At 44.2% G+C, this 67,837-nt stretch overlaps 2 protein-coding genes and 1 long non-coding RNA gene across 5 annotated transcripts; 2 read left to right on the forward strand and 1 right to left on the reverse strand.

The window, feature by feature from the left end:
* Window positions 1-10,549: 10,549 nt before the first annotated feature.
* LOC129848134 (uncharacterized) lies at window positions 10,550-22,505 on the forward strand. Its single transcript, XM_055915609.1, has 9 exons — window positions 10,550-10,668; window positions 13,884-13,998; window positions 20,537-20,581; window positions 20,708-20,777; window positions 20,868-20,944; window positions 21,038-21,136; window positions 21,259-21,339; window positions 21,450-21,554; window positions 21,998-22,505. Exons 3-9 carry the CDS (start codon window positions 20,552-20,554, stop codon window positions 22,166-22,168), a joined length of 633 nt encoding a protein of 210 aa, XP_055771584.1. The 5' UTR covers window positions 10,550-10,668; window positions 13,884-13,998; window positions 20,537-20,551; the 3' UTR covers window positions 22,169-22,505.
* Window positions 22,506-22,927: 422 nt separating this feature from the next.
* LOC129848133 (transport and Golgi organization protein 1 homolog) lies at window positions 22,928-43,128 on the forward strand. Of its 3 annotated transcripts, XM_055915607.1 has the most exons (24): window positions 22,928-24,571; window positions 25,584-25,717; window positions 27,867-27,923; window positions 28,057-30,220; window positions 30,499-30,564; window positions 30,656-30,789; window positions 32,185-32,310; window positions 32,439-32,460; window positions 32,597-32,673; window positions 32,779-32,856; window positions 32,986-33,096; window positions 33,552-33,623; window positions 33,740-33,844; window positions 33,962-34,078; window positions 34,263-34,344; window positions 35,584-35,674; window positions 35,752-35,889; window positions 36,074-36,266; window positions 36,456-36,523; window positions 36,837-36,925; window positions 40,569-40,643; window positions 40,749-40,795; window positions 41,825-42,173; window positions 42,330-43,128. In XM_055915607.1, exons 3-24 carry the CDS (start codon window positions 27,906-27,908, stop codon window positions 42,587-42,589), a joined length of 4,482 nt encoding a protein of 1,493 aa, XP_055771582.1. In that variant the 5' UTR covers window positions 22,928-24,571; window positions 25,584-25,717; window positions 27,867-27,905; the 3' UTR covers window positions 42,590-43,128. The 3 variants fall into 3 exon arrangements, 2 of the variants coding, with proteins under 2 accessions (XP_055771582.1, XP_055771583.1); XR_008758496.1 differs by lacking the exons at window positions 41,825-42,173; window positions 42,330-43,128 and adding an exon at window positions 37,327-37,401 and having other exon boundaries at window positions 40,749-40,763; XM_055915608.1 differs by lacking the exon at window positions 27,867-27,923 and having other exon boundaries at window positions 28,148-30,220.
* A 1,077-nt stretch (window positions 43,129-44,205) lies between these two features.
* On the reverse strand, window positions 44,206-47,347 carry LOC129848135 (uncharacterized). The gene is made up of 2 exons (XR_008758498.1): window positions 47,149-47,347; window positions 44,206-46,942 (listed from the first exon to the last, which is right to left on the reverse strand). It is a non-coding gene; the product is annotated as an uncharacterized LOC129848135 (long non-coding RNA).
* Between the last annotated feature and the right edge of the window lie 20,490 nt (window positions 47,348-67,837).

Raw genomic sequence — 67,837 nt, forward strand, 5'->3', positions numbered from 1 at the left:
ATGCAAGTAATGTTGTGAATTTGTGATTCATAATTGCCATTATAATTTTGAATATTCCATCAAAGTTATTTGTTTTGACAGTCAAAACAACTCAATTTTACGATTAATCACTTGAATTGAGTAACTTGAGTTGACGGAAGTAGCAACTATATATTCTGACCTAAACACTGACTTGTGCATTGCCTAATGCATAATCTATGTATGTTATTGGCCATTGGACTGCTCAGTCAAAACAACAAACTTTTACGATGAATCACTTGACTGGAGTAACTTAAATTCGGAACTAAAACATTAAAAGTAGGCTATAGCTTGACGCATATCCTTACCTTGGACAAGCGTATCCAAAAGGCCTATCCAGTTGTGCGTGAAGATACCTTTAGGTAGATAAAAGCACGGTACGGGTTGAGACACGCTCGGTATTGTGAATCTGTAACACTGCTATAAAAGCACGTTTTCATTTATAATTTACACTGTAGAATGACCTGCAAGCCAATCAGAATCGAGTTTTAAACAATACCGTGGGTTTCATGGAACGTCACAAACATATTAGGCCATTTGCGTCACAGATTAGTCACTGAACATGGGTTTAATAGCTATATTGGCTATATGTACAGTATATGCACATCGTATTGAATTGAGATTACATTTACTGCACCACTGTAATTATGTAGCCTAATCCTATGAGGATCATATGTAAAATGTCAGAATCATGGCACATGAAAACATAATTAAATTGACTGCAGATTATAAAATTCACTGTGACACAATATCAATGTAATTCCAATTAAATTACGTTGAACCAACGTGGAATAAACATTGAATTGATGTATGTACCCAGTGGGAAGTGATCAATTCGAAATGATTGAATACATACAGTACTACAAAGAAAGATATACAAAAATTGCTTCGAAAAGATCGAAAAACTCTAATTTCCCTGGGCCAACCAAACGTAAAATGTATGTACGGATTACTGTACATCGTTTTGGATGAAAGCGTCTGCTTTCAAATCTCTGACTCACACATATGTACAATCTCGCAATGTTTATTTCTGACACTTTCACGTTTGCGGGATTTTGTGAAGTAATTGATGAGCAGGAGAGCTCCATGAAATCAGTGATATGGTAAAGATTGCGACATGAGAGGGAGTAACATTTCTAGCTGAGGAACAATTTTGGGGTTTTCTCACAAAGTTTATAGTTTTAGACTGCAGTTGCAATATGTTTTTTACACAAAAAATGATATCTAACCATACAATGAATACTTTTGTAATTAATCAAACCTTTGACATATATTTTTGACTATTTCCAACGAACAAGCTAGCTATCGAAAAGTGTCAGCGTGTGTGTAAGAAATACCATTGTAATAACACAAGCATATTGCTATTACATTGTTATAACTAACTTCTTTCTTAAACAAGGTTCTCTCACATACTCACAAGCAGAAACTGAGGCACACACACACCAGAGACAGATGGCTGACACAGAACATTCATAAACACTGATAAGGCAGGGAAGGCCTTGAGCAAGAGTGCTTGGTACGGCTTCCCACGAAATAATGAGACACACACACATAACCAAGGACAGAGGGCTGACTACGCACACACAAAAAACTCCTCTTCAGTCTGAACATTTTTGAAGACAAAGAACTCTACTCAGAGCCAATGGGACAGTGATACTAGCCTGAAGGAGACCTCGCCCAACTCATCAGAACCAACCAGAGGACCAGAACTTCCAGACTCAACCTACTTTCTGTGCTGTATAAAATGACTATGTATTTCTGTTATCTGGGCTCTGTCTGCAGGTTCCATACGAGCCGAATGAACGAGTCCAAGCATGCTTGTATCAGATATCTTTACCTCTGAATAAAACTGCTTTTTATTATACGAATATCCACCCTGTCCAGAGTCTCTACTTCGTCTCAGTTCTCCAGTAAACTTGTGTCATCAACAAAATGGTACCAGAGGATGGTTTTCTTCTCTGAATTCGATCCATCAAAGTTGACAGAGAAAAGAGACAAGTGAGAGACGGATCAGAAAGGAAGGGTGACCGGTCCGACGGAGCAGCCGGGAATCCAGCTCGCCTCAGGAAACTGATCTAGACGGCCGTCAAAACAGAGGTAAGCAGTACCTGTTAAATCAAAATCTGCATATTGTATAATAGGAAAATCCAAATTTAAAGATCAGAAGTACTGAGGTGGAGTATGGATTACTGTTAAATTTATGATAAATGTCTATTGTAAATGTAAAAGCAAACATGTAAAGATATCTGAGATATAGAGAGTCACATAGTCGGGTAGAAGCCGTGAGACTCAGAGTTACATAGTCGGGTAGAAGCCGTGAGACTCTAAAGCAATTAAAAAGAGATTCACATATTCGGGTAGAAGCCGTGAGAATCCAAATAATTTATAGAGGGTCACATAGTCGGGTAGAAGCCGTGAGACTCAGAGTTACATAGTCGGGTAGAAGCCGTGAGACTCTAAAGCAATTAAAAAGAGGGTCACATAGTCTGGTAGAAGCCGTGAGACTCAGATCCACATAGTCGGGTAGAAGCCGTGAGGATCTAAGAAATTGTGTTATAATTGTAACTGTGTTGTAAAACGATTCACATAGTCGGGTCGAAGCCGTGAGAATCCAAGAAATTGTGTTATAATTGTAACTGACTTGATAAAAAGATTCAGATAGTCGGGTTGAGTGAGAATTCCGTGAGAATCCAAGTCTAAAAAAGGTTCCCCAGACTTAACAACATTTGATTGGTTAAAACACTTGGAAGTTACCTAGGGGGAATCAACAAAATAAAAATAAAAATACGAGTTCAGATAGCGGGCAATAGTTGACTTGGCACTTAACTAGATGCACTGTGAAGAACTTAACTTGCGATCAATGTATTAATGTTGTTATGTAATAAAATACAAATGTGGAAATGTTAATTTGAATGCTATGTAAGTTTGGCCGTTTCACGAGACTCACAAGTTGATAACTTTCGGGAGGACAGCTGAGTCTTCTTTTGGCCCGTTGTACAGCCGCCGAGCTGAAAACTAACTTGTATTTTTCCTCTATTGTGATGTTGGTGTTTCCATAATTCCTAAAATTAAATGGACAATTGGTACAGCAGCGCTTCGATTTGTTAATATACTGTTCCGGAAGGGCGATTCCGACACCTTCTGGGAAAGTATTTAACGAATCGAAAAACTAAAAAGCAATTAAAACTATTGCAAAATAATTCTTAAAATTGAATTGACAATTGATACAGCAGCGCTTGGATTTGTTAATATACTGTTCCGGAAGGGCGATTCCGACACCTTCTGGGAAAGTATTTAACGAATCGAAAAACTAAAAAGCAATTATAACTATTGCAAAATAATTCTTAAAATTGAATTGACAATTGGTTCAGAAGCGCCTGGATTTGTTAATATATTCTTCCGGGAGGGCGATTCCGACACCTTCTGGGAAAATATACAACAACTCGAAAAAACTGATTAACAGTAATAACTGCTATAAATAATTATTTGTGTGCGAGGGTGAAGTGCAAGAGATAAGTCTGCACTTGCACCGAGAATTCGTCTCGGGTTTTATACTCAGAGACGGGCTAAGTATACAAAGATAGTGGATAGATTACACACACATAGTACTTAATTTATAAGACAGAGAGGGTCTCGTGTAACGCGCCAATCAAACCCTTAAGGCTAAGATAGCTAAAGTATGTGCAGGTTCGAAGTTGATATGGGTTGAAGCCCTGCCTCTGGCGTTGATGGCCATGAGAGCCTCTCCAGGGGCAGGCACCCATCTCTCTCCTCATGAGATAATGACTGGTCCACCAAGAGAGGGAGGTCATATGCCCGCTCTTGATGTAATTATGTGAAACAACTGACGGAACTCTCTGTAGCACTCTCTACCCAGGTTCGCAAGGTCCGAGAGGGGAAGCTGCCAGGAGGCACGCCACCACGGAATGTAAAATGGTGACTGGGTGGGGTGAGAGTCCACAAGAGAAAGTGGCTAGAACCCAGGTGGACTGAACTGAACGAAGTGAAGGAGGTTACTTCACACTCAGTTCAGGTCAAAGGTAAATCAGGCGCACCTTGGCACCACCTCACACATTGTACTCTAGCTCCAATTCCTTACAGAAGTCAGAGCCGATTTGAGCGGCCTAAATTTGATTCCAAATTAAGACACTCCTGATTCAGGTGATGCGGCATTAAACTTCGCCTCCCCTGAAGAAGGAACCTCTCCCAGTTAGAGGGACATTTCTCTCTCCCTGGGCAAGGTTGATGGGATATCTGGCCCCTTATTTGTGATATTCCTTCACACACTCATAACTCTTAGAGCTGTACAGAGAATGGACAGAAGATGGCAGTATTGCAGCACTCAACGGTCTCCCAGAAAATGGAGAGCCGGTTTGAAGGCTGGTGACAGAAAAAATTAGAACCAATTCGGAGTAGAGAGAATACATTTAATAACTTATTTAGGTTAAATTTACAGACTAATGATATTATTGTTATGGATTGGCTGACATGCGATATAAATTTAGCGAAGTATATGGTAAGTTTACACTTTGGAATGGAAAGAGTTGAGAAGTTGATTTTACTTATACGATAGTTTTGCTGCTAAACTTAGTTGGAGTAACTAGAAGTTTTGCCTAGAGGCATGAATAAGACAGTCATTTTTGGTATTATATTGGCTAGTTGCTGCGTTCTGAACACAGGTTGAGCGCTAGTAAAAGCATATCTTTATTTGAACTATACTAATCTATTTGATAAAAGTACTAAACCTGTATATTTAACATTTGATAATGATTTACCGGGTGTGGCTGTATTAAATTATGCTAGAGAAAATTGGTTGTGTCATTTAGAGGGAAAATGTGTACATTATAGCTTTGAGATACTTTTCAAAAGTTGCTGAAAGTTATTGGTTTTTGGTTTAGGTAACACCAGAGAATTCGAACAATAAGTAAACGTATTCTAAACGTGATCTGTTTTCATTATGGGGGACAAAGAACGACTCGCAACCTGGTATGGCAGGCATGAGAGTTTTTAAAGGGACAGTGTACGTTTATCACAGTTGTATGGTTAGTACATGAAACATCGGGGAAATTTAAAACGAATGATTTAAATCACCTCCTTACATTCGTGTTTCATACTATGTCTAGATTTACTGGGGGAGCCCTTTGTCTTAACAAAGTCCCTTGTCTGAATAAAACTCAAAGTAAAAAACCTAGTATTATCTTGTCTCTCGGAACACGGAAAACCCCTTGGCCCAAAACGTTTACCACAAAAACAAAACCTAATAATCATGATAATACCCTTAATACCCTCTTGACCTGTCTTCATTGCATTTTCGTGTGGATTGATCACCCACAGGGGAAATGTAGTGAGGATAATGAAATTGTGGTCATTTGGGAATACTAGTTTTGAGGTAAATTGATATAATAGAGTTTATAACTCTTGACCATAATTGTAGTTTTAACCACAGAGGAGTCAGGATTCTGTTTTTAAACATTGGCGATGACGGTTTTGAATGGGCTGTTATTGAATTGGTTTGAACAGGAGATATTTTAAGCCTATAGGGCATGGAAATAAAAGTGATAGAGAGCTTATTAGTAAAGAAAGGAATTTATATGGTTAGCATTTGTTTTGGCCATAAGAAGATAGAGATAGGTTTATTAAGGTTATGTAAGGACTTTAGAGATTGACACTATAAGACATGTTGTTAATTTTAAATCCATGATTTTAGATAAAGTCAAAACAGTGAGACACTTAGTTAATGTTTGGGACCAAGCTACAGACAGATAAGGGAAAGGGCAGACAGAGTGGCCCTCCCCGCACTGCTGAGACCTTGAAGGTTTGAGAGCAGAGAAGGGAGTTTTGGAAGGGGCGCCAGGACAGAGATAACAGAATGGGTAGATAACAGTTACTGAATGGAGACAAAAGGGAGAATTGGACATGTGGAAAATAAAAGGGGCGCTCCAACATAATAATGTAGAACATAAGAATATTTTACTAAGTCATTATTTAGAATAGGTAAGGTTGATCCCTGGCCAGAGCCAGGTATCAAACGGGGGAGGGGTACATTGTGGTCTAGGATAGGATGGGGCCTATTGGATAATAAACTAATTAAAAAATCTAGCTAAAAAATAGGCATAGAATTTAAAAATATAATCAGATAGAACAAATGATAAACTGTTTGTTGACCAAACCTGTATGTCCAAGATTTTATGCATTACAGGTGAATTAAAGGAGAAGGTGATTCACTCGACCTGGGGGCATATCGCACTTGGAGGGTGAGACACACTGGCACTGCCGAATGATCACAGAGTTAAGGAGAAGAACTGTTGCTAATAAAGCTCAGGGGTCAACTCCTTAATGAAGAATTCCCTGACCCCGACCTGTCATCACTGTGTTTGTTCATAGAAGTGAAAGTGTTGCTTGGTCTCTGGCTGATGATGTGTTCTCTGGGAGAGGATGGGGCTTTACAGGACTGTATGTGGTCCTGAGTTGTCTGTTTAGGATACGATGGGGATGTTACCATCACAGTACTGCCAGAACCACCACCAGTTCCAACAGACCAGGTTCAGCCGGCCTCCTCCACCACTTCAAGACCAAGTCCCACACCATCACCTAAACTCTACAATCTGGTATAGGTAATAAATGAAAAAGACATCTCAGATAGTGACCAATTGGGGACTGATTCTGGTTATGAGGGAAGGGAGAATATGTGGTTGGCCTATAAAACACTTAATAGAAAGGACTGTGTCGTATGTGGACATGCCAGACCTATTCTGTCTGCCCACCCATTTGCCCTAAGTAATGGGGAAGTTTGGATGTGCATATTGGAAAGTTTAAGCCAAATTCAACCCTGTGTAAAACTCTGAGTCTTGTGTTCCCAGAAGTCCGTCCCCAGAAGACACCATGGGGGGTTAAGGCATATGGGGGATATTACAGCTGTAACACTGGTACAGGTAGAGGTATGGACTATGGGAGGTTCCCTACTGCTGTCTGCATCAGTAATGTCACTATTAACTAGAGGTGTTGCTGATGTATGGTGGATGTGTGGACCTGCCAGGCGGTTGACCCCATTTGGAAAGGAGATTGTCAGGGAACATGTGTTTTGGCCAGTCTGATAAACACCATTGCCTATGATTGAGGTTACAGCTAACCAACTTTTGGGAGCTGCACATGACAGAGGCTTGGGACCAACCCAGGAGACGGCAGAAACGTGACGCTCCTTGGTCCGAGGGAACAGATAACATTCACACCAACCTGTTGGGGGTCCCAATAGGGGTCCCCCACGAATTCCAGACATTAAACAGGAATGATGGCCTGTGGCATCTGATGCCCATCATTGGCCCAGCTATTGTTGATGCTAAGCATAATGCCTGGATCAATTATATCTACTATAATTAATAATGATTTGTTAAATACACCCACACAGCACTTACGGGAATGGCTGAACAATTGGATGCTACCTCTCAAACCAGTAGACAAAATAGACTAGCACTGGACATGATTCTGGCCATCCAGGGAGGCGTATGTAAAATGTTTGGAGAACAGTGTTGCACGTTTGTCCCTAACAATACTAGTTCGGATGGGAGCATTTCAAAAGCTCTGAGTGGGTTGGCAAGGTTATCAGTGGAGATGAAGGGTCTTGCAGGTGTGGAGGAGACTGGACTGGTCCCTTGGCTGGGTGGTTGGTTTGGTAAGTACACTGCAATGATGATTACTGAATTTCTGACATTAGTTGTTGTTTTTCATTTCTGTGCTGCCTGTATCATACCTTGTTTGAAGAAGTCTGTTACAGATGTGGCAAGGGCCTCTGGTATGATGCCGCTGCTTGCGGCTCCAGTTGGAGAGGCTGATACGGAATCAAGCTTTCGCAGGAGAGTGGGCCTGACAGAGGAGGACCCTTGGTTCGCTGTAGTTGATGTTGTCAAATGAATAAAAAGTGATGTTTGTCCTCCCTGTTGTGAAGGTTTGAAGTTCCCGGGTGGCGACGAGCCCACCTGGTACAGGTTGTATAGAGGGATGGACCTGAGGGTTTAACATACTCTTGTTTTTTGGTTACTAATATGTCCAGGGGTAGTTCTTGGAGTGGTCTCCTTTTGGTCCTTGCTCATCCTCATCGTGGGCAAACTTGCACCGCCCACTCTCGACGGTGCTATCCTTACAGCTACAGGGGTCTCGGGACTTACGAATAATTGGCTATTATTGGCTGAGGAGGCGGGCAAGGCCACCCACCAGAGCTGTGTGGTGTGTATGGGAGCCCGTCCACTCCTACGCATTGTACCGGCTACCCTACCTGACGTATGTCTTCTTCCTGTTATGAAACATGACAACCCAACTGCCAACTGCTCCATATGGGACAAGTTTTACCCTATTGTTAAAAGTACTAGAAAGGGCCCCGATGTTTTCTTCTCAGGTTGCCAGGGCTAATTTCACTGGTATAAATATGTCCCTTGGCCCTCCAATGCTGGGAGCATTACCTTATGAATGGTGCAATAACACCCATAATCCTAATGCCCCTTTCCAACCTGTGTCTAGAGCTGATGTCTGGTGGTGGTGTGGAGGAAATCATCTATATGACCGCCTGCCAGGGAATGCCACTGGTCTTTGTGCTCTTGTCTCTCTGCTTCTTCCTGTTTCAGTGTATCCTATGGAAGTAAAGGACCTGATGGCCCGTGTAGAGAGGGACGGGGATTTATCCCGGTCCAAAAGATCAACAGGAGTGGATCCTGGAGACCCCACCTATATTGACGCCATAGGAGTCCCTAGGGGGGTGCCAGATAAGTATAAACTAGTAGACCAGGTTGCAGCGGGTTTTGAATCATCATTTTGCTGGTGGTGTACAGTTAATAAAAATGTGGACCGAATCAATTACATTCATTTTAATGTCCAGAAACTGGGCAATTGGACTCAACAAGGCTTCGAGGCGGTCCATGGCCAATTGGAAGCTACTTCCCTGATGGCATTCCAAAATAGAATTGCGGTGGATATGTTGTTGGCTGAACGCGGAGGTGTTTGTGCCATGTTCGGAGAGCAATGTTGTACTTTCATTCCCAATAACACAGCAACTGATGGTAGTCTTACTGTTGCTTTAGAAGGTCTTCGTACTCTTAATGGGAAAATGAAGAGCCACTCAGGAGTGAATACCTCAATGTGGGACTCTTGGATGGATGCGTTTGGTAAATATAAGACGCTTGTTTCTTCCATACTGGTATCTATATCTGTCTTCGCTGCGATACTGGTGCTTTGTGGATGCTGTTGCATTCCATGTATTCGAACACTGGCCACTAGGATCATAACTACTGCTATTGATCCCAACCAGGCAGAGAAGGGACAGATGTTTCCTCTGCTTGCCCTGGAGGATGCTGAGCCAGGCTATTTGACTGATGACTGATTCAACGCCATTTATAGCTTTTGTCACGTCTCTTGTGAGACGTGAAGAGAGGGAATCAAAACTTTATCTCTGATAAAGTTTACTCTAATTTTGCCATTTATAGCTTTTGTCACGTCTCTTGTGAGACGTGAAGAGAGGGAATCAAAACTTTATCTCTGATAAAGTTTACTCTAATTTTGCCATTTATAGCTTTTGTCACGTCTCTTGTGAGACGTGAAGAGAGGGAATCAAAACTTTATCTCTGATAAAGTTTACTCTAATTTTGCCATTTATAGCTTTTGTCCTAGCTTTTGTCACGTCTCTTATGAGACGTGAAGAGGGGGATTTGTAAGAAATACCATTGTAATAACACAAGCATATTGCTATTACATTGTTATAACTAACTTCTTTCTTAAACAAGGTTCTCTCACATACTCACAAGCAGAAACTGAGGCACACACACACCAGAGACAGATGGCTGACACAGAACATTCATAAACACTGATAAGGCAGGGAAGGCCTTGAGCAAGAGTGCTTGGTACGGCTTCCCACGAAATAATGAGACACACACACATAACCAAGGACAGAGGGCTGACTACGCACACACAAAAAACTCCTCTTCAGTCTGAACATTTTTGAAGACAAAGAACTCTACTCAGAGCCAATGGGACAGTGATACTAGCCTGAAGGAGACCTCGCCCAACTCATCAGAACCAACCAGAGGACCAGAACTTCCAGACTCAACCTACTTTCTGTGCTGTATAAAATGACTATGTATTTCTGTTATCTGGGCTCTGTCTGCAGGTTCCATACGAGCCGAATGAACGAGTCCAAGCATGCTTGTATCAGATATCTTTACCTCTGAATAAAACTGCTTTTTATTATACGAATATCCACCCTGTCCAGAGTCTCTACTTCGTCTCAGTTCTCCAGTAAACTTGTGTCATCAACATGTGTAGTTAAATTAGCCTGCTAACGTCTCCATAGCTAGTAGCATGTAATCAGGACATGACCAAACTGTTGCTGAGATAATAGATGTTGAAACTTCCAAGGAGAAAAGAGGCATTGTTGAAACTCACTCATATGCTTGCAGTGTAAAAAAGGGGGGTGAATGCGATTCATAACCGAATACCCCAACCAAGGAGCAGCTTCCATTTGACAAAGAAGCTCTGAATCGTCTGTGGCCGATAACTGAGAGAGCAAGGAAGGAAGGGAAAAGGGGATACTTTGCGGGAGCTAAGGCTTTTGTTAATGGAAGGGAAATTCGCGCTGACGCCTAGTTTGTTGACTGCTGGACTTGTCAAGTGAGTTGTGCAGGACTGAGTTTTATTTGCTAATTTGATAAAACTAGATATTTATTGAGGAAAGAGCATTGTTTGTGTGAGCCAAACTTTTTTTATATATATATATTTTTTATGGCAGGGAAATTCGCACTGACACTTAATGTTAGCTTAATGGCTATTCGTTTTTACCAATCTATAGTACAATGTTATTTGGAATTGTATAAATATATATAATTTAGATCAACCACTTACGTGGTGCAAAGGTATGTTTTTATTTGCAACTAGTAAGACCTTTTCTTTTTATGAGAACCCGATTCATGTGAACGTATACAAGTTTAATATTCTTCATATAGTCACTTTGATCGTAAATGTCCATTTCTGTTTTTTCTATTAATGCCAGGGGAATCTGTCATTTTTTGAAAAGGAGATCTTTATTTTTGTATTGTAAGGGTAAGAGTGCCGATTTATTTCATTCAAGAAACTCATGCCTGTTGCACAGATACTGCGTTTTGGAAGTGTCAATGGTGATGATATGAATGACATTTGGTTTTCATTTGGTACTAATCGGTCAGCAGGTGTCCCTATTTTAAAAGGCAACTTTAAGGCTCATATATTGAGTCATGAAGCAGATAATACAGGGAGATGGATTATACTATTGGCAGATGTTAACCATGTTCAATTCATTGTTGTAAATACTTAAGCTTCCAATAACAAGTCAAGTAACTGTATTTTATTTAGAGACATTGAGAGGAAAATAAGTAAAATGATGTCTAAATTTCAATTGGCCAAAGTAATATGGGGTGGAGATTTTAATACAGTATTACATGATAATCTAGATAGATGGCCTCCTATGGATAGCAATTCTGTTTGTGAGATAAGGAATATATGTCTAAGGTTAGGTGTTCTAGATATTTGGAGACATAAGAACCCAGATAAGATTATGTTTACATGGAGTACCAAAGATTTATCTATACAATCCCGTATTGATTTCTGGCTGATATCTGAAGATATTGCTGACAAGGTTGATACAGTCTCGATTGAACCATGGATTTTAACAGACCACAACGGGATCTCAATAAAGATAAATATGCATGGTTTGTCAACCCAAAAAAGTTAAAGGTTACTGGAAAATGAACAAGACTTTACTAGAGAATGAAGTATTTAAGAAGGAAGTAGCAGGAATTAATGATAAATACAGGAGTTGTGCCTGTGTTATGAATATGTTTGGGAGCTAATATATATTATACTGGGAGCTAAGGAAATTTGATTAAGGCTTTTGGCTATTTCAATGGGAAAAGAAATTGCTCGTGCCAAGAGAGAGAAAGAATATGACATCATAAAGGGAATAATGGATTAAACTAAAAAAAGGGAACTAACTAATCAGGAATTACTGGACCTATCATCATTGCAAATGCAGTTAGATTGTTTCTACGAGGAAAAGGCCCGGGGAGGGTTTGTAAGAGCAAGATGATTAAAGATATTTCTTTAATTTAGAAAAAAGGCCAGGCGAAAAGACTTCCTTCCATATGTCAATTAATGATTAATAATACTCCCAATAAAAATCCAAAAGAAATCTCTCAGCATGTTTCCCAGTTTTATCAGAATCTGTATACATCAGCCCAGCCAACTTCCAATATGTATCTTTTCTTAGACAATGTAGCAAAGAAGTAGCTAAGAAGATAATGATTTCAGGGATTTTTGTGATGAGTTATCTGAAATTGAGATAAGACTGTATTAAAAGCCTGAAGGACAATAGGTCCCCTGGAAATGATGGTTTAATAAGCGAGATTTATTAATCATTCAATGATAAATTGATTCCTTTCATTCTTGCTATGCTTCCTGTAATTAAGGTGTAATTACTATGATTCAATGGACATGGGTGGGGAAATATTTGTGTGACGACCTAAAATGGGGGCAGAAGCTCACCAGCACCCCATCTTATATGTCCAACCACCCTGAACGTCAGACTCTATTGAAACACATAGTGGTGTAAAGTACTAAAGTAAAAATACTTTAAAGTACTACTTAAGTAGTTTTGGGGGGTATCTGTACTTTACTATTTATAGTTTTGACAACTTTTACTTTACTACATTTCTAAGGAAAATAATGTACTTTTTACTCCATACATTTTCCCTGACACCCAAAAGGAATCGTTACATTTTGAATGGCTAGCAGGCAGGAACATTGTCAGTTTGATGTACTGCCAAATACTCTAAAATGAAGTTGGAAGCGACTTATGGTAGAGAAATGAACATTCAATTCTCTGGCAGCAGCTCTGGTTGACATTCCTGCAGTCCGCATACCAATTGCACAATCCCTCAGAACTTCAGACGTCTGTGGCATTGTGTTGTGACAAATATATATTTTAGTGGCCTTTTGTCCCCAGCAAAAGGTGCACCTGTGTAATGATCATGCTAGTTAATCAGTTTCTTGATATGGTGCACCTTTCAATGTGGATAGATTATCTTGGCGATGGAGAAATGCTCACATGTTTTATTTTTTTTGGCGTACAGAACATTTCCCGGGACCTTTAACTTCAGCTCATGAAACATGGGACCAACCTTTTACATGTTGCGTTTTTTTGTTCAGTATAGTTTATTACAAATATAGCCGTATACAGTCCTCCAGATATCTGTTGACAAGGACATACATCACTGTGTATTTGTTACACTGTACATACAAAAATGGCCAAACATTTTTTTGTTTGTTGCCATTTTCCATTGTTACTAACTTGTACTGGTTAAAAGTATGATTAAAGAAGAAGAAAAACGTTTATTTTTTGCAAACCATGTTTAGTACTTCTAAAAGAGACAATGACAAATTCATGGTTCAACAAGATATTATAGTCATCAAAAGGGCAGAAATTTAGCATTGATATACTTATGATACAGTACTTTACAGCTTTGATTGGTCACAGAATATATGACATGAAGGGGTGATGTAATTATCTGAATTACTGTAGATTTGAATAGTTTAGTTAATCAAAAGTGAAGTATGGTTATAGGTCCAATGGGTGTTGTTCATATACCACTCTGACTCAAAATCAATATATTAGATACATACTATTTATCAGCATATTGACAGATTATTGCTGGTTGCAAGTTATTTTACCCTCTTTGTTTCTTTTGGAACAATGGCAATTAAGTTGATTAAAATTAAGAATAGATAGATGGGCTACCACTGGTGTCACAGGCATTGTCACAGGTCTTGACCACCATGTTGCGATGCTTCTTTAGGATCACGTTGTTGTTGTCAGCATAGAAGAGTACAGAGATGGGACTGAGCTTGGTGGTTGTGCAGCACGCTTTGGGAACCTCACCTGGCTTCAGAAGGTGAACCTGCCATTAAACGGTAAATCAGACTCATTCATACATGCACTTTCATATAGTCAATGATAATATCCTGTTATAAAAGAGATGGGTTATTTAAGCAGTAAGGCCCAAGGAGGGGTGTTATATTGGCTATATACCACAAACCTCAGTGGTGCCTTATTGCTATTATAACACCTACTCATTCAAGGGGTTTTCTTTATTTTTACTATTTATTTAACCTTTATTTAACCAGGAAGGCCTCATTGAGATTTAAAATCTCCTTTTCAAGAGCGTCCTGGCCAAGATAGGCAGCACCAAGTCATTACAAAAATACAAACAAACAACAAGTAATCTAGTAGAAACCATTGAATTCACAAGAGTATAACAAAAATCAAAAACAGCAAATTAAAAACATTGACAGGTCAGGGAATCAGTCTCAAGATCATTCATCAGTGATTTAAAAATACCAATCGGGACAAGTTCTTCCAGTTTAAAAGTATTTTGTAAAGCGTTCCAAGACGATGGCGCAGAGTACATAAAAGCCCTTTTACCAAATTCAGTTCGGACATTTGGAACAGTTAGCAGGATAAAGTCCAGCGAACAAAGAGAGTACCCACCACATTTCTGAACAATAAAAATGCCCAAATAAAAAGGTAGTAAACCCAAAATGGCTTAATAAATCAAAGTATACCAGTGACTGAGCCTACGGGTGACTAGAGAAGGCCAGCCAACCCTGGTATACAAAGTGCAGTGGTGCGTAAGGGTTTTGCAGTTTAAAAAAAATCTCAAAGTGCCATGGTAAAGGGTATCAATTGATCTCAAACACTGAGCGGAAGCATTCATATATAAAATATCTCCATAGTCTAGTAAAGGCATAAATGTAGCTGATACTAGCCTCCTGGCTTCAAAAGAAAAACAGGCCTTATTCCTAAAATAAAATCCCAATTTCAGCTTCAATTTTTTTGTAAGTTGTTGAATATGCAATTAAAATTCCAAGATATTTATATGAGGTTACAACCTCAATCTCCTTGCCCTGACAGGTAGTAATAGGTGAAAGCTTCAGAGGTCTATTTCTTGCTTTAGAAAACACCATTAGTTTAGTTTTGTCAGTATTGAGGATAAGCTTCAATTGACACAAGGTATGTTGAACAGTATAAAAAGCAGTTTGCAAGTTCTGGAAAGATTTTGTAAGAGACGAGGCACAACTGTAAATAACAGTATCATCAGCATAACAATGAAGTTGCGCATTTTGGACATTTTTGTCTAAATCATTTATATAAATAGTGAATAAGAGAGGACCAAGTACAGAGCCTTGGGGCACACCATTAAAGACAGACAATTTAACAGACATAAGCCCATCAAATTGAGTGCACTGAGTTCTATCAGACAGATAGTTAGCAAACCATGCAACTGCATGCTCTGAAAGACCTACACTCGAAAATCTCTGCCTTAGTATAGCATGATCAACTGTATCAAAAGCCTTAGAGAGATCAATAAAAAGTGAGACACAGTGTTGTTTTTTGTCAAGGGCTTCAGTGATATCATTTAAAAGCTTCATGGCTGCTGTAATTGTGCTATGCTTCTTCCTGAAGCCCAATTGGTACATTGATAAAATAGAGTTAGTAAATAAAAACTATTTTAGCTGTTCACTCACAAGGGTTTCAAGTAGAGATTGACCTATTATTTAAAAGAGTTGGATCTCCCACTTTTAAAAGTGGTAGGACTGTCACGATCGTCAAAGGGACTGAGAGAGGACCAAGGCTCAGCGCGTGGAAAGTACATCTTCTTTATTAGAAGAAGGACAAAACGAAACAAAAACATCAAACGTGAAGCTATAAATGACTAAGTGCAAAAACATGCAACATAGACACAGACATAGACAATTCCCCACAAACAGCTAAAGCCTATGGTTGCCTTAAATATGGCTCCCAATCAGAGACAACAATAACCAGCTGTCTCTAATTGAGACCCAATTCAGACAACCATAGACTTTCCTAGAACCTACACTCAACCATAGACACAGCTAGACACCTTCACTCAACACAAACCCATACACTACACCCAACACCCCCTTTACCATATAACCACCCAAAACACAAACATTCCCCATGTCACACCCTGACCTAACTAAAATAATAAAGAAAACAAAGAATACTAAGGCCAGGGCGTGACAAGGACAAATGCTGATTTCCAGATTTTCGGAATATCATTACATTCCAGGGTTAGATTGAACAGATATGTAAGTGGTTCAGCTATGAAATCAGCTGCCAGATTTAAAAAGCAGGGATCCAAATGATCAAGACCTGCAGGCTTTCTCTGATCTAAGGATTTCAGGACTTTATGTACCACCTGCACTGAGAATGGCAAAAAGTTTGACCAGCTCTAACTGGTTCATCCACACAGGGTTGTACAGAGACAGAGGTCACTGGTTCATCCACACAGGGTTGTACAGAGACAGAGGACACTGAATCAAACAGCCTACCAGATGATACAAAGTGCTCATTGAAACAATTCAGCATTTCAGTTGTCATATACAGCAAGAGAGTCCTTCAAAACACATGACGGTAATTCAGTAACATTACTGTTACCAGACATAGACTTAATAGCCTTCCAAAACTTTCTAGGGTCATTCAGGTTATCAGTGGTAACAGACATAAAATATTCAGACTTGGCCTTCCTGAGAAGAAAAGAACACTTGTTTCGTAACTGCCTAAAAATAAGCCAATCAGCATCAGAACATGATTTCCTTGCTTTAGCCCAGGCTAGATTACGGTCGTGAATAATACAAGACAGCTCAGAAGAAAACCATGGATTATCCCGCCCTTTAACCCTGAACCTGCGGAATGGGGCATGTGTGTTTACTATTTGGAAGAAAACATAATTAAAGAATATCCAGGCAGTTTCCACATCAGGGATAAGCTCAATCTTGCTCCAGTCAAAATAAAACAAATCATGAAAGAAAGCCTGCTCATTAAAACACTTCAAATTTCTCTTACGAATAAAACATGGGTTTGTCTTAGGAACCTTAGTATTTCTAACAGCATAATGGTCACTTAAATCATTACAAAAATCACCAACCGCAGAATATTTATGTGGAACATTTGTTAATATCAAATCAATCAGGGTAGATTTATCTGGGCATTTAAGATTTGGGCGAGTGGGTGAGTTAATCAACCGGGTAAGATTCATAGAATTACAAAACATTTTTAAATCATCAGACACCGGTTTTAACCAACACCAGTTGAGATCACCAAGATCATTTCACTGTAAAGAAGTTTAGACATAAGGTGCGTCAAAGAAGAAAATGCTATTTTCTACATTGTTGAATAATAGTGTATACATCAAAACTATGAAATAACACACATGGAATCATGTAGTAACCAAAAAAGTGTGAAACATATCAAAACATATCATACTGTATATTTGAGATTTTTCAAATAGCCACCCTTTGCCTTGATGACAGCTTTGCACACTCTTGGCATTCGCTCACCCAACTTCACGTGGAATGCTTTTCCAACAGTCTTGAAGGAGTTCACACATATGCTGAGCACTTGTTGGCTGTTTTTCCTTTACTCTGCGGTCCTACTCATCTCAAAACATCTCAATTTGGTTGAGATCGGGGGATTGTGGAGGCCAGGTCATCTGATACAGCACTCCGTCACTCTCCTTCTTGGTAAAATAGCCCTTACACAGCCTGGAGGTGTGTTGGGTCATTGTCCTGTTGAAAAACAAATGAATTCTCCTGAGTAGCGCTGTGGTCTAAGGTAAGCTGTGCAGTTAGAGATCCTGGTTGGAGTCCAGGCTCTGTCGCAGCCGGGCCGCGACCGGGAGACCCATGGGGCGGCACACAATTGGCCCAGCGTTGTCCGGGTTAGGGGAGGGTTTGGCCGGCAGGGATGTTCTTGTCCTATCGAGCTCTAGCGACTCCTGTGGCGAGCCGGGCGCAATGCACACTGACAGGGTTGCCAGGTGTATGGTGTTTCCTCCGACCCATTGGTGCGCCTGGCTTCCGGGTTAAGCAGGCATTGTGTCAAGAAGCAGTGCGGCTTGGCTGGGTTGTGTTTTGGAGGACGCACGGCTCTCGACCTTCGCCTCTCCCGAGTCCATACGGGAGTTGCAGCGATGAGACAAGACTGTAACTACCAATTGGATTCCACGAAAAAGGTGTAAAAGTAACAAACAATTGTTTTTATTTTTTTATAATAATTTATTAAAACAAATGATAGTCCCACTAAGCCCAAACCAGATGGGATAACGTATAGCTGCAGAATGCTGTTGTAGCCATATTGGTTAAGTGTGAATTCTAAATAAATCACAGACAGTGTCAACAGAAAAGCACCCCCACACCATATACCCTCCTACTCCATGCTTTATGGTAGGAAATACACATGCAGAGATCATCTGTTCACCCACACTGCATCTCACAAAGATATGGCAGTTGGAACCAAAAATCTCAAATTTGGGCTCCAGACCAAAGGACAAATTGATTGTGTTTCATGGGCCAAGTAAGTCTCTTCTTATTGGTGTCCTTTAATAGTGGTTTCTTTGCAGCAATTCAACTATAAAGGCCTGACTCACACAGTCTCCTCTGAACAGTTGATGTTGAGATGTGTCAGTTACTTGAACTCTGTGAAGCATTTATTTGGGCAGCAATATCTGAGGCTGGTAACTCTAATGAACTTATCCTCGGCAGCAGAGGTAACTCTGGGTCTTCCATTGCTGTGGTGGTCCTCATGAGAGCCAGTTTCATCATAGTGCTTGATTGTTTTTGCAACTACACTTGAAATATTCCGTATTGACTGACCTTCATGTCATAAAGTAATGATTTCTCTTTGCTTATTTGAGCTGTTCTTGCCATAATATGGACTTAGTATTTTGCCAAATAGGGCTATCTTCTGTATACCCCCCCCCCCCCCCCCCACCTTGTCACAACACAATTGATTGTGTCAAATGCATTAAAAAGGAAAGAAATTCCACTTTTAAGAAGGCACACCTGTTAATTGAAATGCATTCCAGGTGACTTTCTCATGAAGCTGGTTGAGAGAATGCCAAGAGTGTGCAAAGCTGTCATCAAGGCAAAGGGTGGCTACTTTGAAGAATCTAAAATATATTTGGTTTTGTTTAACACTTTTTTGGTTACTACATGATTCCATATGTGTTATTTCATTGTTTTGATGTCTTCACTATTTTTCTTCAATGTAGAAAATAGTAAAAATAAAGAAAAACCCTTGAATGAGTAGGTGTTCTAAAACTTTTGACCGGTAGTGTAGAGCCTTCAGTGCTTTTTTCCGTGGGCTGTGGCCCCACCTTGTCTGAATTTGGTCAATATGTCCTCCAAAAGACTTTATAGCCCACTGTGGCAAAGATTATACTTTCAGGAGTTAAACAACACAATAAAAAATCACCTTGTTTGTCTCATTCTTCCAATCTAGCTAGTGACTTTATAAAACACAATATTTGGTATTTGTATTTTATATTATACCAACGATATAGGAAAGCAACTGGTAGCAAAATAGCCAAAAACATAAAATTAGTAATTCATTCAAGGTTATCAATAGAACATTGTCAGAAAATAATAGTCTAAACCCAATGTCTCTATCAAATATGGTTGAAAAGTTACCGACGATTTACTCTGAGATTTAACCTCACAACACCAAATATGGAACACATACAACCAAGTGCGGTGCAGTCTAAACTAGTAATGGTCACAGCAAATGATCATTATTATTTCATCAACACTGTCAAGTACAAGTATATGAATGTTATAATATTGTAGAGAACAAGCTAATGATTAATTCTATGTAATTTCTAATGACATCAGGCAAAGAAAACGATGTATGGACATGAATTTCGTAGCTCCCTCTTGAATTGACCCTTTTTCTCTCTACATTGTATAGCAAGTAAGTGACTATATAAAAATAATATATGTCATTCATCAGACACTTTTATCCAAAGCGACTTACAATAAAACCTGCTGTCGTTTATGTATGGGTGGTGACGGGAATCGAACCCACGACCCTGGCTTTGCAAGCGTCATGCTCTATCATGGTCATGGGTGCACCTCAGCCACGTTTAAGGTCCTAAACGATATCTTAACCGCCATCGATAAGAAACAATACTGTGCAGCCGTATTCATTGACCTGGCCAAGGCTTTTGACTCTGTCAATCACCACATCCTTACCGACAGACTCAACAGCCTTGGTTTCTCAAATGATTGCCTCGCCTGGTTCACCAACTACTTCTCTGATCGAGTTCAGTGTGTAAAATCGGCTTCCTGTAGCCTGGGCCTCTGGCAGTCTCTATGGGGGTGCCATAGGGTTCAATTCTTGGGCCGACTCTTCTCTGTATACATCAATGATGTCGCTATTGCTGCTGGTGAGTCTCTGATCCACCTCTACGCAGACGACACCATTCTGTATACTTCTGGCCCTTCTTTGGACACTGTGTTAACTACCCTCCAGACGAGCTTCAATGCCATACAACTCTCCTTCCGTGGCCTTCGATTGCTCTTAAATAAAAGTAAAACTAAATGTATGCTCATTGGTCACTGATTTTGAATGCTTGTTTTGTTGTCGTAGGGTTGGGAGGAGGACATGCTGCCTGAGGAGAGGGAGGTTCCTCTGGTAAAGTGAGTTCCTCTAAATGTCTGTGTAGTCTGGGCTTGTCAGATGCTGAAGGATAGTGGTCATAATGCTGCTATCCCCCATTGACTCTAATGGTTGACATGCTCCAATCCCTCCCTTTCACAGCCTCTACCTAACCACCAAGAGAGTGGAGGACATCGCCCTGAGGCTCGTCTCCCTGCGCCAGACCATCACTGTGAGTGGACACACTTTTCTTTTTCTCTCTGTGACTTCTTGTTCTCTCCTAGAGGAAGATGTCTCACCCTAACTCTTCCCTCTCCCCTAGACCCTGCTTGGTTCCACCCTGAGCAGGAACCATCTGTTTGTGTCCTCCTGGGCGCACTGGTTCAGGCCAACCACATGGTAACTCACTAACGCATTCTCTGTCAAGGGAAAGAGAGCGCCCCTGAGGTGAAATGTGTTCTGTTCACTAAGATGCTCTTTTCTTTGTCATAGGACGAGGCCAAGTTCATCCGTACTTATAACGACTTTGTGGACTACCTGAGTGACCCCTCCAAGCGGAATGACATTGAGAGGGAGCTGGCTGAGGCAAAGGTGAGTTCATTAACTCTTTCAAGTCTCACTGAGTTCTTCCACATGCATGTCTTCTATACATCACAGTAGCTGATCTATATGAAATCATTCCTATTTTCTCCAAACGTGTTTTCTTGTCCTAGATCCATCATGTGAACATGATAGATGTCCTCTTTGAACTGGTGCTGTTTGGGATGATGACAGCTCAGAAGTCCCTGATGGTCGTAAGTAGCATCTCACTGGTACATGTTTTGATATCTCTCTATTAGCAGTTTCACTTAAATTCCTCTTCTCTTCTATTCTCTCCTCTTTTCTCCTCCTTTGTTTCCTTTAGCACGCCGGTGGGTTTGTGGAGCATCTGTACGCTCTCCTGTACTCCTTTCTGCCCACTGCTGCCAACATGGAGCCAGAGGCTGACAGATACCTGCTGCTGCTCAATGTAAGAGTCAAGAGGTTACTTCCTGTTTACTTCCATATTCTTAGTGTACTTCCTTTTTACTTCCTTATTCATGGTTAACCAGGTTCCAATGTTATTTTAGGGGGAGTATTTCTAATTGTCTCTCTCCTCTTGATAAGCTAGTAACTCAGAGCCATTTTCTATGTGTTGTGTGGTGTTCTCTTCAGGGCGGGCTGATGGCTCTCCTAGATGACATGTTTCTGGCCTGGTACTTTAACCCAGAGTCTCTGGTCACGGAGCTCTCCAGCCTCCTGGAGTACCACTTGGAGAACCTCATGGCCAGCATGTAGTCCTACTGCAGGGACCATACTCCTTTCTCATTCTCTCTCTCTTTTGAAGGATTTGAGGACTTGAAGTGCTTTATTGAACCCTGATTAGTTAACACCCATTAATTGAATGTATTCTCTTGTTTTCTCTCCCCACAGGATTCTTGTGACACTTTGCCACCCAAGAGGGATCTAGACACCAATGCACTACATTACTTTGCACTGAATTTGAAATGTTTAAATAGTCTGTCATGGAAAGAGCAGGTGTCCTCAATGTTTCGTATTATCAGTGTGTGTAGTAACCTGGTACAGTATAACGTTTACCACTAGAGGGGGTAATTGCTTCAGTCTTGAATGTTACTTCTCACTATCCCTACTCTACATTAACAGTCGGCAATTGTAGACTCCGGTGACTTGGGTATCTTAGTTTTTTATATTTGCCATTAATGTCTGAACCATTTACCATCTTTCCCACTGAAACCAGTAATGTTAGCGTTCATGTGAGAGAGGGTGTAGTAGTTCATACTGACCACTAGTTGGATCCACTAATTGTGGACAACATCCTTGTCTATAGTCGAAGCAAAGAGGAGCACGACCGAAACCTCCGCGCGATGCTGCAAAGGTCCCGCGAGAGAGGAGTCCGGCTCAACCCGAGAAGAGCACAGTCGGCGCTACAGAGGTCAGCTACTTTGGACATCTTCTCACAGCGACTGGAATCAAGCCAGATCCACAGAAGATCTCAACCATAAAAGAAATGGAGCCACCAAAGAACCGTGCAGAGCTGGAAACAGTGCTTGGCATGGTCAACTACTTAGCCAAGTTCGCACCCAGCCTCTCCAATGCTAATGCACCCCTGCATCAACTGCTAAAGCAGTCCAGTGAGTTTCTCTGGGACAAGCAACACGACATTGCTTTCCAGAAATGTGAAAGACTTGATCACGAGAGAACCAGGAACAATCCTTGCCTACTACGACCCCGACAAAGAGCTCAGACTCCAAGTAGACGCATCGAAGTATGGACTAGGTGCAGTGCTACTGCAAGAAGGAAAGCCCATCGGCTACGCTTCCAAATCTCTCACAGATTGTGAAATCAACTACGCTCAAATTGAAAAGGAGGTCTATGCCATTCTGTTCGGATGTAAACGTTTCCATCAGTACGTATATGGACGACAAGTCATTGTGGAATCCGATATGTCTTGAACGACGCCCCTCAAACACCAAAGAGCCAATGTTACCTCACTGTATCCCAGACCGACCCTGGAAGGTCGTGGCAACCGATCTGTTCACCTGGAACAACAAGAACTACATCATAACAGTTGACTACTACAGCAGATACTTCGAACTCGACAAGCTTCACAGCACCACATCTGCAGCTGTGATACACAAGCTGAAAGCAGCCTTTGCCAGGCATGGCATTGTAGAGACTTTAATATCTGACAATGGGCCCTGTTACAAATCAAATGAGTTTGAATCCTTCACAAAAGCATGGGAGTTTACGCGTCACCACAAGCCCACATTACCCTCAAAGTAATGGCCTTGCTGAAAAATCAGTGCAGATTGCTAAATCACTCATGGATAAAGCAGACAAGAGAGACCCCTACCTCAGCCTCCTTGAATACCGCAACACTCCAGATGACAACTTAAAATCACCAGCCCAGCTGTTGATGAGCCGCAGACTTCGCTCAATCCTTCCCAGCACCAACCAGCAGCTACAACCTGAGGTCGTCAGCTACAAGGAAATGCATGAAAAACGTGCACAGAGACAACAACAACAAAAGCGATACTACGACAGGTCAGCTAGACCACTGCCACCACTGATCGACGGAGAGTCAGTTTTAATCCAGGAGCATGGCCTCTGGAAGCCAGCAGTCGTCATCCAGCCAGCTGACACTGAACGTTCATAGCACGTCCTCACCGCAGAAGGAGCAGTGTACCGCCGCAATCGTCGTCACCTACTGAACACAAAAGAACAACACACTGATGAGATGAACAGTTCCCCTGAAAGAGAACGTGATGGACTAAACACATACATCACAACATACACCATACTTACCTGCAACACCACAAGAGCTGTTGACTGACACAGAAGCATGCTCAGCATCATATCGCACAAGGTCAGGAAGAGAGGTCAAGCCCAGAGCTGTCCTAGAACTGTGAAATGTCAAAGGGTGTAGGCGGATCGCTGCCCTAAAAGAGTTCCACACTGTAAACTTGTTATTGAAAGTTCACTTGAAATGCTTTGGTATTGTATTTGTTTGAAATGTTAAGATGTATTTCTACTGTGAAAGCTGAGTTGCTGAGAATCCCTTGTTCGAAAAGTAACAGTATGTTGGACCATTGTTTCAGAGTCTATGTTGATTCAGTTGGTGTAGTATAAAATATAAATGGTTACTTACCTTGAGTTCAAACTGCAGAGCATGTTTTCAAAAGAAACGCTTAGAATATGTAAACATTTTTCTTTTGTTTTAAAAGAAGGGGGATGTAATATTCATATGTGTAAACATACTGAGTAATAATTGGATGCATTTTGCCGCCATATTATACTGTGCTATGATTGGTTAAGACCACCCAAATGGTTAGGTCATGGTCAGTTTGATGCTGGTTGGCGATACGTGAACATGCCAGTTATAGCTAGCTAAAAAAAGAGCTACGTTAAGAAATATCCTGTAGTACTGCATTTTATTATTTTGTACAAAGCGTGCAAAACAAGACAGTGCAGACGAGGAATGCAGTGGTAAGTACTTGGCGCTAAACTCAAGCGAACTTTCAGGATGCTTCCATCTTTCCATAACTAGCTAGCTTGACCGGCGTTGTCATTTCAAGGGGGTAAACTCGGCTAACCTAGCGCAACTGTCGTTAACGTTAGTTGTAAATACTGTAAAGAAACAGGCAGGGAGCAGGTCTCGAACCCTCGACCTTCTAGCCCGAAGTCCAGCGCGCTATCGACTGTGCCGCAAAAGCATGCTCGTGCAGATTTCCGCGCTTATAAACCCAGGGTCGTTACTCTGCCAATGCATATTAACCTAAGCTTGCTTAGTTGTAGTCGAAGCGAAGTCTCAGCCTGTGTTGGCTACTGCCTGACTAGTTGCCAAATTCTGGAACTATAATAACTGTGTTTTTGTAGTAACTACATTAGTAGCTTGCACCATGTAAACAAGCTTTTGGCCTATATATTTTCTTGAACCCAAAGGCAAAGCTACACAAGGGCCCATAGCTAATCCAAACTTGTGAACATTGACTAACTAACTACATGACAACTTGCCAATTGATCTGGCAGTCTTCTTAGTTAATTAACTAGCTAGCTACACACAATAATAGAGATGTGAGCTTAATTGTAATCAACTACTATAGTTACTTACTAAACTGACCATTAATATAGCACACTTCTGTGTTGGTTTAGGAAGCAAATTGCAAGATGGATTATAGGCCTGGTTAGCTATAAAGCTAGCTATTGTTGACATAAAATACTGGCATGTCATTAACCCCTCTGCTTGCAAGTTCTTCTCTTTTTACATCTACCCTATCAAGACAAAAACAATATTCTATTTAGCCTTAATGCTTGGCTTTCCTTTTGGATACTCTGGCTCTGTAAAAAGAGAAGCAGATAAAACAAGGCTTACTTTAGTGATGTGTATTGTATTCACGCCCTGATTGTGCATGGGGCACATAGGGAGGACGCTGAGGTAATGGGCTGGAATCTTTGGTAGGCGTGAAACAACTGATATTTGAATCATTCCTCTCCACAGTGCTCCTGTGCCGGGGCAAAGCTTTCAGCGATTTCACCGGACCAGACTGTCGGTTTCTGTCATTTAAAAAAGGAGAGACTATATATGTCTACTATAAACTCTCAGGCCAAAGGACAAATATATGTGCAGGGAGTGTAAGTATGAGTTACTATTAAATTACAGTACCTGTCAAAAGTTTGGACACACCTACTCATTCAAGGGTTTTACTTCACTATTATTCTACAATGTAGAAAATAGTAAAGACATCAACACTTTGGAAAACACATGGAATCATGTAGCAACCAAAAAAGTGTTAAACAAATCAAATATATTTTAGATTCTTCAAAGTCGCCACCCATTGTCTTGATGACTGCTTTGCACAGACTTGGCATTCTGTCAACCAGCTTCATGAGGTAGTCACCTGGAATGCATTTCAATTAACAGGTGTGCCTTATTAAAATGTTATTTGTGGAATTTATTTCCTTCTTAATGCGTTTGAGCCAGTTGTGTTGTGACAACAGTTCAGTCGCAAAAACCATCAAGCGCTATGATGAAACTGGCTCTTATGAGGACTGCCACACGAAAGGAAGACCCAGCGCTACCTCTGCTGTGAGTTAACTGCACCTCATATTGAAGCCCAAATAAATGCTTCACAGAGTTCAAGTAACAGACATAGCCCAACATCAACTGATCAGAGGAGACTGCGTGAATCAGGCCTTCATTGTTGAATTGCTGCAAAGAAACCGCTACTGAAGGACCCTAATAAGAAGAAGAGACTTGCTTGGGCCTAGACACACGAGCAATGGACATTAGACTGGTGGAAATCTGTCCTTTGATCTGATGAGTACAAATTTGAGAGTTTTGGTTCCAACCTTCGTGTCTTTCTGAGATGCAGAGTAGGTGAACGAATTATCTCCGCATGGGTGGTTCCCACCGTGAAGCATGGAAGAGGTGTGGGGGTGCTTTGCTGGTGACACTGTCTGTGATTTATTTAGAATTCAAGGCTCACTTAACTGGGATTCTGCAGTGATATGCCATCCCATGTGGTTTGTGCTTAGTGGGACAATTATTTGTTTTTCAGCAGGACAATGACCCAACACACCTCCAGGCTGTGTAAGGGCTTTTTGACCACATTCACCCGACCTCAACCCAATTGAGATGGTTTGGGATGAATTGGACCACAGAGTGAAGGAAAAGCAGCCATCAACAGCTCAACATATGTGGGAACTCCTTCAAGACTGTTGTAAAAGCATTCCTGTTTCAACAACACAACATGCATTTTGCTACACCCGCAATTACATCTGGTAAACACATGTATGTGACCAATAAAATTGGATTTGATTTGGGCTTCTTTGAAGAATATCAAATATATTTAGATATTTTTTTGTACACTTTTTAGGGTTTACTACATGATTCCATATGTGTTCTTTCATAGTTTTGATGTCTTCACTATTATTCTACAATGTAGAAAATAAAGAAAAACCCTTGAATGAGTAGGTGTGTCCAAACTCTTTACTGGTACTGTCACGATCGTGTTGACATGAATGAGAGGACCAAGGCGCAACATGACTTGAATACATCTTCTTTAATTATAACGACGAAGATGAACACGTAACACTTATACACACTAACAAAAAACAACAAACGATCGTGAAACTTAAAACGCAAGTGCACACACACACACACACACACACACACACACACACACACACACACACACACACACACACACACACACACACACACACACACACACACACACACACACACACACACACACACACACACACACACACACACACACACACACACACACACACACACACACACACACACACACACACACACACACACTACTTACGTTCGACATATACATATACAATGACCCACAAACAGCTGAAGCCTATGGCAGCCTTAAATATGGTTCCCAATTAGAGACAACAGAAACCAGCTGTCTCTAATTGAGAACCCATTCAGGCAACCATAGACTTTCCTAGAAAACTACACACACCCATAGACACAGCTAGATACATACACTCAACACAAACCCATACACTACAACCAACACCACCTCTACCATATAATACCCCAAACACACACATACCCCATGTCACACCCTGACCTAACTAAAATAATAAATAAAACAAATAATACTAAGGCCAGGGCGTGACAGGTACTGTATATGATAACATTGCGGTCTAGAAGGAATGTTGAAGCTTTTTCTGTTTTGTTAACATGTTTCATTCTCTGTTTTGTTTCCATTTCTTACAATGGGTTGGTAACCGCTTTGGTTACTTCAATAAGGACCAACTCGTAATCAATCACATATACACTGAAAAAGAAATGGAGATTCCTGCTGAGGTAAGTCAATAAATAGATGTAGGCCTAGTTCACTACTGCCAATGCATCATCGCTTAAAACATTGTCTGGAATGACTGAACTTCTTTCTGAAATAGGTAGTGTGACTCAAACAATGTTTTCTTTTTCTTTTCAGGAAACCGACATTGTTTGCTTTGAGACTGGACACGATAAGTTTGACAGTTATGACATTGATTCACTGTTAGGTTCCTCTTTATTGTTAACAGACAAGGAGGATTCTGTGCAAGTAACCACAGAGACTTTGTACCTAAACAAAAGTGCTGAGAGCACCACGGTGGAAGTGGATGAGCCTCCACCTGAAGTGACACTGTTCGAAAATTATAAGATTGATAGGGATGTACCTGAGGACATTGATAAGGTTGTAGAGGTTCCAGATAATGATGATCTGAGACATTTTGAGCCTTTAGAGTCCTCTTTGCCTCAGCCTGAAACTCTTGACACAAAGGGAGTGGAATCTAACACTGTACTTGAGACCACAGCTGAGAGGATCAAAGATTACCTTCAGAAAGATCAGCAGAGGACAGTGCCGTACAGTGTTGTTGAACCAGAGGAAGGTGAGATCAAAGAAACCCCCTCAGAACCTGAATCCAAAGATGATCCTGAGTTAGAAAATGCACCTGATGGTTTTTCAGAAGGCAGATCTATTCCTGAGTTAAACACCACACTAGGAATAACTTTTGATGCTGTCACTTCCAATGATAAGGACACTTGGAAGGTGACTCCATATGACGAGGAAAGTGACAAGACTGAATATCAGCAGGATGAGGAAAGTGATTATCATCTCAGGCAAACTCCATTGCTGGCTTTTCCTGAAGAAAGTTCTAATTTGGAACACGAGAACATTCCAGAATCTGATCAGACAGATGAGGAATACAGTCTATCAGAGGTACCTCATACACAGAAACAGGACTCCAAGGACAATAACCTGTGGTCTGCATTTGGTGATACCGTTTTTAACATTGTCAGTGGTGGGGAAAGAATAGCTTATGTTGCCGGTTCAGAGGAAGATGACGAGGAGGATGATGACGAAGGTGAGATTACACCAGAGGAGCCTCCCAAAATTGAAGAACCCAAGGAGTCATTTGGCTGTTCTACTTCCTCTGAGCTAATCTTTGAGGAACCTGCGGACTCTAATTTCAGTGAGGATGCTGTCAAAGTACCTGATGAGGATTCTCAGACGTTGCAGTTTGAGAATGAATCTGAAGAAGGTGACATCGAACCTTCAACACCTCCTGCTGATGAGGCGAGTCCCTTTGAACACACTGAGGCTTTAGCAGAGAATCTCACAGAAGATGACAGCCCAGTCCCTAAACAGCTCTCACAGACAGACATGCTCTCAGACTTTGATAGTAAAATGAACAAATCAGAGCAGAAACAAGCTGTTGAAGAACTCCCCATACAAAAAGAGGAGTCAATAGATTTCTCACAAGTAGAGAATACATTTAAACAGGGTGGTACAGAGCTTTTCAGACTATTTCGAGAACCATACCAGAAGGTCCCAGATCCAAGTAGAAACACAATGGTGAAAGAGAGCCATCAAGAACTCCCCATAGAGGAGGAGGATTCAATACACCTAGAGGGGGAAGAGATTGAGGAAGAGTTGCTAGAGGATGAAAATGCAGTATTATCTTCATCCAAAACTGAGCACACTGATGAAAATGACACAGAAAGTCTATCTGAATTTGGGTCAGAGCAACCCAATAATTATACACAAACCGATGTTGTATCCAGTGATGTGTTGGATGTGGTCCAACACGACGAGGCTATTGACATAGAACCTGAGGTGCATGAGACTGAAAATGGTGCTGAAAGCCACACACCCTCACTTAAAGATAAAGTTTTGGATCCCCTTCCAAACAAAGAGGCGGAATACAGTGACAATGTGTTGAGGCCGACACTATTGCGACACCGCTGCAAGGAGGAAGATATGGAGCGCCTCCTAAAGATTCTCGGTCCTCAGAACCTCTTTAGGTTGGAGTTCCTTTTTTTTGACCTGGAGCTGAAGGCTGCCCTGCTGTCCCAGACAAACGCCCGTGAGGACATTGAAAAGGTGCTGGAAGCCATTTTGGAAGCCTCTGAAACCCCAATCCTGGATGAGTTTGAGATGATGCTGGATGCCCATGAGAACGCTGAACAGCAGCAGGATGCTGGTGAGTTTGTTGAGGAAACTTCCATCTTGGAAGACTTCCAGGAATTGGTGTTCACCCTGCGTCAGAAGTACTCAACGGCCAGAAGCAGTGCTCCCATGGCAGTGGGCAGTCAACTACACCCTGACACAGGTAATAATGCTTTTTTTTCAGTTTATGTACAAGTCAGAGTATAGGAGGATTAAAACCTTTTGTTAAATAAATATTTGGAAAGTCTCATACATTGCTAATGACATGATAATAATGCCTGGAGATTTGGTTTGCAGAATAAGCTTTAAGAAATGCCCAAGAAGTACAACAAAGTAAATAGTAATCTGTTGACAGAACAAATACACTTCCTGAGAATGCCAGTTAGATTGCAATGCATGAACATTTACTCACTGTTTGAACCTCTCTGAATGTTTCAAAAGATGGGAATATGTCTGAAAATACCTTGGACATGGGACTTAGCGTAGACATGGATCACCCTCCCTCAGGTAGGTGTTCATTATACTTCCCTACTTTTGAAATTGTGGTTGAGATGTAAACTGTATGCATTAACCTAATTTGCTTGTGCTGTATTTCCAGGATCTCTGGAGTCACCTGCTGTCACTGATTTCCATGAAGATGAGCAGAGTGGTTCATCATTCGTATCAGTGCTAATTTTATCTGGTTGTCTCGTCACTCTGTTTTATGAGTATCTTGGAATACATGGTGTTATGGTAAGTTACTTCATGTATTTCTCTCTTGTGAATAGGCTTTCCTTCCTATTGTAATTGACTAATTGCCTGCATGTAGTGCTTAGGACTCAAGTATTCATACTTATTTTATTATTGCTGGGACAATGCATGTATCATTTTTATTTGGGTGGCGGCATTTGCCATGCTGACAGCGTTACCCAACCCTTCCCCTTTTTTCAACTGGTAGTTGAGTACAGCACCGTTTCCGTTAAATGAAACGTTCCAGAACGTAAAAACGTACTGAATGCAGCTCAGGTTCAGTGATCCTTTCCCATTTTTTAGTTGACTTGTTCGAGTGAGGTGTAGACTGAAGTTAAGTGTCCACAGCCGGTGTTTTGCTTATTTAGTGGGATATAAATGATACCCCCGCTCATTTTACCAGGCTTTGTGCGTTTTGCTTAGAAAGGAATCACGTTCAGAACTCTAAAAGGAGGCTAGTAGACATGTTGTTGGTTTACGCAAACGAGTTGCATTGCAAGTCACAAGCCAAACTAACTAGATAGCCAGCTCAACTGTCAAAGTAACGTACAGTAGCGATGGATTCGGAAGAAACAACCCTTTTACCCACTTTGCCCCTGATGACAGAATCTGATCAACTGTCTGTCTTGTACTGTCTTGTACTTCGATATGTAAGTAGTTGGCTACAATGTAGCTAGCTGGCTAGTCAAGTCTTAGGTCGCCACATGGCTGGCTAGCTAGGCTACATTGAAACTGAATCTTGTTGGCAACTTCATTTGCCTGTCCTCTTCCTCATTTAAAAAATGGCTCACTTTCCAGACTAGCAGTATCCGTTCTTCCTATATCTGGGACTCAGATCGAGAGGTGCCTTCAAGTTGTTGAATTTTGCTTTGACAGCTTCCCCTTACATAACTATCACTTGAGGTTACATTCCATAATCTTTTGCACTCTAAATCCACATAGGCCTAAAGCTTGTTAGTTAGATCCACTCTGTGGTGATTAATTTAGCCAATCCCTGAATTTCACTGAGCGACTGCGATGGAAGTTCTTAATTGTGCAAAGGTCCCCATGGTTGGACATTGGTAGGGCCCCAGTCCAATCCAATCCCCATTAATTACATAAGGTCAAGGCAAATCCTCTCTCTATTGATTTTGATCAACAACTAGGTTATAGGCTACGTCTATTTCTAAACCCACCTTGATTTGATCTGAAGATATGCCTCTGCATTGACTGAGAGGGTGCTCAGTGGGATAACCATTAGCCATGCTTGTAAACAGAACACTAGAATGCCTGATGGTTTAGTTCAATGTTTTTAACATCACTTATTTTCTTCTGTCATCTCAGCCCAGCTATTACCCAACTTATCTGCTAAGCCTGACATGTGCTGTAGTAACACTGATTGGACCTGTCTCTCCCCAGATGGTCACCAGCCTGCCAGAGCACTGGAAGCCAGGTCCAGACTTCTACGGCGTGTCCTGTGAACCCGTGCTGGTCACTGCAGGTGCCGGGGTCATCGGCTTCCTCTTCTGGAGGAGCATTCTATCTGTAAGTCGTTGTTGCACAGTTACTGCTTTCATAATTTCATAATCTGATTGCTTTATGTTATTCTATGATGTATTGTATGCTACCGTTGAGGAGGCTGTTTGCTGCCACTTTTCTTTTCCTTCTCACAGGTCAAAAGCAAGTCATATCTAAGTAAGTTCTTCTCTCTGGCTATTTAGGGTGCATAGTGAATCCTCATTCATATTGCTTACAGAATGCTGTTCTTGTCATGTGTAAACCATGCCTGATTTCATACTCTTGTCATGGTTTTTATTCGCTACTGAAAAAGAAATGGTGGACAGGATGAAAAAGCTTGAACAAGAGAAGAAGGAGATACTCCAAAAGGTCGCTGAACTGCAGCAACAGGTAAGTTGCAGAGACTTTTCACTGACTAAGATCCAGACTTTTGAGTTCAATGTGAATTAAGGTACATAATGTTTTGACAGTATATTTCTACTGGGTTCCCCTCAGGGCGAAGAACTTAAAGAAAAGCAAAAGCTGTCTGAAAAATCTGCCACTTTATCTCTGGAGAAGATCCAGGAATTGGAGGTGAGTCTCTAAGAAATATTATCTTGATCACATGTCATTGTCATGCTGACAATTATTAGATTTTTTTATTATTTTTTTCTTCTCCATAGTGTTTAAATTGACTAAGCATTTTCTTTTTCTATCCAATAGAATATTGTGCCAGAGATGGAGAGACAAAATGAGCGCCTGGACGAGGAAAATAACTTACACGCCATATCCTTTGACAAAGAGCGGGCCAATACTGCGAAACATGAAGATATGGTGAGTAGTATTGGGCGATTTAGCTGTAATTAAAATGTTTCAGAACAACCAATTCTCTGACGTCGGTTTAATTATTTGAATTCCATTAAGTTAGTTTATTATGTGAGCTCAATGTGCCGTTTCTCTAGAGAGAAATCAAATCAAGCACATACTTCGGGACGTTGTAGTTTTCAACAGGAGAATAAATATTCAACATAGTTTAGTGGAGAAAATGTGGTAATTGACTAAAATGACCACAATCCATTGCACCTACAGCTGCATGGACTTGCGCGGGCAGACAGAGAGGAAGGGACAGCCTGCAAATGAGAGAGAGACACCCTAGAGAGCAGTTGCTTTCGTGATGTAGACAGCATAGGCAGCTACTATTAGCCAGCTACTATCCTAAATAGGATGGCTCGTTGATGAGGACAAAGAAAGATGGTTGTCATTATGCTTATCATTATCTTTGCCCATAGATGTCCGAAATGGACAAAACCATTGAGAAGTTGAAGCGCAGCAAGAAGAAGACCCAGGATGCACTCTCGAAGGTATAGGTCATATAAGTGAACATGCCCAATGAAAATATGTCAAATATATTAACATTGCAACAATCAAATGTAAAGTGTTTATTTCCTTTTCATTATCCTTATCATTGAATCTGTAGTCTACCATTTTGATGGATGAAGCCAAACTCCGCGAAGATGCCCGGAATGTCCAGGTCCAGGTTCTGGAGAAGGATTTTGCCACCCTGAAGGAGGAGAACCTCTCGGTGAGTACCAATATGGAACAACGATTCACACTTTAAGCCTCATGACATTGTTTAGGACTCATTGGCCATGCAGGGCCTGCATTGCACCGTCCTGATGACCTAAGTCCCTTGTTACAGCTGCACCATGCTGCCAAGTTGTGGGAGGAGAAGAACAGGGAGACAAGCGAGCAGATCAAAGTCTACCAGAAGTCCCAGAAAGACCTGGAGGATTCCCTCCTTCAGAAGGCCCACAACGTAGAGTTTTTTTTTTACACGTTACGATATTGTTACACACATCAATTCCTGTTCACACCTTCTCAAATGCACCCTGATGACAAAGAAACATGTCACCTGTATTATGTTCCAAAAAAATACTTCTTGACTGATTCCAGGGGAAAAGTGTAATGTATCAATTGGTGGTTCTCAATCTCTCTGGCAGGTTCTATCTGACCTGCTAGGAGACCTGGAGGCCTGCGATGACCTGAAAGGTGGAGTTGTTGCTAACGGGGTAGCCTCTAACGGTAAGTCACCTGACACGGTGTCCTAATCAGAGGAGGCTGGTGGGAGGAGCTATAGGAGGACGGGCTCCTTGTAATGGCTGGAATGGAACCAAATACATGGAAACAGTGTGCTTGACTCCGTTCCATTTATGCCATTATAGTGAGCCAGTCCTTCTATAGCTCCTCCCACCAGCCTTCTCTGATTAGGATACTGTCATGTGATTTGGTCTTATGTAGCAACATTTGAAATTGTGTTTTTTTTACATTGGATTAAAGTAGAGACTCGGAGCATCAAAATGGTATATCATACACTACAGTTGAGGAACAATGGGGAAGTAATTCTGCTTTGAAAGTTGATAAACTTGCTGGAGAGCTCTTCTTTGTCTATACCATTCAGCATTGTTCACACATATTGTTAGCTAGCTAACAATATGCTTTATTTTGCAATGAGAAAACGACTTTCTGACAAAATTAGAAACTTATATCTGAAAATGGTTTCCCTTAGTTTGAAGATGTATTCAGGAGACAGGTGTTTTATACAACAGCCTTCTATGTGTTCTATTTTCGACTGCCTCTGCATATTTGCAATCAAACCACAGAATTTTCTCCATCTCCTTAGCTATCATACTCTGCTTCCAGCGGACAGTCCACTGATTTCAAAACTTGGGTCTCCTGAAAGTGGAGAGCATCTTTCAAAAAAGCTGCGTTAGAAAGGGTTACTTACACGTACTGAGAAGCTCATGTTATAGACAGAAGCGTGCTACATGGCAGACCAATCCGAACTCGTTTCATGGCGCGTCCAGCTCATCCATTATCTCAGCCAATCATGGCTAGAGGGAAGGTTCCTTCCTTTTTCCGTGGCTAAACTAACTCTGCTCATAGTTTACCATTTTTATTCGTATTTACGGATGGCATACAAGTTTGTTATTAAGGCACATGGAAGTTCACGTACCAGAAGGCATTTTGCCCCCCAAAACACATTTTGATAGTTCTACATTCAAATGCCTCTCCTGTGAAGTATTGACGCGCGACATACGCCTACTTTCCTGAAACGTGTCACTGTGTTTACAATGATTTGTTTCAGACAAGCAGACCATCATCCAAAACCGCCATAAGCAAATGATGGATGTCTCTCGGGTAAGAATGAGTTCTTTCTTAAACGGACCCAGATTTCTGTGTACCTGAAGGCAGGTTAAGCTTGTCCTCAGAACCAAGAAGGGTGTCAACTCTTCCACTAACTGTTGGAAGAATTCTCCACAGGTCCAGACCACTCTGTCTGCTGTGGAGGAAGAGCGCGATCGCTTCATGACAAAGCTGCTGAACGAAGAGAAGTCCAGGAAAGAGCTGGAAGGTATGTCCCAGCAACTAGAATTTGATATGCATCACTGCCTTTTCTCTCTCAACACTATCAACTTGTTTTCACCACAGAGCAATTTCAGAACTAGAGCATGACATCTTGTTGGTGAAAAGTGACAAGAACCACCTGGAGAACCAGTACAAGACCCTGCAGCAGAAGAATGACATCATGACAGAGATGTACCAGCAGAAGGAGAACGCTTTGCAGCAGTAAGTGGAATCAGAAGCAGTGCAGTTCATGTGTTAATACCATAGTAGGGTTTGTTCTCCATGGTTCCACAGCATGTAAGAAAAAACATTTTTCCTTGTCTTTTACTGTATTCTTTTACTGTGAGGTTTGAGGTTTTCAAATGGTCTTTAAATAGTTTGATCTAATTTGTGTGTCGCCTTACAGGAAGTTGACCAAGGAGGAGTTTGAGCGCCCCAACAAGGAAGACCGGCTGACGGAGATGGACGGCAAGGCCCTAGAGGAGGAGGTCAAGGTGTGTAGGCAGCGCGTTAAGGAGATCCAGGACGAGCTGAAATGGACCGAGAAGTTCTACAAAGCTCAGATCATTGAGCAGGAGCAGAAATCTCACGAGAACTGGGTTTGTACAATACAACTTTATTAGTCCATTTGTTAAAGAAACAACAAATGTCTCATATCTCAACCCCCATCGATGGCACATACATTAGGATCAGGACATTTTTTTTTTGAGTCTTCTGTTTGGCCAGTCATTTGTAAGGTGAATTTTGTCCAAAACGGGAGATTTTAAATGTCTCTTCTTTCTCTCTAGGTGATTGCACGCGCCGCAGAGCGAGCTCTGTTCGACGAGAAGAAGGAAACAACTAACATTCGTAACTTGTGAGTGCAACACTAATACAACAGACTCAATTGGGCTATACCAAAGCAGGGCTCACCTATTGCTCACTCAAAATGGAGACAGGCAGATCCTTTCATTTGGTTTATTTTTGGTCAATCTCACATTTACTTTTTGAATTAGTCATTATAGTAAAGTAAAAAGAGGGACATTGTGAACCAAAGGTTGCACTGCCAAGTCGAAGGGCCACAAATGCAAGTGTTTTGGTCACAGTTTTGCAATGCAGTAAGCTGTATTAGTCTAGATTTGGAGGTACAGTATTGAGAATCTAAATGCCTGTTCTCTTTTTCACCCTAGACTGACTGACATGTCCAGCAAGCTGAAGGAGCTCTGTAGGCCTCTGTTCAAGCCCACCCCTGGGATGGCTCCCATGCCTCTCCGACGAGGTAAGAACCAATCCTCAGTTCACGTTATTTAGTACTGGCACGTCTGGGGTGCATTCAGTAAGGCAAAATCGTCAGAACATAACTTGCAGGTAGAAATGAAATGAATAGGGCTGATATGACTCTATTCTTGAGGACAGAGAATCATATTTCTATCTGAACGTTCTGTAACGTTCCTGACCATTTCTATTGTCTTGTCGGTTGGATATCATCTGTGACTGCGTTTCAAATTAGATCTTGGACTTTTTGACTGTCTGATACCTCATCTGCTGTTTGATGTCCACCCTCTGAAATGCATGTTTTCCTGGGGTTTTGATTTGAATTCCTTGTAGCTGGTCCAATGTGGAGAGACTGAGAGTGGTATTTGGCTGAGTGTTTTGTTGTTAAATGGTTTTGCTAAACAGGTGATTCGTACAGGCCCTGTAAGAAGTTCACAGGTGCCCCCCCTCCCCCTGTGGGGTGAAGGAACAAGCCCTACCGTGAGTCTCCTGAACCCACGCCCCGGACAGCCTTGGCCCTGATTGGCCGAGCAGTACCATCCCTCAGCCAATGAACCATCCCCCCCTTGTACACCCTTGTTTGCCCTGACTCCCCGCTTCTTTTTCACCTCTCCCTTTTCCCTGTCTTTACCTCCGCTGTGGTGTTTCAATAATTGACCTTATTTTTCTTCCTACTGTTCTCATCCTGCTCCTAGTTGGTACCCATTTGACCTTTTCCTCTTCCTAATGTTTGTCTTCTAATTACGTCCTCTCTGATTTTCGAAGACATTCTTTCCTGTCTCTTTCACTGCCATCTTTTCTCCCTCTACTGCCATATCCATCTTTCTCACCTGTGTTTGCATTTCCAGACGATCCAGAATGTTCCCATGTCTTCGTTTGCTTTCACAATTTGGAATAACCGCTTTTGCATCCCTCTTGCTCTTTCAGTACTATGGTGGTGTTTTTGTTGTGTTCAGCTGTTGTGAGATCATATGTGTGTGGCAACTCGTTAGGTTACTAAAGCTTCAGCCTTTGCTTTCCCTTGTGTTATTACTGCATTCCATACATTTGTATATATATATATATTTAAAATATACACTACCGTTCAAAAGTTTGGAGTCACTTAGAAATGTCCTTGTTTTTGAAAGAAAAGCATTTATTTTTCAAATTGATCAGAAATACAGTGTAAACATTAATGTGTAAATGACTATTGTAGCTGGAAACGGCTTTTATATTTTACATGTTATTTTTTAAATGGAATATCTACATGGGCGTACAGAGGCCTATTATCAGCAACCATCACTCCTGTGTTCCAATGGCACGCTGTGTTAGCTAATGCAAGTGTATAATTTTAAAAGGCTAATTGATCTTTAGAAAACCCTTTTGCAAGTATGTTACCACAGTTGAAAACTGTCCTGATATATAATTGGCCTCCTTTTAGGCTAGTTGAGTATCTGGAGTATCAGCATTTGTGGGTTTGATTACAGGCTCAAAATGGACAGAAACAAAGCACTTTCTTCTGAACCTCGTCAGTCTATTCTTGTTCTGAGAAATGAAGGCTATTCCTTGTGAGAAATTGTCAAGACACTGAATATCTCGCACAACGCTGTGTACTACTCTCTTCAGAAAACAGCGCAAACTGGCTCTAACCAGAATAGAAAGAGGAGTGGGAGGCCCCGGTTCACAACTGAGCAAGAGGATAAGTACATTAGTGTCTAGTTTGAGAAACAGACGCCTCACACGTTGAGGAACTGGCAACTTCATTAAATAGTACCCGCAAAACACCAGTCTCAACGTCAACAGTGAAGAGGCGACTCCGGGATGCTGGCCTTTCAGAAGAAAAGTCTTTGTTTCTGGCCATTTTGAGCCTGTAATCGAACCACGCAGCCGTTATACTGCTCAGAAAGGAGACACGTTCTGTCTCCTAGAGATGAACGTAATCCTAACCGACTTGCCAAAACTATAGTTTGTAAACAAGAAATTTGTGGAGTGGTTGAAAAACGAGTTTTAATGACTCCAACCTAACTGTATGTAAACCTCCGACTTCAACTGTATATACACATACACACAGTACCAGTCAGAAGTTTGGACACACCTACTCATTCTAGGGTTTTTCTTTATTTTTACTATTTTCTACATTGTAGAATCATAGTGAAGACATCAAAACTATGAAACAACACATATTGAATCATGTAATAACCAAAAGTGTTAAACAAATCAAAATATATTTGAGATTCTTTAAAGTAGCCACCCTTTGACTTGATGACAGCTTTGCACACTCTTGGCATTCTCTCAACCAGCTTCACCTGAAATGCTTTTCCAACAGTCTTGAAGGAGTTCCCACATGCTGTGCTCTTGTTTGCTGCTTTTCCTACACTCTGGGGTCCAACTCATCCCAAACCATCTCAATTGGGTTGAGGTCGGGTGATTGTGGAGGCCAGGCCATCTGATGCAGCACTCATCACTCTCCTTGGTCAAATAACCCTCACACAGCCTGGATGTGTGTTGGGTCATTGTCCTGTTGAAAAACAAATGATAGTCCCACTAAGCGCAAACCAGATGGGATGGCGTATCACTGCAGAATGCTATGGTAGCCATGCTGGTTAAGTGTCCCTTGAATTCTAAATAAATCACAGTGTCACCAGCAAAGCACCATCACACCACACCACCTCCATGCTCCACGGTGGGACCACACATATGGAGATCATTCATTCACCTACTCTGCGTCTCAGAAAGACACAAAGCTTGGAACCAAAACTCTCAAATTTGTACTCTTCAGACCAAAGGACAGATTTCCGTCAGTCTCATCTCCATTGCTCTTGTTTATTGGCCCAAGCAAGTCTCTTCTTATGGGGGTCCTTTTAGTAGTGCTTTCTTTGCAGCAATTCAACCATGAAGGCCTGATTCACGTGGTCTCCTCTGAACAGTTGATGTTGAGATGTGTCTGTTACTTGAACTCTGAAGCATTTATTGGGACTGGTAACTCTAATGAACTTATCCTCTGCAGCAGAGGTCTTTCCTGTGGCGTTTCTCATGAGAGCCAGTTTCATCATAGAGCTTGATGGTTTTTGCGACTGCACTTAAAGAAACTTTAAAAGTTCTTGAAATTTTCCAGATTGACTGATCTTCATGTCTTAAAGTAATGGACTGTCGTTTCTTTTTGCTTCTTTGAGCTGTTCTTGCCATAATATGGACTTAGCCCTATTTGGTAAAAGACCATCTTCTTTATACCACCCCTACCTTGTCACAACACAACTGATTGGCTCAAACGCATTAAGAAGCAAAGAAATTCCACAAATTTAACTTTTAACAAGCTTAGTTGAAATGCATTCCAGGTGACTACCTCATGAAGCTGGTTGAGAGAATGCCAAAAGTGTGCAAAGCTGTCATCAAGGCAAAGGGTGGCTTCTTTGAAGAATCTCAAATATTCTGATACTGGTACTTCTAGTTCTGGAAGAATAATATCCTACCATGACATGACCAAACATTTTCCTCGGACTGCAAATAGACCAGACTTTGCTATAAATAGATGGTAGCATGAACCAGTAACGTGGTCTAGAGTCAGGTGCCTAATGACAACCAGGAGAGCCAAGGTTAGCATTCTAGAAGATTTGGGAATATTGCAGTGTTTTACGTTGATGTATCACCGTGTATTTATTGTCCGACAGGACCACGACCTCACTCTGACCCTCACGGCCGCCGTTACTCTCCGTACCACAAACACCCAGTGGCTGCTAGACCTGGTAGGGATTGTATTTTTTGTCAATGATGATTGATGTGGTATTATTCCCTAATCGAGCCCTTATCCTATATCTCCTCTAATCATTCTTCCCTTTGTTCCTCCACAGACACCATGGCCCCACGCACATCTTCACCAAGCAATCTGGGCAGCTCGGTAAGTTTCAGTCAATTTGAGACGATGTGCATCTCTCCCCCCTGTTCCTCCATCATGTGGGTGTGTTTGCACTAAACAGACCGCTCCACTAGAGTCACAGGCTGAGGCCCAGGCCTCCACAGAGAACCCAGAGGCAGTGAGTATTATGTTCGAGGCAGCGGTGGCAGGGATGCGGATGTGTGTGTGAGCATGCTTACCCCAGCCGTGGATCAGTGGCTGGAGTGGCAGTCAGCTGGGTAGTGGCGTCACAGGGTTGTCAGACTTAACATTGCTGGCTGGATTCTGACATGCGTGGTTGCTTGTTTTAAGGCGCTTACAGACGGGCTGTGGTAAACTGAACATTTCTGCCTACCGTGTGTAGATGCCAGCGGTCCCGGTTGTTGTCAGCTCGGCGGTTGTGATTAAAACATTGGTTGGTTGGTTGGTTGGTTGGAGAGAAGAACTCTGCTCATTGGTCAACCATGCATATTTTGAAGCCTTGAGCGTAGAGCCAGCGCCGCCGCTCACTGGAGTGGGTACCACGAATGGCGCCACTTGCGAAACTGCTTGCGTTTTGCCGCCCTACTCCCATTGAAGTCTGAAGACCTTTGCCGCTTCCCGTGGTCCGTCTGTAAGCTCCTTTTATATTTCCCCTATATTACAACACCCTCCCTCTGACCCCCATTGAATGAATTGGTGACACTGTTCTACAAAACCATAACTTCAGCACAACTACATGATGGATATCTCAAATGTGTTATCATTTAAAGCTGTGTGTGTTTGAGGTTAATGCTTTGTGGAAACGGTCCTGATTCTGAATCAGTGTCTGGAACTTGGTCGTGTGATTCTTGTGGGACTGTGTAACTTGACTTATTATTGTGGGATATTGTTGTCTTTCTCACCAGTGCATAATTGTTTGTTTTGTTCTAACCTAACCAAACTGTTTGAATCAGATGAAAGGGTCTCTCATTGTTGGTGCCAGCAGCAGGGCTACAAGCACAATGGACCTATTGCTATTCTTTGTTTTAATATTTTTTTGTGTTCCTCCAGAACTCTCGACCTCAGGGTCCTGGCTCCCTGCTGGTCTCTCCCATCAGCTCCCCCCTCAACTCAAGCCTCAGACCAGTCATCAGCCATCCCTCCGGACTCTGCCACCGTCCTCTTCCCGGACCCCACCACATCCCTCCTCCCCCACCCTTCATGCCTCCCGTGTACCGACCAGTCAACGGACACTCAGGCATGATGCCTCCTGGACCCCCACCACCTAACGGACACCCGCCTGGTCCAATGATACCACCCGGACATCGGCCTCCACCTCCTGGTGCTTACGGTCCCTCTTCCCCACACAACCGGTACCTTCCTCCACCTTCTCACTATGGACCGGTGCCTCCTCCATTCGGTAGGTGGTGAATTCTGGCCGCCAGCTTTTATCTCAAGTTGAGTCTTTGCTATTAGTATTTCAGTTGTGGTTAGCAATGCTATTGTTATGTTGGTACTACAGTGTTATATTTGTATGTTCATTTTTCCTTCTACCCTCCTATGGCCCGACCCATAGGACCCCCACATACCTACGTGCACTATGGACCACTTGATCACTTCATCCCACTCCGACACCTGCCCCCTGGGGTGGCCCCATTCCCTCCTCATGTCGGCCCCAAAGACTTCCCTGTGCAGCCACAGGTCCCACATGGCCATGACTCTTCAGTGGGCCCCCAGCCCGGCGCTGGCCCCCAGGGCCAGGGGCAAGACTACAGCTCCCAGCAGGCAACAGCTGCCCCCCAGGACTCAGTCAGCTCTGCCATGGCAGAGCCTTAGACACCTACCAACCGTTAACGACCTGGCTACATTTAATCAACCACGATTCATCTCTTTATTTTTTCCTTTTTGTTTTTAATTGGCTGAAAATAAATATCATATGATATACTTGGAAACAACAGAAGTATCTAAAAAGTTAGTGTTCCTATTAAAGCATCAGAAAATCAATGTCGTATGTTTCGTGTCTGAAATGTAATAATGACTTGAAGAGGAGTAGAACTGAGGCTTGTTACTCTGCAAGTCCTATTGTGCAATAACATTTCTATTGAATGACTGAGGATTTTACGTTTTTGAAAGGGTATTATGTTGATTTTGTATTAATTTCACAATGTTATCATGGTTTCCTGTGGAAATTATTCAAAATAAATGGACCCCAAGCTTTTGGGTTGCTTGATCGATCATTTCAGAAGTACCATATTATCTTAACTCTTCCCCAAACTCTCTTCAGAATGAACTGAAAAGGAAAGTTGTGTAAGTTGAAAGTCAAAGATGTATTTGCTGTTCTTAGGATATTTTATTAATAAAACTGGTAAAAGGTACTGCAGTTATCTATTGTTCATATGAAGCATATGACAACTTTTGTGATCCATTTTAGTTTGAAAGGAAATGTCTGACAGTGCATTTTGTTTTGTATGGGTAGCTGTATTACATGTGAAAAGCCAGTAATCACCCACTAACTGAACACCTGTCATATGACCTTCACATTTGTTTCTTTTTTTGTTCTTATGTTACATCAGGGATGCATCACATTTATCTATTTTCAATAAAAAGAAAATAACAAAAAATGTTGCCCGTGACTAAAGACTATTTGCATTAAATGTTTATCATTGCATGCTTTGGTTAGAAATGTTTTACTCTCTGTAGGTCCCAGAACGTTTCTTTGTACCCACCGACAATATTTACCACTACCAAAACACCTGAGTGATTATTGGCATATCTGTAATGTTATGATGTACACTGTTATCGAGGCTGTCAAATGACTGTGTAGTGGGGCTCTGCTCTGCCTGTCACCAACATACTGTACACTGAAAGTGGTGCTGAGTGAATGACACAGGGAAAAGTAAGGGCATACAAGGGATTGATGAGTCTTATGCTATAGTCCAGGATTTCCCAAACTCAGTCCTTTTGCCCTAGCACTACAGTTGATTCTATTAATCAACTCATCAAGTTTAGATTATTTGAATCAGCTGTGCTGTGCTAGGGCAAAAACCAAAATGTGCACCCGGAGGGGGGGGGGGGGGCGGCACGACCGAGTTTGCGAAACCCTGCTCTAGTCTACAGTAACCCAACACTTGAATTTGCTCTCTTTGTACATGCTAACAATAACTGCTACAGTAATACCCATCTGTTTATTCCTGATTTAAGTGGGTAATTCTGGTAATTACTATGGGCACTCCTGCAAAGCCTTCACTAGTCTTACGCGGCAGTGGCTATGTTAGTGAGAATCAAATATGTGATTCATTATGACTAACTGATCTACAAATAATGAGTCGTTTATTTTATGATGCAAGGTCATTTATATATCAGTCAGCAGTCACCTGCAATGTCAAACAAGCCCAGTGAAAATTTGACATGTTAGGTTTCGCTCCTTTAGTAAGTGTAAAGAAGGACCACTATTCAAACAGCATTTTGTTTATTAAAAATGAAAGCAGTGTAAATTGTCAGTCCAATGATAAATGTTCATTTTATCACAACCTGTTACCAAAAGCACAACACTGTATTGACAATCGTCAACCCTGTCGTACAGCACACACAATAATATGCACTGATTAGTGTCTCTTAATGCCGTGTTCAAAACAACTGGGAACTCAGAAATATCCGACTTCGGTGTGTTCAAGACAACCGGGAACTCTGAAAAAAACAAGCTCCGACTGGGAGAAATCTTTTAAGTCATCCAACTCGGAATTCCACGTCGGGAACTCTGGCACCTTTCTAGAGCTCTGACTTTTCGACCCGATGATCACTGACGTCATGATTTGACCAAATTCTTTTCAGAGTTCCCAGTTGTCTTGAAAGCACCATAAGTGTATTCAGTTAGTGCCATTACAAAAAAAAAAAATAATAATAAAAAGGAGACAATGTTTTAATAGTGGTTAGCCAGTGTGGCCTTGATGGGAACAGCATTCAAAACAAAGGTAAAAGTCAACTTCAGTTACATGCAGCATCCTTTTCAACTCCCTTTATAACGGGACCTGCACGAGCACCTACACCAAAAAACTACAGTAAGCCAATGTAACGCTACCATGCTAACTAGCATTAGCAACATTTTAAAGACTAAAGGCTACGTTGCTCTGAAGAAACAAAGTTGTTCCTAGTTAAGAACGCATATGGTTTGTTTCATAACGTACTGTAGGGGACAGTGACTGGCGGTCTCCCTGTGGATGGATGGAGATTATTACAGTGATTTTAGCCGAACTGCAGGGGCACATCTTACAGAACCAGGATACCAGCTTGTCCTGGGTTGGTGTTGGCTTGGAGCAACAGCAGGGTCTTATTCACTAGACACCAAACCGAAGAAAACGGACCGAAACAGGGAGGGTACTGACCTGAATTTGTCCAATAAGAAACGTCTGTTTTTCCGTTGCATAACGTTTTGCTACAGTGTGCAGTAATGAACGTTTTTAGACGCTGCCCCAACATGTTGAAGATACTAAACACACTTGACTTGGGTGCGGTGTTTATTTAATAATAGTATGTATCGGTCTATATCAGAGATGGTCTTCACGTCAACATAACATATACGATCTAAAACATTTAAGCATGTTCCTAAGTCCTGTCGTTCATTACAGCTGAAATAAGCTGTTTTTCTTCTGAACTAGTTTTAGTTTGAAGTTTTACCTACTGTTAGGTATTGTAACTTGACCTCATGCTATAGATGCAGTACCGGTCAAGGGTTGGGACACACCTACTCATTCTAGGGTTTTTCTTTGTTTTGATGATTGTCTACGTTGTAGAATAATAGTGAAGACATAAACTATGAAATCATGTAGTAACCAAACAAGTGTTAATCAAATCTAAATATAATTTATATTTGAGATTCTTCAAAGTAGGTCCCGTGTGGCTCAGTTGGTAGAGCATGGCGCTTGCAACGCCAGGGTTGTGGGTTCAATTCCCACGGGGGACCAGGGTTCAATTCCCATGGGGGGACCAGGATGAATATGTATGAACTTTCCAATTTGTAAGTCGCTCTGGATAAGAGCGTCTGCTAAATGACTTAAATGTAAATGTAGGATGACATCATAGCATCTCAGAATCATTTTTGAATGCTAAAAAATATGCATCCTTCCTCCCATCCTTGAAATAATCACACATCTAATGTGATAGATTAAAGCAAATATCCCAATATATTACTTTTACCTATTAAATAACGCCAGATCAGTGATAAGGATGTAAGTAAATGAACAGGGCAGTTATATATTTTCACTGTGGCAGTGTCAGCACCAGGATATGACATCATCAATAGACCGCTTGAGCACCTATGATCATGTTGATTCTCTTTCATCCCCAAAGGGAAAGGCAGAGGAAGACTAAAGACGAGGCTGGTTGTTTGACATACAGTACCAATTGCTAACTCAACTCTTCTTTTCCATTGAGCATCATGCAGAGAGGAGAAAAAAAGTGATCGCTAATTGGCACCAGAGGGGTCAAATACTGCGTTTTGTAACCAAGTGGGAATTTACCATTTGAAAGGCCCTCCAACTGGTAATTACTAGTGGGAAACTCATACATCATCCTGAGCTCCCACTTCTCCCACATGCTGACCTCTGACGTCACCTAATTAGGAAATTACCTGGATAACAGCATTTTTTTGCAATTAAATGCAACAAAACATTATTTATAAAAAGCAATCTATTAATATGTTTTTTAACACTCATTTGTTTACCAGCATGATAGCTTTTAGTTTATGGTTTAGGCAGCTTGTTGGCCATTAGCCAAATGATCTTTTCTCAACAAGTTGAATGCATCCAACTGGTATTTACGACTTCACAACTGGTAAATTCCCACCTCCCACTGGGTTACGAAGCAGCATTATACAGTAGTGTGCTGTCACCGCTGTAGTTAATATGTGTCATCCAGGGCCGTCCTATCACAGAGTTGAGGTTGTGGCATTTGGGCCTGCTGGGTTTAGTATTGTTGATGTGAGTGGAGGCGGATAGGGAGTCGCTACACCAAACTTTACTGGATGTCTGATGACTACAGTGGAATTCTGTGGCGCTGCTGCTTTCTTGATGTGCTCTACTCTGTGACCTCGGTTATTAATCTTTGTGCAACGTCTGGTGGAGGTGGAGATAGAGTGGCTTCTTGGTCAGGAGCTGGAGCTTCTTCCTCTTGAAGTCAGTAGGCTTCTTGTACCTGCCGTCCGATAGCATAAATAAGTGATTCATTCAAACGGTATACTCAAAGGGCAGACTGAACCAGAACCCCCCCACCCCCACCAAAAATAGCTAAAATCTGAGATTCTCAAAATAAATAGTTATTTAATTTATTTTCATCTTAAAATAAAATAGTGAGTACATTTAAAGAAAGTTAATCTGGAAAACACAAAATGTGTCACTCACAACTCGATCACAATGGGACCAGGTTTGATCTCATCCATTTCCATGAAGGCAAAACATTTTGTGCTTGTAAACCCCTTCTTGGGTTTATAGTGCTTGAACTCAGAGAAAATAGCTGCCCCCGGAACATGAACAAAATTCAGGATTAACAATTGTCTGCCCAATCCCTCTGCAAGGATTTGAACATAAACTGACACTGTATTAGCTTAACCCTCCCGTTGTCTCGGCGGGTCAGAGCGACCCCGGGCAGTTCCGAGTTGATTGCCCGTGTCTGTGTGTGGGTCGGAGTGACCCCGGCAGCCTTAGCAAGGTGTATGTTGTAACCCTCCTGCCCCTGTGTGGGCGGGGTCATAGTGACGTCAGAGGGGTCAGAGTGACCCCGGCGGCGTTAGCAAGGTGTATGTTGTAACCCTCCTGCCCCTGCCCCTGTGTGGGCGGGGTCATAGTGACGTCAGAGGGGTCAGAGTGACCCTCGGCAGCGTCACCTGTCGCTTCCCCCGTGTCTGTGTGGGTCAGAGAGACCCCGGCAGGCCGGGGTCACAGTGACCCAACACCACCACCTGCTGGATACTAGTAAAAGGTCCTGCCCCAAAATTGACATTCTCAACATTCCGGGCAAGGGCCTGTGTCGAATACGGCGTGTCTGCCCCAAACGGGCCCTTGGGCACCGTGTGAGTTTGGATATCGAATCTAAAAACGCCCCCCTACAAACTACTTTCCCTTGGTTGTGGAAATTGTGCCTTTCGGGTATGGCTGTTGTTAGACAACCTTCCCCTTGCCTCGGCGGGACAGAGTGACCACCGGCCAGCGTTCCGAGTCGATTCCCAGTGTCTGTGTGGGTTAGAGAGACCCCGGCAGCGTTTAGCAAGGTGTATGTTGTAACCCTCCTACCCCTGTCTGGGCCAGGTCACATTGACCCGAGCCCTGTTGTAAGCCCTGCGTTATGAGTTGTTCCCCTCTGTTCCGGGGGCCTGGGGTCAGAGAGACCCCGGCGGCGTTAGCAAGGTGTATGTTGTAAACCCTCCCCTCCTACCCCTGTCTGAGCCGGGTCGGAGTGACCCGGGGCCTGTGTTAGGAGTTGTTCCCCTCTGTCTGGGCCGGGTCGGAGTGACCCCGGCAGGGACCAGTTGTCCCCACCAACTCTGTGCACGACCTCGGTGCTATCACGCGGGTAGGCCAGCCGAGCGTCCCGGATGGGACCGAAGGGGCCAAGGGGCCGAAGGGCCGAAGGGGCGAAGGGCCGAAGGGCCGAAGGAGCAGGCAGGGCCGACCACGCGCCTCGTCCATTCGCGTGCCTCGTCCCATTCACGTGGCCACCGTAAGCAGGGCGTAGAGAGGCTACTAATATTGTCAGGAAGAAGAAGAAGAAGAGGACGACGAAGAGGACGACGACGAGGACGACGACGAGGACGACGACGAGGAGGAATACGACCCCGCCGAACGTGAGCCCTCCGCCTACGACAGTAAGCAGGGCGTAGAGAGCCTACTAATATTGTCAGGAAGAAGAAGAACAAGAAGAAGAACAACAACAAGAACAACAACAACAACAACAACAACAAGAAGAACAAGATGAGGACGATGATGAGGACGACGACGACGAGGACGACGACGACGAGGAATACGACCCCGCCGAGCGTGTTGCCTCCGCCTACGACGCCTCGCAGTCCCGGTTTCAGCGCGGCTCAGGTCCTGGAACAGATATCCTCCAGCGTCGACCAAGAAGACGAAGAAGACTACTGCGATTCCGAAGAGGAGGACGTTTCGGAAGATGAAGACGGTGAGGAATACAACCCCGAGCGCGACGCGGACGACTACGGAGACGACTCGGCCTCGCGGTCGAGCTCCTCTTCGGAGGAAGAGCCGGAGGAAGAGCCGGAGGAAGAGCCGGAGGGAGACGCGGCCGCTGCCCGAGAGGAGCGAGACAGAGAGCCAGACAGAGCCAGAGAGCCAGAGCGAGAAAGGGAGACGTTGCTGTCGAAAAACGGCAAAATCAAATGGTCCTCCGCGGCCTATCGCGGCCCGGACCGACCCCGCGCCATCCGCCCGCCCTGCCCCGCCGTGACGCCGGGCCCCACGGCCTACGCCGCGTCGCGAGCGCTCGACATCGAGTCCGCCTTCCGGCTGTTTGTCACACCGGCGATAGAAAGGATCATCGTGGACATGACCAATCTGCAGGGGGTGAGAAAATACGGCGACGGCTGGCGACCCATGGACTCCACCGACCTGCGCGCCTACGTAGGGCTGCTGATCCTAGCCGGCGTCTACAGGTCCCGAGGCGAGGCCGCGGCCAGCCTGTGGGACGCCGAGAGCGGCAGGACCGTGTTCCGCGCCACCATGCCGCTCAAGGCGTTTCACAAGTACTCGAGGCTGCTGCGATTCGACGACCGCCAGTCGAGACCCGCGAGACTCGCCACCGACAGACTGGCGGCCGTGAGAGAGGTGTGGGACCTGTGGGAGGAGCGGCTGCAGGCCCTCTACAACCCGGGGCCCGAAGTGACGGTGGACGAACAACTGGTCCCGTTCAGAGGTACCGTCTATGCATCTGTGTACGTACGCGTAGCGTAGAGAGCACGGGCAGTCTATGTATCTATGCATAGAGAGCGGTAGCAGTCTATGTATCTGTGTTTGTACGCGTGGCGTAGAGAGCACGGGCAGTCTATGTATCTGTGCATACAGAGCGGTAGCAGTCAATGTATCTGCGTATGTACGCGTGGCGTAGAGAGCACGGGCAGTCTATGTATCTGTGCATAGAGAGCGGTAGCAGTCAATGTATCTGTGTATGTACGTGTAGCGTAGAGAGCACGGGCAGTAGTAGCACGGGCAGCGGTAGCAATCGGCAGTAGTAGCAATGGGCAGCAGTAGCAATGGGCAGTGGCACGGGCGGCGGCGGCGGCGGCTGCGTGTAACGTAAACGCAGTGCGCCCCGATGGTGAGCCTGTAACGATGACGCTGCTAATCTCCTGCTAATCTCCTCTCCCTCTCCTCTCCCTCTCCTCTCCCTCCCCTCTCCCTCGCCTCAAGGACGCTGTCCTTTCCGACAGTACATTCCCAGCAAGCCGGCCAAATACGGCATCAAGTCGTGGGTGGCCTGCGACGCCAAGTCCAGCTACGCTTGGAAGATGCAAGTGTACACCGGCAAGGCGGCCGGCGGATACCCCGAGAAGAACCAGGGCGCGCGCGTCGTCCTCGATCTGACCGAGGGACTGCCGGCCGGTCACAACGTCACGTGTGACAATTTCTTCACCTCCTACGAACTCGGGCAGCGGCTCCTCGAGAGGAACCTCACCATGGTGGGCACGGTGCGAAAGAACAAGCCCGAGCTCCCTCCCGCGCTGCTCCAGTCCAAGGGCAGACAGGTCTCGTCCTCCAGGTTCGCCTTCACGCCCACCGCCACTCTAGTGTCCTACCTGGCAAAGAGAAATAAGAACGTGCTGCTTCTGAGCACGCGGCACGCGGAGCCCGACGTCAGCGATCGCCGAGACCGGAAGCCGGCCCTCATCCTAGACTACAACTGCAACAAGGGCGGCGTGGACAACCTAGACAAGGTGGTCGGGACCTACAGCTGCAGACGGATGACCGCCCGCTGGCCCCTGGTCATCTTCCACAACATCCTCGACGTGTCCTCCTACAACGCCTTTGTCATATGGCGAGAGATCAACCCCGACTGGATGCCCGGGAAGCGGAACAAGAGGAGGGTGTTCCTGGAGCAGCTCGGAAAGGCGCTCGTGAAGCCCTTGATCCAAAGAAGGCAGCGTCTCCCCCGCACCGAAGCCGCGTCCGCACTTGTCAAAGTCATCCGGGGCGAGCGTGTATCCGCCGAGGCTCGTCCGCAGGCCCGCGAGCGAGCCGCCGGCCCGGCCGCCGCCGCCGCCCCGGCCGCACCGCTGGGGGCGAGTAAGAGGAAGAGGTGTCAGGTCTGCCCACCCAAGAAGGACGCCAAGACACACACAGCGTGCTGCAGGTGTAAGAAATACATCTGCAAAGGCTGTTCACACCCATACTGTCACACTTGTGCCCACTGGGCCTTTAGCCAAGACGGGACAGAGTGACCCGGGGGGGGACACTGTGTGCTAGGCATAATAGAAGGACAACGGGAGGGTTATGTAACAACAACCATACCCAAAAGGCACAATATCCACAACCAAGGGAAGGTAGTGCAGGAGGGGGGGCGTTTTTAGAATCAATACCCAAACTCACACGGGGCCCAAGGGCAGTACGGGGGACAGCCTGTCACTTCGCACACAGGGCCCTTGGCCGTAATGTTGAATCTGTGAGTGTCCACCACAACCTCTCAGTTATCCAAAACTTTATGTTGTATCCTGTCTGTGGAATTTGGAGGCTGTGACAATAGATCCAGCTTTCAGTAGTGTAGCAAACCACGTATCAGTTATCCAACACTTGATGTTCTAGCCAACGCACTAATACAGGGAAGTACTTATAAGTCAGTTTGGGTTGTTACAAGAGTTTACATTTATCAACACTGGGGAAGAGGTATCAGCTATAACAAGTAGGACTATTATGGGTAACCTGTTCATCTTCGTTGCAACAATCCACTTGTCTCTATGTATGCATCTGTACGAAAAACACAGTGTAATCAGTGATGGACCTGTGCTTGAAGAAGACTACCTGGGTGTGGATGGGGGACTTGACCTTGACGGAGAATATCGTGGTATGGATGGGGGACCTGAGTTCTGAATCTGACACTGCTCCGAGAAAGTATGGGGGAGATGTAATTATCCTAACAGTTGAAATGTTATATTGTATTCATTTGGTACTATGGTGATGTGGACCTCTTTTATCAATAAAGTACAGTTGGTAACACTTGACAGTTGCTTGTCTGAGCATACTTTATTTTTTACTTGCATTCAACAGCATTATAAACTATAACAAGGCTACCCAAGCCCTCACAGTGAGCAAGCCTGGAAGCCTTCTAGGCTCCTGCGGCTTCTGTCAAGCTCTGTGTGTTTGATGAGGCTTTCCTTAGGCCCGCCCTATCATGACTCAGTCAGCAAGCATGGAAGCCTTATAGGCTCCTGTGGCTTCTGTTAAGCTTTGTGTGATTGATGACGCTTTCCTTAGGCCCGCCCTATTATGACTCAGTCAGCAAGCATGGAAGCCTTATAGGCTCCTGTGGCTTCTGTTAAGCTCTGTGTGATTGATGACGCTTTCCTTAGGCCCGCCCTATTATGACTCAGTCTGCAGAACTGTGGGTCTTTGACAATAGGGGCCAAAGCGATATATTAATGACCATACTGACGTCTCTCAGGAAGCAGAACAGAGTGTATAATGGCACATGGGAAATCAGAGTCTTTCTATACACTCAGATATTGTAATACAGCAAAGGAGAATGACAGTAGCGACGACTCGGACATTGACTTTGTTAGTGGCAGCACATGCAGAGAGCTGCAGTTCAACCCTGTTACAGTTGAAGATGCCCAGCTGCTGTGCACTAGGCTGAAGGTGCAGTGCAAGAAGAGGTCTCTCAGTCATACTGCGTCTGGTGTGTTAGGTGCTCCGTGTAAGAATGTGAAAATAAAAGGTGACGGAAATTGTTTCTTCAGAGCGGTCAGTGAAGCACTGTGTGGTACAGAGGAGTACCATGAGCCAATTCGAAATGCGGTGGTGCAGCAGCTACAGAGCAAACAACATATGTATAGGACCATCCTGAGAGTGTGTTACCGTTCAGTGTCAGAGTACATTACGGAGTCCAACATGAATTGTTTAGGTAGTTGGGCGACCGAAGTGGAGATTCAAGCAGCTGCAGACATGTTGGGGGTAAGCATATATACATACTATACCAACCGTTGGATTGAATACAGATCTAATGGTTTAGAGGTGTCTAAGCAGGGCATATATTTGGAGAATAGTCGGAACCATTACGAGACAGTCGTTTGTGTCAAGAGGCCTCAGACTCAGTCTTGTTACGGTTACTGCCAGGGTTATGAGATTGGGAACAGCCATATACCACAAGCAGTTAGGTCCTCAGGCTCCAAATCATCTGATTCCGAAAGCAGTTCGGGAGCGGACATGGCAGGTGACTACGAGGATTGGATGTGTGATGATTATCAGGACAATTGTCAAGAGGACTATACCCATAACCGAGATACTCCCGGTGCTGACATGGAGGATACCAGAGACCAAGAGGCTGAAACCAGTCCCCGTTCAACCGATAGTCTTGTGGACTACGACATTTACGATTCCGAGGAGTCAGACTACGAGGTCCACACCCAAGACGTCGACAGTGAACAGCTCTACAGTGAACAGGTTGACGACGAAGAGGTGGTCTACTGTGAAGAGGTCTATGGTGAAGAGGTTGACACCGGCGCTGTCGTGGAATGTGAAGAAGTCGATGATGACGAGGTGGTGGACTGTGACGACGTGTACGATGAAGAGGTTTACGACGACGAGGTGGTGGACTGTGAAGACGTGTACGATGAAGAGGTTGACGATGGCGAGGTGGTGGACAGCAACGAAGGCTACAGCGAAGAGGGTGGCGAGTTACAGGTTTACTGTGAAGATGGTCACGACTCGATTCCAGCTGTGGAAGATTCGAGAAAGCAACATTTGATGGAAAGCATGCTTAGTTGGTCTATACTGAACACATCATGGCATTCCTTCCTAGAATGGCTGGGGGAGCGCTGGTGGGGATCAGTCTCTAAAGAGCAGATTATCACATTCATGGATACATCTAACAGTCGCAAAGGGGACATTGTCGTCGCAGCACACTTCGGTGGCATGCAAGGAGGAGTGTGTTCGATTATGGTGAAGACACAGGATTCAGTCATGACCTTTACTGTTGTTATTAGTCGAGGCAGGTACATCTGTACCGATATGGTACAAGGTCTATTTTCAACTCCTATTGACATTATGAAAGTTCTGGTGCGTAAACTGGGAGAAGGACACTTGCTACGTAGACCCAGGTGGATGGCTCATGACCCCAAATACTTTGCTATGACACAAATTGTGGACGAGCTGCGTTATATTGTAAAGCTGATAAAAGGCTCATGGTGGGGAGCTGCATTCCTCAGTTTGGAAATGTCCCCACCACATGGTAAAGTGATAGAGCTTCTACGAATGAGGACAAACAAGCACACCAACCCAGCTGCCGCAATCCATTATATGAATGAGGACAGTTTGGGATACCTGTTTGATATTGTAACTGCCAAGGGAAAGAGATTCAAGGTGACGTTTGATAACTTGGGGTTTACGATTGGGACAGGTGTACACTTTCCATATATCACATCTATTCTTTCCCGCATCTGCTGCCTTGAAGATGCAACCTTTGTTGCCCGACCAAAGAACCACATCTTTGGGGATGAAGGCCTGGAACGTCACCCAGGTGTCACAGATGCCAGACACAATGTCTAGAGTAGGAAAGATATAGGTGGAGAGCATATGTAATCACTGTCATATCGCTTGGTAAATGTGCCATTACAAAGTGCTTGTGGTGTATTATTCAATGTCCATATCCTTCTGTGAATAAAGACAATAATATCCTGAGCAAGAATACCAGGTCACATTTATTTACAGAGTACATAACATTTACATACATCCATATCAAAAGTAGGACATAGTGGCAGCTCAAAAATGAATAAAATGGGTTCAGTGTAGTTAGATCTCAACACATTGCAACCTAGTCATCTCCATCATCATAATCTCCATCCGCATCAGCTCCATCCTCATCATCGGCCATATACTTGAGCGAAAGAGACATAACCACATTACCAACAAGTCATACACACAAGCAAAAGTGTCATCACAGTATACACTACCATATCTACCATTTCATCTTCTGCATTGTTCAACTGGGGAAGAGGAGGTAATGCTAGGTGAGGTTGAGGCCGGTTGACGACTTCTGGGGGCAACAGTGGAGGAGCTTGTTCCAAGACAAGGTTCCTAGGTCCCTCATCGTCAGACGATAGTATGTAATCACTCTCCTGAATGTGTATTACAGACATGGGAAATGTATCACTTATACATGGTATACTTTACAACAGTGAATGAAAGGACATCAAACCGAGTACCTACAGAACGGGTCAGGATTATGGTAGATACCTGTGGAATAGAGACGAGTGTTAGAATCAGTACAAGTTAAATGCCTGTGATGAGTATGGTCTATGAAAGAGGTGTCTATAGAGTATGATATAACATGCGTCTCTCCTACCAGGCTCAGCTCGCTATTGTCAGTTTCTATACCACTCTCCTCTGACATGATTAGAGGTCGGAAATGCACAATTGCCTGAGGTAAGGAGATATAGGTCCATGATTAGCTGTTAAATGCGACAGTTGCAGTAGGTGTCACAGTTAAACACCTTTTCATGAGTGGGTTAAGTTACGGGTTAGGTGTGGTTGTACAGAGGTGAAAGCTGTTCGTAAGGCTGCATGTGATCATAATCATGATGAGCAACTAGCCACGTCTCTAGCAACAACAGTTAGAAAACATAAGGCCCTTTCCTGGGGTTGGTGAGAGTGTGCGGCTTTGGGGTATGGTTCCACTTTTCCTACTATTTACAATGGCTGAATCACAAGAACTATGATACCAATTACATACACATAGCAAAATAGGTAAGTGGTTGGAAGATGGCCTATATGGGGAGAAGACAATTCGACTCACTCCGTGTCGCTAAGCAAAGGAAATATGGCAACTGGCCTCTATTGAACAGATCCTGGCTTCCACTGGTAGAATGGCTGGGTGAGAGGTGGTGGGGCTCCGTCTCTAAAGAGCAGCTAATGTCATCCCTAAATAGATCCGAAGTTACTGTAGGAGCTATTGCCATCACGGCCTACTTTGGTGACATGCAGGGAGGAGTGTGTTCCTGTATGGTGAAGAGCACTGACAATACTCTCATCCCATTTGATATACACGTCACCCAAGGCTATTACAAATGCACTGAGTTCCTAGACTGGGACAGAGGTGACCCTGTTCAGCTAATAACCGATGTGCTTAAAGCAGTCCCAAGCGGTTACTTGATGGCTAGACCAAGAGACATACCTGATGAACAGAACAATTGGTCTGGCAAATGTGTAGTGGAAGGGATGCGTGAAATGATACAGCTACTAGAGGGTGCATGGTGGGGACATTCGACGGGCAGTTCCCCAATGTCATCAAATCACATTGAAGTTATACAGGACCTAAAAAAGATGGAAGATGAATACCCCAAGCCAGCTGCAGCGATCTGTTACATGGATGAAGAGGAATATGGATACCTCTTCGAAATTGTAACAGCAAAAGGACAACCATACAAGGTCACGTTTGATAAGTCTGGGTTTGTGCTTGATACAGATATACACTTTAACTCAATGACAAGTTTGCTGGACCATATGACAACGGTTGTAAAGGTTTCCTTTGTACCAAGACCCCTTTCTACAACACAGGACCTGTGCATGAGCAAGATGGATGTAACAGGAGGGAGAAGGAGGGGACCAGTGGAGACAAGTGGAGGCCTACCCAGTCTCAAACGTTCCATACAGACTAGCCCGTATGACCAGAGGTATAGGCCATGACCATTGTATTACTGTACATCTCAATTAATATTTGTGACAGTATATGTGTCAATGTAATATACATTACATATCATTGTTTTGACATGCAATCAATAAAGTGTATCACCAGTCATGTCAGAGCCTTGTTCTTTTTATTCACATACATTACAAAGAGCAGTACCGTTGCAACTACACATGTTTCACAAAGTCATTATAGCTGGGCTATCCACCCGGTACTGCTTCATCCAACCGTGTCTGTGCTATCCACACAAGCTTACTTTCTCCATCCCTGTCTGTTTATCTTCCCGTCACCTGGGCACTCATCCAACCTTGTCTATGCTGTCCACACAGCCTCATCCAACCCTGTCTATGCTGTACACACAGGCTTACTTTCTCCAGCCCTGTCTGTTTATCTTCCCTTCACCTAGGCAACGGCTCTATTTGTTTATCCAGCTCTGGGCACTCGTCCAACTGTTTCTGTGCTGTCCACACAGGCTTACTTTCTCCATCCCTGTCTGTTTATCTTTCCATCACCTGGGCACTCATCCAACCTTGTCTGTGATGTCCACACAGGCTCATCCAACCTTGTCTGTGCTGTCCACACATGCTCATCCAACCTTGTCTGTGCTGTCCACACAAGCTTACTTTCTCCATCCCTGTCTGTTTATCTTCCCGTCACCTGGGCACTCATCCAACCTTGTCTATGCTGTCCACACAGCCTCATCCAACCCTGTCTATGCTGTACACACAGGCTTACTTTCTCCAGCCCTGTCTGTTTATCTTCCCTTCACCTAGGCAACGGCTCTATTTGTTTATCCAGCTCTGGGCACTCGTCCAACTGTTTCTGTGCTGTCCAACTCTCTGTGTTTACCCAACCGAGCATTACAGGGAGGCAGTTAAATAGCAAGGTCTGTTCTTAGGATCTGTTAACAGTTTGCCTCTCTCAGCACTGGGGAAGAAATATCAAGTGTGCATTCGAAATGACTGGGATGGAAGTGACCTATGGAAACTGGCCTCTATTGGACAGATCATGGCTTTCATTTGTAGAGTCACTGGGTGACCACTGGTGGGGTTCCGTATCTGAGGAACAAATGATATCTTTCCTCAATAGACCCGAGGTGAAGGTGGGAGCTTTTGCCATAGCGGACTACCGTGGAGCGGAGCCCGGAGGAGTGTGTTCATGTATGATGAAGACAGGGGATTGTGACATTATCTCATTCGCCATATATGTCACTGGAGGCCGTTACAAATGCACCGACTTCCTAGAGTGGGAATACAGTCAACCAGCAAAAATTATAGAAGAGATGATTGCAAATTACCCAGGAGGGTACCTGATGGCTAGACCTAGAGCCATACCTGGTGGTCAAAGCAAGGGGACTTGCATACGTGTAGTGGAAGAGATGCATACTATGATACAGTTACTAAAGAGTGCATGGTGGGGACTGTCTCTTGGGCAGTCGCCAAATGGTAGGTCCCCAGGGTCAAGTGAGCACACTGCCTTGTTAAACAGTCTAAAGAGTATGCAAAGTGAAAACTTCAACCCTGCTGCTGCAGTATGTTACATGGATGAACATCGCTCTGGATACCTCTTTGACATTGTAACAGGGAAAGGAAAGGTATACAAAATCATGTTCCATGGGTCTGGCTTTCGATGTGGGACCAATCTACACTTCTACACCATAGGAGAGTTGATTGACTACATGAGAGGGGCTAGGAATGTAACTTTTGTGCCACGACCTTCCCCCTAATGTGAGGGGAGACAATGAAAAGGATGGAGTAGGATCGAAGGACACAAGAGGGTTCGATATTCTCAGCACAAGGCTATGGATATGAATAGTGAACTCTTTTCATAACATACTCTGTAAGATATTATACAATGTTACAGCTAGAGTGTACTTTTTCTTGAAATGAATAAACCAAATCAATGGTGTCTTTTGCCTTTATTCAATATATTTGTGAAACATTACTGTATAACATAGTCCTCCTGCACATATCACGCAATTGTTGTTAACCCATACATGTTGCCCCATAGTAAAAGTTATACCAATCCCTTAAAGACATATGGTTATTCAACATAAACTTCAACTGGGTTCTCCTGATCAACACCTCGGTGCTTAACTGTGTGACAGTAGAAAGACTGTCAATGTCTTCTTCCTCACATCCCTCTGCAAGCCTCAGCCCATGGATGAGTTTGGTGTATATGTCCCAGAGTGTTGTTCCATAGAGTATGGTGATTGAGAGATGCCCAGTGATTTCACCTATGTTTTCAGAGGGGCTCTGGATCAAGACTTTGATGTGAGGCCTATTTTCGTCTACAATGGCAATGTTGTCCGCGTACTCGCTCATGGTCTGGTACAGTGCGGAGACGTATTTCATCACAGCATATGGGATGACAATACCCCCACCATACATGTGTCTAGGAGGGAAAGATGTACAGTCGAGGTCTTGGAAGGCTCGCGGGGTTGCCATTGCCATCTCCTGAGTGACTCTGTGGAGAATTCCAAGGTCGTCGAGGGAGACAGATCGCCAAAGAGCTAGGACATTTCTGAGAGCATCATAGTCCTTGTCAGTGCCGAGTTGATGGGAAGGTACGCACACGTAGCTGTCTGCACACTGGGGGAAAGAAAAGGATGCTATTCCACTGGGTCCCCTGGTAATGCTGACAAAGCCTTTCGCCGAACACAGGCCGCATATGAATTGAAACTCCCCTCGGGGAGAAGCGACCAGAACGTCTAAAGCTCCTTTCGCTCTGTCCGAGGCCCAGAGACTTTTTGACATCATGAAGGCTAAGACATTGATGAGAGCCTGCCTGTTGTCGTCATCATAGACAGATAGGGTTCGATTGAAAGGCACTGTGTCCGTGCCAGCTATCTTGATACAGGAGCCACCGTTAATGTCAACGTTCCATTGGGATGAAAGTTTAGATGGATCATTAGTCAGGATCCTTGTCTTGTTGTCATTGAGGACAGTGAACTTGACTGGTATTTTGTCCAAGGTGCCTTGCTTGTATGCGGTAACTGTCATGTTGTCAATGATGAACAGAGTGCTGCAGTCTCCAAAGGGTATGAGCCCTTGCAAGTCAATCTTGAACATGGTAGGCTGATGTGCTTCACTGACCTTGTTCATTGTATGGGTGAACACATACTCCTTCTGACTGAAAGACATCTTTACCCGTGCTTGGGATGCTAAAGGTATACTATCACCGGTCTGTACTCAATGCATGTATACGAAATGGTATATACAGTGCTTTTCGTCTCGATCACGAGAGCCACCGTCTTTCATTGACACACCGTCCTATCCTTCTCTTCTTGTCTTCACCGTAGACACGCTGGATAAGCCTGTGACCGGGGATATTGTTGGTGAACAGGTCCTTGTAGAAGTTTTTACAACCGGTGCAATGATACGTAACCACCCTGCAGTCAGAGGGAGGACGTCTCCTCTTTCCGAGCGTGGCCCGGACAGGGGTGATCCATTTTTTCTCCTTAAAGGTCTCGATCCAGGTTCTCATGACTTTTGCGTCGGCGCAACAGTACGGCATGATGCAAAGAACAGATTCTGGGTACATAACGGGCCCAGAGCTGAACGCGTCAGGGGTCTGTATCTGCAACATGAGTACAGTCTGATACAGAAGGCCTGCCAGGTCAACTAGAGTCCTCTCGCACAGCTCGCTTCTCACTATGGAAAGCCTACCAGTAGTAGAGTAGGTGATCCCAGCGTCTTGCAACATGACAATCGGCAACGAAAGCAAGATGGAGGCGTCAGAGCAAGAGTCGTTGTCGACAAGGGACAGTATGCCTTCCGATATGGCTTCCGTGAGCCTTTTCCCGAGCGAGGCGCTTAGGTTCCTGTAGACATCACGGGGCTGTAGGGACATGTCCTTGGTGATCACATTGCTGCAGACCTCGAGTTTCTCACCGGGCAGACGCGCCACAGTTTCCCTGTTGATCCTTAGGTGCTCCAACTCACTACTACCGCAGACGGGTATCATGTGTTCAGGGCAGTTGTTCATTACCGCGTTGAAAGCCGTGGTTGCCCTCTTCAACCTCTGTCTGACTGAGGAGATTGAGGTGAGCAAGTGCTCTTTGCAATCATCCAGGCTGTGGGAGCCAAGGGCAGAACTGTACATGTAGCGGGGTAAGCAGTAGTCTATAATGCAGTGAGCTAAAAGCTTTCCAGAGCGGTTCACCAAGATAGAGTCAGCATAGTGAGCTATCAGCACCCTGGAGTTGGCGAAACATTTGTTGAAAGGCTGGTAGGGGTGTGAAATGATCTCTGTGTAAGACGAGGAATCGATTGGCGTTAGGGTTCTGGGGGCCGGGGTGTGATGCTCCTCCGTGTTGTCATCTCTAACGGGTTTGGACCCGTGTTCATTATCACCTTCAGACACCACGCTTGTGTCGGAACGCTTGGCCTCGCATATGAGCGATCCACCGAACATGGCCGTGATACACCCTGTGTTAGCCTGGAGGTTCAAGGGGTATCTGTAGAAGGCTGCTTCGCAAGGGTTACACTTGTGATACTCGGGGCATTCGACTGGCTTGACAGAGAGTCCTGTAATGTGCTGTAGCCACGTCTTCACAGTTTCTAGGTAGGTCGTTTTAACACTGGAGTTGGCTACCTGCAAGCGATCCAGTGTTTGTTGACTAAAGTGCTTGTTCTTTGATGATTTGATGAGACTGCTCCAAGGAAAGAACCCTGCTGCCATCTTGGACGCGATGAGTTGCGATGCTTTGCACGCTAACAGGTCTCTGAGGATGGCTTCCTTGCGCGAGAACATGTGGTTCATGCAGTATTTCCAGTCCTTGTACAGCGTTCTCACTGTGATGGTGTCGCTCGACGCAGACTCGTAGCCCTGTACGGGAACCAGTGTCGTAGAGACCGCAGAGAACCCAGAGTCCAGCTTCAACGTTATAACATCGTCCACTCGGTAAGAGGTGAGGAAGGAGCTAGCTCGATGTAAGTCTAACCACTGCCCGTGATCGTCCAGGATCGGTTCCCTCTCCAGGTATAAGATTACATCTCCAGCCTTGAGCTGGTGCCAGGGAGAGGTTGAAAAGCAGGACAACACGTCAGTCTCCAGTTTGACACAGTCTCCCCTCATGACGCAGGATATGAAGGTGTCCGTCACGGCAGAATCACAAGGGGAGCGCATACTTTTGAAGGCCGACAGCCCCCTGACCTTTACGGAGATCGAAGACAGATCACCCTTGTCGTCTAGGTTGTGACTGAGAGCCACGTAGGTCTTCTTAGCTACGTGACAGTAGACCGAGCAACTGTTTTCATACTCCAGCTTGACTCTCCTGTCTTTAACGAAGGGCCCTGTGACATCCGCAACTTCTTCGGACCCAGGGACTCTTGCCACAAAGACGGGATATCCTTCCTTGGTGAATGTTCCTTTCGGGTCTCTGGCTACATTTCGGTGTGTGTTACCTCTGCCTATCACGTACATCCTCTCGAGAGTGTCCTCAACCAAGGCAGTGTGCACGTAGTCCAGAAAGGCAGGCACCTGGGAGCCAGCCCTCTTAAACATGTCACCCACAGCCTTCCGGCCATCACAGGCAAAGCTCTCGAGGAGTTTGATGTCAGTGTCCCCGGACCGGGGCGTATCTGTTCTGTGCACGACTACATCAGACACGTCCCTTTCGGGGATGTCCCGGGGACCGTATCCGACTGAGACCATGACACTGTCAGTGTCTCCGTAGACAACAGGGCAGCTGTGCTGGTAGAACGTAGACACACAGTTGTTTACAACGGCAATCTGTTGCCTGCCGTGGCCAGATATGAGAGGCCCGCAGGGACGAGGAGCCGTTCCGTAGAAGGAGTTGGCTAGGACTTTACACTCTCCCTCCTGTAGCTTGTAGTAGACCCGCTCGGCCTCGCTGATGTCAGGGTTCTTGAGTTTCCTCTTGAACTCAGCTCGCTGGTTGAGATAGTACTCTACCGAGGAAGAGAATATGCCCGGAGCACGGATGAAGCAGCCTTGGGTTTGGTCGTACTTGAGAATGAGCGATGCGTACTGAAACCCCTCAGCCTCCCAGTTGTAACACACCCAACCCGATAGATCGTGGGGAAAGTCAACGGGAGGCCAGGGGATGGTGGTCTCAGGTGAGATGTTGAGAGCGCACATGATCGAGGGGTACATACTGGAGAAGTCAAAGGACAGCTCCAGACCCATGCCGGGCCCCGAGTAGTGTAGGCCAGTGAGTGGGTCACACACAGATCCTCCCTTCCACATGTCACTGTCACCATTGTCTGAGGCGAGATTAGGATCCCATCGCAGTCGGCTGTTCAGTTCCATGCCCAGGGGTCCCGCTTTCACTCTGAGGGTATCGAGTGTAAACTTGAGCTGGGGGATCTGAACCGAGTGAATGCTCTGCACAAAGCCGCAAAAGTTATCCCCTCTCCCGTGTACCACCACGTCTATATTGAGAGTGGCCCTACATCGATGAAACAGAGTTGATACTGGGTTGAGAACTTTAGCCAGCCTGGCGCACAGCTGTGAGTCGACCAAGTTGTAGACGAGCACGGCAAATAGACTCCTACCTCCGAGTCTGATCATCTCGTCCATGCTAGAGTAACCCACGTCCGCTAGCTTGCAAAGCTTTCTGGTGTCCTTTGGAACCTTTCTGTGTAGCTTCCTGACCTTGGAGATGACAAAGGGTGCCACGTCGTTCAACTTCATGCTGGTACACGCAAACTTTATATCTCTGGTCCCCGCCATCCTGTACAGATCTATGATGTTCATACCGCAGCTGTTCATCTTGAAGTGGCCCAGCTTGGCCTTGTCTTTGTTGAACGTTTGGATGTGCACAGATATCAGTTGGAGCTTGTACTCGGTCAAGGTTCCGTTGAGCAACACAGAGCCTACGCTCTTCAGCATCTCCTTGTACATATCAAGGTAACGTACGTTTTCAAACTGGAAGAACGGTACCATGTCATGGGCCAGGGCCTTGGTGACAAAGAGGCCGTACCAGGCTCGCAATAGCGAGGCTCCTCGTTCCTGGGTAACGGCGTCTCGGAACTTGGTGTAATTCGATTGAGTGTAAAAATGCACACGCTGCTCGATCACTCTCACATCGAATTCGGCGTTGAACACGTACAGCAGTTCTATGCCGTACTTGTACAGCAGTTGGATCATCTTCTCCAGGACTGCGAGTTCTCCGGAGCACGGGTAAAACATAATCCTTCTGACATCGTCTATACCGGCACCCCTGGCTAGTTCGTGGTCAGCCTCTGGTTGGTGGTTGTGTGTTACCTTACATTTGTTATAGACAACTATCAGCTTCTTCCTGTGGTGGTCAGGTGAAGTCTTGGGTATGTGGGAGTTGAGGATCACGAGAGAGATGCAGGTTATCTCGTGCTGCTGACCTGGCATGTCAGGAGATAGAGTAGGGATAGAGACGTGCTTACTATGTTTTGGCAATTGTGACCTGCCAGTGTCTAGCATGTGAACCAGCTTAGTCCTGTACTCTGTCATGCCCTCGACCGTACGCTCAGTGCAGTAGGGGAACCTGTAGGCGAATGAGTCGCATCTTAGGGACATGTCTCGGTATGATTTGTCAAACACGGTCTCAATGTCCAGACACGCTGCCTTGTAGAAATAGGCCACGTGTTTACTGTCAAAGAGCTTAGTCTCAGCCTCAGACAGGTCGTGATCATAGATGAGTTCGGATACTGAGAGCACCTGGTTCAGCTTGTTTGCAGACATGAAATAGACCCTACCGAACATGACATTGGAGCACAAGGCAGGCGTGTTACCGTCTCGAGCAATGTAGTAGCCCTTGTCGGGGCAAAAGTCTCCGAAAGTGAGTGCTCCCCTTACAGATTCTACATACCTTTTGGCCAAGGATATACATTTAAGCGGGAAAACGAGAGCATTTACTTTCCGCTTAATGTCATCATGGAGAACGTGGACGTTCACTGGCTCAGCAGCAAAGTGTTTAGACCAATTTCTACCAACCAGCTCCCAGGTCTCTTCCTCGCCATCCTGATCGCGACCCAAGTCTAGGTCATAACCCACAACAGGAGCTATACCAGTAACTTTGAAGTGTACCGTAGTGTAGATTTTGATATCTCGAGCCTGCACCACCAACCCTCTGCATAACAGCGCCTCCTCCTGTCTGTTAAAGAGGACAGACTTGATCATCACCCCTACCAGATTAGGTTCAAGGTCAGGGTTTACAACTCTACGCTCGGGGTAGATGTCAGGAAAGTAATCCACGAAAGGCACGGCTTTGTTCATGATTGTTACTCAAGAGACCTAGGGGACTTTATTTTACAGAGTGTAGTCACATATTTTCGTAGAACTACTGTTCAGTGACAACCTGAAACCCTTTGTATGGTATCAAGCATCCAACTGATGCTAAGATATCAAATGTTGAACTAAGGAGCATATGGAGAGCAAAGGATGAAAGATCTTAATCGAAACCAAGTACAGACCTACACAACCAGGCCTGAATTATCCGTTCAGGGCTGAATTACCCATTTGTGACCAAGTCTGAGGTACCCGACCACGGCTGGCTCATCCGAGCAGAGCTGAGTTATCCATTTGCGACCAAGTCTGAGGTGCCTGACCACGGCTGGCTCATCACAACAGAGCTGAGTTATCCATTTGCGACCAAGTCTGAGGTACCCGACCACGGCTGGCTCATCCGAGCAGAGCTGAGTTCTCCATTTGTGACCAAGTCTGAGGTGCCCGACCACGGCTGGCTCATCCGAGTAGAGCTGAGTTATCCATTTGAGACTAAGTCTGAGGTGCCCGACCACGGCTGGCTCATCCGAGCAGAGCTGAGTTATCCATTTGTGACCAAGTCTGAGGTGCCCGACCACGGCTGGCTCATCCGAGCAGAGCTGAATTATCCATTTGTGACTAAGTCTGAGGTGCCCGACCACGGCTGGCTCATCCGAGCAGAGCTGAATTATCTGTCTCCAGTCACATGCTCATCTATCCGAACACGGCTGACTTATCCAAATACGAGACACTGACTTCTCTGTTCAGAGCTGAAGTGTCCGATCCAGTCACGTGCTCATGTATCCGAACACGGCTGACTTATCCAAATACGAGACACTGACTTCTCTGTTCAGAGCTGAAGTGTCCGGTTCAGTCACGAGCTCATCTATCCAAACACGGCTGACTTATCTAACTCAGACAAACTGACTTCACTGTTCAGAGCTGAAGTACCCTGTCAAGGACATGAGGTTTAGTGTAACATGTATGCCAAGGAGTTAGGAAGTAGGCTCTAGGGCTCTCAATTGTGTTAGACCAGAGAAGACAACACTATCAAAGCATGGCCACTAAGAAAAATACAACGGTGTCAACCTATTGTAATGTTTTGCCTCACAGACAAGCAAATACAGCTGTGTTAGAAACAGTGAACGTGCCTTCCAATAGGAGAGCCTTCTTCTTAGCGGTTGACAATGACATACTACACGATAGGATATCAGATGAGCTGTCTTTCGGAGCGTTGTCACCAAAGGACAGAGCTACTTTCCAATTTCTCCTTTACCTGACATATTGCTGCAAAGGCGAGGTTCTCCAAGTGACTCTGGAGAACACAGATTTCTGCAGTATGTCACCACCTATCAGAGAGGATTTTGCTCAGGGGCGCCTATTCTGTTTTATCCTAGACATGAGTAACGAGGAGCCATGTGAAACAAATACGCCGTCGTCTAGCCTCGGTGTACAGTCCCAGTTAAGCACACTGGCCGCCTCTGGTGATACGGATGGGGATGTGTCCAGTACCCAGTTGCTCAGACTCATGAACATGAGTGTGAACATGGATGTGTTCAGAGGAGATGGCGCCAGGTCTGACACCAATTACGACACGTCCCCACATCAAGCAACTGACAATGAGATGACAGAAGCCTTTGAGGAGGCGTTCAACGCTTTCATGCGACTGCAATTGGTTAGGAAAAGGGCATCATCCGTCAACAATGCTATGATAGTGATGAGAGACAGCAAGGGAGAGCTAGGCTCCATGTTCGACTGGGTGGATATCCGCAGTGATACACTGAATGCTACCAAGGTGGATAGGAAGAAGGTGAAGGAACTCCAGGGTTCCATGTACACCCCAGCCTGTCAGTCAGGGAGGCAGGTGGTTTCCTTACCGGAGTCTATAATGGACCTAAATCTCAATGTTCTGGAGACCTCCATAGGGAGGATCACAGACAGTACAAGCAAAGGTGAATCCAAGAACCTGTTCCTAGCAATCATGTCTAAGCTGACGTGCGTGCAATGGCTGAACCAGAAGGTTGTTGAAACGTGCTACAACTCGACCATTCCAGAGGATGTGAGATTTGTGGAAAGACTGAAACGTTTCACGGTCGATCTCAACAGGTCCTCTGGAGGCATGGAGGTTGACATCAGAGGTCTCTTGGTATTCAGGTACTCTGTGGAGAAACTCATTGACAGGGAGAACCCGGACCTATTTCTCAACTCTCTGATCCACAGGCACATGCCCGTCACCAAGAGCCGCATTGCCAGGGTATTACGTGATGTAAAGAGTAGACGCAGAACTAAAGCTATCGCGTCTTTGCTGAGGAAAGGACAGTGTTATTGCAAGACGAGGCTCACCAAGGACCACATTGGAGCGTGTAGCGGAGAGTGTCAGACCTCATATTCTTGTTTCTACAACGCCTCAGAGGATCACCCCTTCATTGTGAGTAAAGACGACCACAGCTACTACTTTGCGCACCTGTACCCTCATCTGGGTAAACTGGAGCGCCTCAGCAAGGAAATGAAAGTCAGGTACAGAGGCCGCAGACAGTTCGAGAGCATAGTGGATATGGTGTTCAATATCCTTGTCAGGCACCAGTTCAGTGTGAAAGACTCACTATACCAAGGTTTGACAGACGTGATAGACGACAAAATGAGAAACTCGAGCTTGTCTCTCGGTCACGACCTCACCGAGATACACGAGTCGTTATACCTGGCGCCTGGAAATGACGATGACTGTCCGGAGCATTCGGACCCTCTGAATCCGGTGAAAGTGTACGACCAAGCATTGGTGCGCTACTTGTTCTGTGACAGCCTTCAAGTGGGCAGGTTGTTTCAGGCGTCTACGACGTTCAATTACATTATCACCAACACCGCTCCCAGGTACACCATCGAACGGATTATGCTCTTAAACGTTACGGGTCCCGGTGAAGGTAAGAGTTACGCAAACAACGTGCTAAACTACCAGTTCAGGACGGTGAAAGGCTGCATAGA

This window comes from Salvelinus fontinalis, unplaced genomic scaffold, assembly GCF_029448725.1.
Source record: "Salvelinus fontinalis isolate EN_2023a unplaced genomic scaffold, ASM2944872v1 scaffold_1005, whole genome shotgun sequence".
Taxonomy (NCBI): Eukaryota; Metazoa; Chordata; class Actinopteri; order Salmoniformes; family Salmonidae; genus Salvelinus; species Salvelinus fontinalis.

Bases quoted from the DNA above. Each gene is read 5' to 3' on its own strand.
- LOC129848133 (XM_055915607.1), top strand. The intron at 30,790-32,184 runs GTAAGTTACTTC...GTCTCTCCCCAG, and splicing joins TTGGAATACATGGTGTTATG to ATGGTCACCAGCCTGCCAGA. The intron at 36,926-40,568 runs GTAAGAACCAAT...ATTGTCCGACAG, and splicing joins TCCCATGCCTCTCCGACGAG to GACCACGACCTCACTCTGAC.
- LOC129848134 (XM_055915609.1), top strand. From the start codon at position 20,552: ATGCTGCCTGAGGAGAGGGAGGTTCCTCTG. The intron at 20,945-21,037 runs GTAACTCACTAA...TCTTTGTCATAG, and splicing joins TGGTTCAGGCCAACCACATG to GACGAGGCCAAGTTCATCCG. The intron at 21,340-21,449 runs GTAAGTAGCATC...TGTTTCCTTTAG, and splicing joins CTCAGAAGTCCCTGATGGTC to CACGCCGGTGGGTTTGTGGA.